Genomic DNA, 72,089 nt, shown 5'->3' with positions numbered 1-72,089 from the left:
CTTCAACTTTAAACTATTATACACATATTAAATTAGTCATTGAATGGCATTATGAACACAGTTTTCCCAGTGAAGTAATAAAGTAAGTGAACATTTAGATGCTTGATTCACCTTTGGAATTTGGTACAAACTTTGTGATCTAATAAACTGTCAGAGATACTTCATTAATTCTGACATGGAATTTAAATCAATTAATCAAAACTTAATTATAAAGATACAATGATTTTAATCTTTATTAATATTAAACATAATAGTAAACAAGGAAAAAAGTGTATATTAATGTAAAAGACTCAAGGCACTTCCAAATCTAGTTGCAAATATCCCACACTTCTTTATTGTACAAGATAACAATACACAGCATCTTCCAATTACTTTTAATACTTAAAGTTTCACTACGCATCAGTGAACTGGAGCAATAGCACAGCAGGTAGGGCATTTGCCTTGCTGGCGCTGACCCAGATTCGATTCCTCTGTCCCTCTTGGAGAGCCCAGCAAACTGCCAAGAGTATCCCTCCCGCACAGCAGAGGCTGGCAAGCTTCCTGTGGCATATCCCATATGCCAAAGACAGTAACAAGTCTCACAATGGAGATGTCACTTTTGCCCACTCAAGTAAATCGATGAACAACGGAACAACAGATGAACACATCAGACAAACAGCACATTTATGAAGTGACTTTTCATTTTTATTAATTGGCTTTTATGACATTTTTTATGGGTAGCACTGTTTAAAATGTATCTAAAATGTGTTCTTTTATCAATTATTATGTGATTCTTTTACACTGATTCTATTCCTCATTTATATCCCAGATGAACTTCAATGTTATGTCCTTCATCTTCCTTTGAACTATCATGTCAAATCTTTCACTTTGCGCCACAGTGAAATGGTTTTTCCAATCACCAATGGTACCTAATGTGATAAGCACATGTTATTTCCTAGTTGAGAAAGAAGATTTTTTGAGGCAAAAATTTCCCCAACACCCTTTGCTCTCCTTTCTAAGAAAAAATGATAATTATTCATTGTCAATTAGGGTTAAGAATTCACTTTTCTTTATATAAGCATGTCAAATTACTATCTGCTAAATTTTATCAACTACCATCATCCAATTATAACCTTACTTTAAAGAAAAATATATGTGAAGTGAATAACATTTTAAAACATATTTTAATAAATTTCAGGCATATACTCTCATCAAGTCATAGTTTATACATAACATAATTGCAACATACACATACAATTAAGTATGTCTTAAATTTTTATAAATAAATCAACATTTTAAAAACTGTATAAACACAAGAAAGAAATTTAAGCAATAAAGTAATATTAAAAAATGATTCCCAGGGGCTGGAATATCCTACCCACTATAGCACAGTGGGTAGGGCATGTGCCTTGCACACGGCCGACCTGGGTTTGATTCCCAGCATCCCATATGGTCCTCTGAGCATTGCCAGGAGTAATTCCTGAGTGCGTGAGCCAGGAGTAAGCCTGTGTATCACCAGATGTGACCCCCCCCAAAAAAAAGAAATGATTCCCAGAGCTTCCATTGCTGCAATTTTACTGGAAAATGGAATTTATAGCAGATTGGTTAATGAAATTCATAGCAGATTTGGTTAATATCTTTGCTGCTCCCAGAACTCATTAAATTGGATTAGTTACATCACTCTTTTTCAACTCAAAAAATGTTGACAAAGAAATATAATAGTCCAAATTTCCTCTCCTGTACAAAATCTGATAATTATGTGTATTTTTAATATTTTTATTGTTTTGGGTTTAAGGCCATACCACCATGAACCCGCCCGATCTCATCTGATTTGGGAAGCTAAGCAAGGTCAGGCCTGGTTAGTACTTGCATGGCACCCCACCTGGGAATACTGGGTGCTATAGGCCTTTGGGACTGGAGCAATAGCACAGCGGGTAGGGCATTTGCCTTGCATGCGGCTGACCTGGGTTCAATTCCTCTGCCCTTCTCTGAGAGACTGGCAAGCTACTGAAACTATCCCACCCACAGGGCAGAGCCTGGCAAGCTACCCTTGGCCTATTTATATGCCAAAAAAGTAACAAAAAGTCTCACAATGGAGACGTTACTGGTGCCCGCTGGAGCAAATAAATGAACAACGGGAAGACAGTGCTACAGTGCTATTGTATTGAAGATAACATAGTTATTTTGTGTTAATGTTTATGGTATGCAAAGTAACAGCCCCATCAAAATGTAAAAGACTCTTTTCCACTCTCCTCATGTCATCTTCAATATGTTTTAAATGAGAGAGATTTGAAATAAAATTTCTAGATTAGGGGCTGGAGCGATAGCACAGCGGGTAGGGCGTTTGCCTTGCACGCGGCTGACCCGGGTTCTAATCCCAGCATCCCATATGTTCCCCTGAGCACCGCCAGGGGTAATTCCTGAGTGAAGAGCCAGGAGTAATCCCTGTGCATCGCTGGGTGTGACCCAAAAACCAAAAAAAAAAATAAAAAAAAATTTCTAGATTAAATTTTAAAATAGAACTGAAATATAACTTTAAAAGTACTATTAAATTAGTAAAGAGAAATAAAAAAATTAACAGAAACTCTCTTGGTCACATATATCCAAATATATTTAGCAAAGAATGCTAGCATATTTTAAAATATAAGGTCCCATAGGAAAAAAAATAACTGAAACCTAAGTTTTAGTATTAGGTTTAGTTATTGATTTCATTTTTACAAAAACATGTTCAGATTAATAGTATACTCATTAGACATTTTCAGGTAAGATCGATTTTATTTCAAAGCCCAATTTGTTATATTTTGAGAGCTAGGAAGTATTAGTTAAATGGTTTGATTTTACTTTTAAAATTATAAATTATTTTACCTAATAACTAGAATTCAAGGAAATGCCAAAACCTACGCTTCTTAAAACCACTGATATCACCTTTGCGCAGAAAATAGCCTTCACTTTTTGCCCCAATTTCTTTTTTGATTATATTATTAATATTTTCTCGTGAATCAGATTTCATATTGTTAAATGTAGCTTGTCTCACAACAGCATCCAAGTCATCTTCACTGAGTTCTTTCCCAAGAAAATGGCAGAGTTTTTTTTTTTTTGTAAGTAACTATTTTATTTTATTTTGTGTGTTTGTTTGGCTTTTATTATTTTTTTTCAGGTTTAAGTCACAGTCAAATACTGATTAATCCACCATCCCTTCACCAGTGCACCCGTTCCACCACCAAGAACCCCAATACACCACCCTCCCACCCCACCCCCCATCTAAGTAGCTAATGATATTCCCATTATTCTCTATATATATTGAGTACATTCGATATTTCCATACAGAACTCACTATTATTGATTGGAAATTTTCCCCAACAATCAGGCCTGCTGAATAAGCATCATCTAATAATTTCTCTTCATTGCTAAGAGTGAAGACTTTGAGTCCGCACGGCCGCGATAGCAGGAAAATGGCAGAGTTTTTGCACAGCACTTTTGAGATCCTGAAAGAGTTTGAAAATCTATTCAGTTTATAAGGAATGCATGATTTACAGATTAACATCACTGTCACATTTTAGAAAACAAAAACTGTTCTTATTCTGAGGCTGAAGTGTAAAAAAGATCTATTGGATCTTAGTTTTATTGACAAATGCAAGCGTTTTAGTTGTCAGCTTTGTTAGAACTTCCAATTCTTTAATTTTATGAAAACAGCTTATTTTTATTCATTAATCCATTCATTTAAGCAATACTTTTAGAATGTCTTATGTTTGAGATGGTGCGCAACCTGATGAGAAATGTAAATATATGCTACCTCTACTTACTGAGCTTAATATTTGATAAAAAAACTAAAATAGTTTTAGTTTTATAATCTAGGTCTTTCTTGAATTACAAAAGGATGATGTTCCAACAAATCCATACGAATTGAAAATATTGCAAGTCAAAGATGATTTTATATACTAGAGAATATTTTGATATAATTACTTGAGCATAGACATACTCAAATTATTTATTTTAGTTTACAATTAAGAAAAATGATCAAATGCAGTTTCTTCTATGATAAAACATTGAATATATTATAATTTATTAACAATTTCACTAACCTGGCAAGCTATGGAGAGTTTCCTGCCCACTTAGGAGAGCCTCGCAAACTCCCCATGGTCAAAACCAGTAACAATGATGGATCTCAGTCCCTGACCCTGAAAGAGCCTCCAATGCATCACCATTGGAAAGGACAAGTAAAGAGAAGCTTCTAAAATCTCAGGGCTAGGATGACTGGAGACGTTACTGAAACCACTTGAGAAATTGGACAATCAACAGGATGATGATGATGAAGATGATATTTAAAAAAAACATAAATCCCCAATTCCAAGGATTAGTTTTACTAAATAATGTAGTTTGGTACCATTGTCAAGATTAAAAGTCGGATCTTCCCACCTTCAACAGAGAAGAGGCCAGGCAGTCTGGTGAGCAACGCGGCCGGAGAAATGCTCCGGACCCGAATCCGGGCCAACAACACCAGGGATCCAGACGGAGGAGGTACAGCTGGCACACCTTCTCCGGATGGAGCCCTGGCGACACTGAGAAGCAACTAACACGGCTCCGGGTTGCGGGACTGGAACACATCCGAGCCGCGCGGCCCCTGACGCGGCCGCGCGACCTTTTCTAAAAACTGAAAACATACAATCTTTTAATGACAAACCAATTATCAAATGCTTCCTTAGTAGGGCTGTCTTCATTGGGGGGAAACTCCAACAACAATAGTGAGTTTTGTTTTGCAATATGGAATGTAATCAAGGTAGAGAGAAAATGAAGTGAAATTCATCAGTTACACAGTTGGGGGAGGCTGTGGCGGGGGGGTATACTGGGGATTTTGGTGGTGGAATAGGGGCACTGGTGAAGGGATGGTGTTTGAATATTGTATAACTGAGACATAAACCTGAAAACTTTGTAACTTTCCACATGGTGATATAATAAAAATTTTAAAAATTTAACAAAAAAAAAAAAAAAAAGAAACAAGTCAGATATGCCAGTTCTGCATGTTCTAAGGTTTATTTCTGTTAAGGAAAATAGGTCAGGGAAGGTTAGCTCCATCCCTACCAATGATTCGCTTAAACATTTATATGAACATGTGAGGTCACAAGACTGAGCCCTGATATAAACATGAATAAAATAGCAATAGCAACGGAAAAAAAAAAAAAAGATTAAAAGTCGTCATGCTGTCCAGAGAGAAGGTACAGTGATAAGACATTTGCCTTGCACGTGCCAACCAGGATTCAGCTCCCAGCAATACATATGGCACTTATAGCATTGCCAAAAATTATCCCTGAGCACAGAATCAGGAAGAATCCCTGAGTTCAGCTAGTAGTGGCACAAAAATTGAAAGAAAAAATGAAGTTATGTTAGGGACCATCTTTAATAATAATAGTATGTTTCCAAGAAAGAAAAGCTCAGAACATTTAAGAAATTTAACATTAGCCTTGCAGCAACTCTTTCAAAAAATTGAAGAACAATTAATTCCAAAATCCTCCTATTAGCTAGCCTTAGCTTGATATCCAATTTAGAGACACTGCGTGCTAAGGGCTGATAGGAAACTACAGGTTCTTACTTTAGTGTCAGAATACCTCATACAAGTCCTTGCAACAAAAACAGGAACAAGATTCTTTCCTGAATTCCTGCTGAAATAATTCTAACAGTAATGGAAATAGAATAACAGAGGCATAAACAGAAATGTGTTACTATAAAAATGTTAATATAAAAATGTTAACTTAGATCTTCAGGAATCTAAGTCTCCATGTTTACACCCAGAAAACCCTAAGAACACTGGGGTAAAATTAATAACAATAATAATAATAATACAACAGTTTCAGCAGACAGGGACGGAAATCCAGGCAAACCCTTGAGTTTACCAAAATTGTTGAATTTGGTTGATGAGGCCTCAAATAAGCACTTTATGTGATGGTCATGACTAGAAAAGAAGTTTACTCAACTCAAAGCACTGATTCAGAAAGAATCTATATAAATGACATTAAAGGAACTTAAAATATAATAGTGAATCACAACAAACAAATTCTGAATGCTGAGAGACATGTCTAGAACTTGAAGATAAAATACAAGATATCAAGAGTAACAAAGTCTCAAAAGAAAAGTAGGTGGCTTCTCAAAGTACATGCCATTCACACGGCAGAGCCTGGCAAGCTACTCCTGGCATATTTGGTATGCCAAACACAGTAAAAAGTCTCAAAATGGAGACATTACTGGTGCTTGCTCGAGCTAATCGATGAACAATGGGATGACTGTGCTACAGTGCAATTTTTTAAAAAAACAAGATTTTATTTACAGTACACATAATCTCCTCTGGATAATCAGTCATATCTTAGTAACTTTTTGCCCTTGTGCTCCAAAGTGCCCTTGCTCTTATTTAAGTTTATTAAATTGCTGCCCTAGAAATATGAGCCTGCAGTTTTGCTCTAACTGCCTATAAAAATGAATCACAAAATATAACTATGTAGAGAGAAGAAAACACTTATGAAGACAATAATTCAAGGTTGAGCAGGAAATTAGTACACAAAAAAAGGCTGTTAGATATGACTGTAACAGAATAAAAGTAGGTCATTGATACAAAGGCAAGAAAGGTTTCAAAGAAACATATTAAAAATACTTCTCTTACCTTCTTCATCTCCTCATATGACACAAACAGAATATTAAATTTTTTTTTGCTTTTTGGGTCACACTCAGCAATGCACAGGGGTTACTCCTGACTCTGCACTCAGGAATTACTCCTGGCGGTGCTCAGGGGGCCATATGGGATGCTGGGAATTGAACCCGGGTCGGCTGCGTGCAAGGCAAATGCCCTACCCGCTGTTCTATTGCTCCAGCTCCCAGAATATTAAATTTATATCTGTGTTCATACCAGCCATTAACATGATCAAACCAAATGCTTCCTACAACTGTGAGGAAATAAGTAGCAAGGTAATGTGTTGTTCTTTTATTATTATTACTATTATTTTTAGCAGAAGCCTTTCTCACAAGCACTCCACCTCTTAAAAACTGCTTCTTTTTAAAATGAAGTTTGGGGAAAGAATCATTTGACTTAACTAGAACCTACTCTTTCTGTGAAAAACCAGCAAAAAATAGTAAGCCCAAAGATCAGGCTTTGACATTTTCTTTAGGTTAAGCAGGATCCTTTATTACTTCTTTCACATTCAAACAGGGACCTTGAGTCCCTATATGGTATAAAAGCAAAATGACTATATATATATATGCATATATATAAATATATATATTTCTCAAATACTTTACTGTACTTTAATGTACATTACTGTAGCATGGGATCCAAACTACCGCAATGAAACTTAAGTTTGTTACTGTCAAGGAGTGAGATTGGGGGTGAGATGTAATCTGGAGTAAGTGCTAATGGGATGGGGAAATGGGGTGGTGGAGTGGAGGTGGGAACATGTGTGCCTAAAACCCATGCAAATAACTATGTAAATCACAGAATCTAAATAAAAGACAAAGAGAAATAATAATTTTTTTAAATAAACCAAGATTTTATTCACAGTACACATAATCTCCTCTGGCTAATCAGTCATATTTTAGTGACTTTTTGCCCTTGTGCTCCAGATTGCCTTTGCTCTTATTTAAGTTTATTAAGCTGCTGCCCTAGAAACATATTGAAAATACTTTCCTTACCTTCTTCATTTCTTCATATGACACAAAGAGAATATTAAATTTATGTCTGTGCTCATACCAGCCTTTGACAGGATCAAACCATAGGCTTCCTGGAACTGTGAGGAAATAAGTAGCAAGGTAAGTGTGTTCCTTTTTTGGTTGTTGTTAGCAGAAGCCTTTCTAATGAAAGCTCCACCTCTTGGCAACTGTGATTCTTTTTAAAATGAAGTTTGGGGAAAGAATAATACGACTTAACTAAAACCTACTTTTGCTAGCTACTCATTCTGTGAAAAACCAGTGAAAATTGTAAGCCCAAAGAACAGGCTTTGACATTTTCTTTAGGTTAAGCAGGATCTTTGTATTACTTCTTCCACATTCAAACACCTCATTATTTTTGCCTTCATTTATTTTTACCAAACTTTTTTTTTCTTTTTGGGTCACACCCGGCAATGCACAGGGGTTACTCCTGGCTCTGCACTCAGGAATAACTCCTGGCAGTGCTCAGGGGACCATATGGGATGCTGGGATTTGAACCCGGGTCGCCCGGTGCAAGGCAAACGCCCTACCCGCTATGCTAACACTCCAGCCCCTTGCCTTCATTTATCACATATCAAATATGTGATAAAAAATTTAGCTATCAATAATGAAATAGAACCTGAATATAATCTTCAATGAGTGACATCCCAGTTCCACATTCCACAAGCCTTGTGCGTCATTCTGCTCTCTGTAGTAGAGTGAAGATATCACACTGTCGTATGATTTCTGCACAGGACGATGACAGGCTACAGAAGTTACAATAATTCTACACATAGCTATGCACAAACATATGCTTCTAGCTTGGACTCTAACTAGTTAGGATGGCAAGATCCCAGGAATTTCTCTTATGATCCAGTCAAAATACTACTTCAGTAGCACATGACTTTGCAACAGTGAAAATCTCGATCATCAGGAGATGATGATAAAAAGTAATGTGAGGCAAGTTAAATTACCCTGATGTAGTAACATGCATTCCACCTATCATTTACCTTTCTCCATCTTCCAAAATATTTTGCTCAAATTTACACATTTGACTAAGAGTAAATAAATTCAGTTACCTTTTCCATCTAGAAAATTATGCATGAAAATGTCCAGATTTTCATATCCTCTTAATACAGCCACCAACTTTGAAAAATGAAAATATGAGGTAATAACATCTTTGGGGTTTCTGTAGATGTAAACAATCTGTAGGAGAAAAAATGAAATAATTTTAGCAGTTCTTGACTTATGTGAAATTTCTTAAACACCTAAATAACACATCATGACATGAATACATAATCATTTATTTTATTTTATCATGGTAATTTATATTGTCAATAGTTTGTACTATTTAATTTTCTTTCTTTCTTTCTTTCTTTCTTTCTTTCTTTCTTTCTTTCTTTCTTTCTTTCTTTCTTTCTTTCTTTCTTTCTTTCTTTCTTTCTTTCTTTCTTTCTTTCTTTCTTTCTTTCTTTCTTTCTTTCTTTCTTTCTTCCTTCCTTCCTTCCTTCCTTCCATCTTCCCTCCCTCCCTCCCTCCCTCCCTCCCTCCCTCCCTCCCTCCCTCCCTTCCTTCCTCCCTCCCTCCCTCCCTCCCTCCCTCCCTTCCTCCCTTCCTTCCTTCCTTCCTTCCTTCCTTCCTTCCTTCCTTCCTTCCTTCCTTCCTTCCTTCCTTCCTTCCTTCCTTCCTTATTTCTTTTCTTTCTTTCAGATTCTTGGGTCACACCCAGTCATACTCAGAGGTTACCCCGGCTCTGCACTCAGGAATTACTCCTGGCAGTGCTTGGGGTACCAAATCGGATGCTGGTAATCGAACCCAGGTTGACCATATGCAAGGCAAAAGTCCTACCCTGCTATCTCTCCAGACTCCTGTGCTATTTTAAAGACAAAATTAAATAGATATTCATATATCACTTCATATGTACAAGAATATAGGACAAATTCCAAAAAATGAAATTATTTATAAAATTTTATTAACATACCATATTAATTGCATGGTAAGTTTTCTCATCTTGAAAATTAAGTGAGATTTAATATGCAAAGTTTCATTGAAATATAGTTACTAAAGCAAAAACTAATTAAAAGATACAAAAAAGGCTGAAGAGATAATATAGATATTATAGTGGTTAGCATGAGTACTTTTCATATATCCAATCTGGGTTCAATCTTTGTTGCTCAATAAGTCTCCTGATCCCCGGTGAGTGGTGATCCCTGAACTCAGAGCCGGGAATAAGCCCTGAGCACCACCAGCTGTGGTCCAAAAAAGCAAAGAAACAAAAAAAAAAGGATGATTTAAAAATCATTATTTACTAAAATAGAATACATAAAAAAACCATACTATTAAAAATTACAATGGATTAAGATTTAAGTATGCAAGTAAAACTGATTTTAAAGTCATTTTCCTTATTTTTTGGTGAAGTATTTCACAATCAAGAAAAAATAGTAATAAACAATAAATTTTCTATTTGACTAACTTAAGTTTAAATATATGGTGCTAATGAAAAGAACTAAATGTGAGATAAACAACATATATGATTAATAACAGATTGCTCTCTGGAATTTGTACATAAAACACATAAATAATAAAATATATATCAAATTAGATAAAAATACACAAAAATAATGTTTAATAATAATTGTGATCAACAAACATACAAAAATACTCAATCTCATTAATCATTAGAAAAATACAAATTAAATCATATAATTATAGTTGAAAATTAAAATATAAGAAGGGAAAATTTAAATGTCATAGAAAAAGTGACTAGGAAAAACATTATGTAACCCTTGTTTCATGAAAAACAGGTACAGTTTTTTTTTAAATAAATTTTTATTATATCACCATGTGGAAAGATACAGTTTTCAGGTTTATGTCTCAGTTATACAATATTCAAACACCATCCCTTCACCAGTGTCCATATTCCACCACCAGAATCCCCTGAATACCCCCCGCCCCCCACCCCCCACTGTATAACTGATGAATTTCACTTCATTTTCTCATTACCTTGATTATGTTCCATATTGCAAAACAAAACTCACTATTGTTGTTGGAGTTTCCCCCCAATAAAGACAGCCTTACTAAAGAAGCATTTGATAATTGGTTTTCCATTAAAAGATTGTATGTTTTCAGTTTTTAGAAAAGGTCGCGGGGCCGCACTAGCTGCCGTGCGGTTCGGATGTGTTCCAGTCCCGCAACCCGGAGCCATGTTAGTTGCTGCTCAGTGTCGCCAGGGATCCATTTGGAGAAGGCGTCCCAGCTGTACCTCCTCCGTCTGGATTCCTGGTGTTGTTGGCCCGGATTCCGGTCCGGAGCATTTCTCCGGCCGCGTTGCTCACCAGACAGACTGGCCTCTTCTCTGTTCAATGTGGAAGATCCAGGTACAAATTTTTTGTTTTAAAAATATGCATACTGGAAGGGGGCGTTACCAGCACGCCCTCGGCCCAAATAAAATCCAGAGCTGCTGCTCTCAAAACAGACCCTCTGCTCCTAAAGACTATGATCCAAGAGGTCTTCTAACCCATTTTCGCACCCAGAGCAGCTTCTTACAGAAATACATCTAGACTGTGAACTGAACTAAAGTATCAGAAATCTGAGAGCTCATAGAATCTTCATTCTCAGCAATGAAAAGAATATTAAATTAAATGATGCTTTTCAGCAGGCCTGATTGTTGGGGAAAAATTCCAGACAATAATAGTGAGTTCTTTACTGAAATATTGAATGTATTCAAAGTATAGAGAGAATAAAATGAAGATCATTAGCTACCTAGGTGGGGGCTGGGTGGGAGGGGTGTATATTGGGTTCTTGGTGGTGGAACATGTGCACTGGTGACGGAATGGGGGTTCAATCATTATATGACTGAGACTTAAACCTGAAAGCTTTTTTTTTTTCAAGGTGATTCAATATAATAAAATGAAATAAAAAATAATAAAATAATAAATAAAAATAAAAACAATTCATAAAAAAATGCATACTTAGTGACCTTGAAATTTTATTCTTGGATTATACATTAAATGGGTCTGAAATTATAATTCTAAAATATTGTCTTATAAATAAATTTATCCAACTAAAATTTTAATATATATTATAACAAATTAATAAGCAAAACTATAAAATATTTTTGCAGTGTGTTAAAATAAGTATTACATGCAGTTAGGAGTTAATCCATAAATAGAAAGTGATTAAATTATTAGTAAGATTTATCGCATTCAAGATTACAGTGGGTGAAATGTTGGTTTTTGTTCATAGTTGCAAAAGAAAAAAAGTCATTTTACATTAGGATTTTTCTGGAAAAAGTGCCAAATCAAAAACAAAAGTAAGTTTCAAGTAAAGAAAGAGTAGAGAAATTATCAGCACTTGTGTTTCTAAAGTCAACGGCAAACAAAGAAAAATAAGAAAAAAAATGTAAAAATGCTGAAATACAGGCTAAATGGGGAATATTTTTATCACCACTATTATATTTTTCCAGAGATTTCAACTACAGAAATAGAAAAATTGGTGTAAATATTGGAAAATCAAAAGGAGAGACTGGAGGGGCTGGAGTTATAGCACAGCAGGTAGGGCATTTGCCTTGCACGCGGCCGACCCGGGTTCAATTCCCAGCATCCCATATGGTCCCCTGAGCACTGCCAGGGGTAATTCCTGAGTGCAGAGCCAGGAGTGACCCCTTGTGCATCGCTGGGTGTGACCCAAAAAGCAAAAAAAAAAAAAAAGAGAGACTGGAAACATTACTTAAAAAGGTAGATTTCAAAAACAGTGCCAAAACAACCTAAATTATATGCCCATGCTTTTGCAAAATAGTGTGCAACAATCATATTTTAAATAAAATGTAGCATTATACAAATTATAATTTTATGTAAAAAACAAAACTATGTATATAATAAACATGCATAGAGGGAGCTGGGGAAATTGTAAAAATATTATGACGGGGGAAGAATTTTCCAGCAAGACACAAAACCTAAAAGGTATGAAAACATGACTAATAGACTGGGCTTCCAAACAACACATTAAAAACAGTTTAGAAATAAGAAGTCTAGGAGTTGTAGTGATAGCACAATGGGTAGGGCATTTTCGTTGCACGCGGCCGACCCAGGTTCGATTCCCAGCATCCCGTATGGTCCCCTGAGCAAGGCCAGGGGTAATTCCTGAGTGCAGAGCCATGAGTGAACCCTGAGCATCGCTGGGTGTGACCTAAAAAAAAAAAAAGAAAGAAAGAAGTCTAGATGCATCATGGAAATGCTTCTAAAAACCATAAAGTGAAAGACAAACTAAAAAAAAAAGGCACAAAATCAGAAACAATACTTGAAAGTTTAGAAACATATAAAAATTGAATTTTAATTTATTAAAACTAAATGATACACAAATTATTGCTAAGGTCAATCATTGGAGAACATGTGAAGAAACAAATATTCTTAAATGCTGTTTGATAAAAAATGAATTCTTAGATTATGAAAACAGTGGATAATATCTAAGAACACATTACTAAATATCTTTGGAAACTTGAAACTGAAAAGTTCTCTTTTAGGAAAATATTTCATTGGAAACAAAAGTGGAAATATTGTTATTAGTTTTGCAATAGTGTTCTCAAAAAATTATTTCTTAAATATTTTATCACCATATAAAATCCTACTAAAATATTTAAAATACGATTTTATGGTCTTACATAAAAGAAAATTTGCTGTTTTTTATGATTACAAATCAAGTCAATTTGTGTGGTGACATAATTTAATTATTTAAAATTTCACATTTCTTTTATTTATATTTGGGGTTTCCCAAGTGATTCTACAGAGGCCAGGAGCTCCATTCCACAGATTATTAGTTCATCTGAGCACCAGTTTAATGTAGGGGCCTGAGCACACAGCATTACTCCAGAATCCTGGATCTAGAGTGATCACTGCACGGTGTTACTTGGGGAATCATGTGGCACTGGGATTAAGGCAAGCACCTAACCCCTGTAGCATCTGCTAGTCCCTACTGTATAAAACAATAATATCAACATGTAATAATAATTTTAAAAGGATTTGGATGAGTGGAGATGGAGAAAGATACTTGCAGGTATTTTTGTTGTGCCAAAAGCTATTTCTAGGGGCTGGAGTGACAGCACAGTGGGTAGGGCGTTTGCCTTGCACGGGGCCGACCAGGGTTCAAATCCCAGCATCCCATATGGTCCCCCGAGCACCTCCAGGAGTAATTCCTGAGTGCAGAGCCAGGAGTAATCCCTGTGCATCGCCGGGTGTGACCCCCCCACCAAAAAAAAAAGCTTTTTCTATGACATACTTTAGCTCTTTTGTTCTTGAGACCATTTGGTACTAAATAATATGGCAGATGAGAACAGAAAATGCGAGGGGATGGTCTCTTAGTGAAGTCCACCTTGTGTATGTTGTATTCTAGGAAGGGAGCTAAGTCAAGTGTTTGTACATTTTCAGTTTGCTTACGATGTTTCTCAAAATAAATCAAACATAGTATCTGCTGAGTCCAAATGGTACCTGTAAAAACAAGGAATCATTTTCAGCTCTGAGTTCATTTTCATTTTTATTTGTTTAATTACTTTTTGGTGTAGCAAGGAAGTTTTACTGAAACTTATTAAAAACAATGTGAGGTGAGAGAGAAGAAGTATGTGTTTGAGAACACAGGCATCTCTAGAATGGAAATAAGCAAGCAAGAAAACAGAAACAGGCAAATGAAATATGTGTTCGAGGGAGAATACGGGCTTGAAGAACAAGCTTTGAAGTTAATTTTTAATAATAATGTCATTTTTAATGCCATACATCTCTAAAGCTCTTGGAGCTTTTAATTTCTTTTATGCTCTTTGTATCCTTGTGAATTTACCCGTTTGTTACTATCTTACATTGAATTTGAAAAGTATAAATCAAGAGTTCTTAGTTCCTCTTTCCCTCTGGAGAATCATAGTTGTAATATTTCCATTGCAGTAATTCATATTAAAACTTCTCAATTTCCTGTCTTTTTGTATACTTCCTTTTATACTTCTATGATGCTTCTTATTACTGTTTTTTCTTATTTCCCTTTATTAAAGTTTAATCTTTCGAGTTTATAGACAAATTGAGAGCTCAAGACCCTCTTCATATATTAATTTTTCTTTTACCATAGCATACTGTCTCCCTACAAACTTAGCACATGAATACATACATAAAATATCCTGGAAAAGGCACATTTGTTCATATTTATTACCAAACAAGAAGTAAGACTCATACTTCAAACTTACCCGATTTGGGGTATGTGACTATGAAGACATCATCATCTCTAATTTCAAAATCCTCTAGATTCTCTAGGAAGTCAGTATCAACCGTTTTAGGTTCAAAATTAAAGCCTTTAAAGTACAGTAAATGCTCATCACTGTCCATAATTATTCACCTACAAGTAAAACAGAGAGAAAATTATTTCATGTCCTTAGAATTGCATACTAATCTATTACCACTTACTGAGTGTTAAAACGGTGGCAAGCTCCATTTAAATGCCACATGTATTTTTACTCGTTCACTATAAAATACAGCCATTATTCGCAATAGCCAGAATCTGAAAATAACACGAGTTCCCAACGACAGTTGAAGAATCTATGGTACATATACACAGTGGAATACTATGCAGTTGTTAGGAAAAATAAGTCCTGATATTGGCTTATAAATAGATGGACATGGAGAATATCATAATGAATGAAATGAATCAAAAGAAGAGAGCCAGACATAGAATGATTTCACTCATTTGTGGGATATATATGTATATATATACTTATATATATATTAAAAAACAATATAGTATGAGACTAATACCCAAACACAGTATGAGACTATTACCCAAGGACAGTAGAAACAAGGGCCAGGAGGAGTGGTCCAAGAGTAGAAGCCTGCATCAAATGCTGTTGGAGAAGGCAATTGGGACAGAAAGGGACCACTATGACAATGATAGTTGAAATGATCACGCTGGATAAGCCTGCATGCTTAAAGTAGGTAAAGGAGCAGATGTGATAACCTCTCAATACCTGTATTGCGAACTAAAATACCATAATGGGGGGAAGAGAGAGAAAGAAAAAAGAACCTGTTATATAGGCAGGCTGTGGGGAGAGGGCATGGTGTGAGGAATTCTGGGGACATTGGTGGTGGAAAATAAACACTGGTGGAGGAATAGAAGCTGGAACATTGTATGCCTGAAACCAGATCAGGAACAGCTTTGTAACTGTTTATCGTACAGTGATTAAATGAAAAAAGAAAAAAAGGCTGCCATACATTGTCATTTAATATACAAAGAAACTCTGTTTGATAACATATTACTATCATTAGTATGTTAAAGAGAAGGAAACTAAGAAAATGGAAAACTAAAATAGTTTGCTTTGAAACTTCACAGGAGGGCTTTTAGTTTTTGTCAGTCTGATGAGGAAATGAAGGTGAGAGAGTCTCAGAAAATTGATCCCAGTAGTCTTGGTAATAGATGGCAAATTTTGCTTACAATTTGGTCAGTGTCCCCGATTATAATAACTTGACCATATTATTTCTTACTACTTTACTTTTTTTGCCAATTCCTGATAAAATATAGGAAATTGTTAACTGGATTTTCTTACTTCCTTTTCTTTCTTTTTTCCACCTTTATTTTCTTCTTCCATTTTTTTCTTTCATTCCTTCGTTCCTACTTCTGTCTTTTTGTTTTTTGTTTGGGGTCACAATGGCAATGCTCAGGGGTTACTCCTGGATTTGCCCTGAGAAATTACTTCCTCCTGGTGGTGCATGGTTGGTGGTAGTGGGGTGTGGGTTGTCATATGGGATGCTGGGTTAGAATCTGGGTTGGCCATGTATGAGGCAAGTGCCCTAGATGCTGTACTGCCACTCCAACCGCCTTCCTTCCTTCCTTCCTTCCTTCCTTCCTTCCTTCCTTCCTTCCTTCCTTCCTTCCTTCCTTCCTTCCTTCCTTCCTTCCTTCCTTCCTTCCTTCCTTCCTTCCTTCCTTTCTTCCTTCCTTCCTTCCTTCCATCCTTCCTTCCATCCTTCCTTTCTCCCTCCCCCTTCCTTCCCTCCCTCCCTCTCTTCCTTCCTTCCTTCCTTCCTTCCTTCCTTCCTTGCTCCCTCCCTCCCTTTTCCTTTCCCATTTTTACTCCCTCCTTCCCTCCCTCCCTCCCTCCCTCCCTCCCTTCCTTCCTTCCATCCTTCCTTCCTTCCTTCCTCCCTCCCTTTTCCTTTCCCTTTTTTCCTTCCTTCCTTCCTTCCTTCCTTCCTTCCTTCCTTCCTTCCTTCCTTCCTTCCTTCCTTCCGCTTCCTTTTTCATTCTTTTCCTTCCTTCCTTCCGCTTCCTTTTTCTTTCTTTTCCTTCCTTCCTTCCGCTTCCTTTTTCATTTTTTTCCTTCCTTCCTTCCATTTCCTTTTTCTTTCTTTTCCTTCCTTCCTTCCTTCCTTCCTTCCTTCCTTCCTTCCTTCCTTCCTTCCTTCCTTCCTTCCTTCCTTCCGCTTCCTTTTTCATTCTTTTCCTTCCTTCCTTCCGCTTCCTTTTTCATTCTTTTCCTTCCTTCCTTCCTTCCTTCCTTCCTTCCTTCCTTCCTTCCTTCCTTCCTTCCTTCCTTCCTTCCTTCCTTCCGTCCTTTTCCTTCCTTCCTTCCTTCCTTCCTTCCTTCCTTCCTTCCTTCCTTCCTTCCGCTTCCTTTTTCATTCTTTTCCTTCCTTCCTTCCGCTTCCTTTTTCATTCTTTTCCTTCCTTCCTTCCTTCCTTCCTTCCTTCCTTCCTTCCTTCCTTCCTTCCTTCCTTCCTTCCTTCCTTCCTCCCTCCCACCCTTCCTTCCTTCCTTCCTCCCTCCCGCCCTTTCTGCCTTCCTTACTCCCTCCCTCCCACCCTTCCTGCCTTCCTTCCTCCCTCCTGCCCTTCCTTCCTTACTCTCTCCTGCCCTTCCCTCCTTTTTTCCTTTCTTCCTTCTTTCCTTCCTTCCTTCCTTCCTTCCTTCCTTCCTTCCTTCCTTCCTTCCTTCCTTCCTTCCTTCCTTCCTTCCTTCCTTCCTTCCTTCCTTCCTTCCCAGTTCCTTCCTTTCTTCCTCTCTCCCTCTTTATTTCATAAATAATCTATCTCTGACAGACACATCGTAGGTTTTGGGATCTGATTCACTGTTCCAAATAAATTATGGGGCAAAGTCTTCAAGAGCAAAATTGTTTTACCTTGGAAATGTTACCTTCATATGGTTCCATGACACTGTATGATAACTATAATTATTATATTTTTATCAAAACTTTATTTGGTCATACCTGTAGTTACTTTTAAGGAGAAAATCAAATAAAAACTGGAAGCAAGGAGCACAAAATAAATCTGTTCAATTTACCATAAATACTTGCTAATTTCGCACTGATACTAAAATTGGAATGCCACTGATATTAGTATAATTCCTGTGTAAATATGATACATATTATGAAGTGTTCCATATTTTAACAAGGAAAGATGATTAGCTATGCCTGAGAATCTGCTGCTTAATGTTAAATAAGCAAGATAGTCTCAGAAATTTGAATAATGTTAGGTTGGAACATTAGATATTTCAGTTAAGTACTTAAAAATTAGCTGGGCTGGGGGGCGGGGGGAAAAAATTAGCTGGGCTGGAAAGATAGCGCAGCGTGTAGGGTGTTCCTTTTGCACAAGGCTGATTCCTCCCAGGTTCAATTCCTCGCCGCTCCTGGGGAGCCTGGCAAACTACTGAGAGTATCTCAGGAGCATGTCAGAGTCTGGCAAGCTACAGGTGGTGTATTCATATACCAAAAACATTAACAACAATTTTCACAATGGAGATGTTACAGGTGTCTGCTCAAGAAAATTGATGATCAATGGGATACAGTGATACTTAAAAATTTAAAGATATAGAGGCCTTTGAAAATAATAACTCACTTGATCAAAGAGTAAAGTCAGTTTGGAGTTTTGATAATATCAGAGTAAGCAATCACTTGTGTTGAAATCACATGTTTTTTTAAGTAAACATTTATTTTTCTAAATTATAAACAGAAGAGAGTCTCTTGCCTGCGCACCTGGATGTCTTCCCTGGGCCTTCTTTGGAGGGGATGGGATCCAGCTTCCCTCCCCACCCTGAGCAGAGCTCCCGGCGGCTGAAGACCTCCGGAGCCTAGCCACAGCCATGCTCAAGGTCACTCTCCACATGTTCGGATGAGCCTCATGCATGAAGGAACCAACAGAGGTGCCCAGGTGTGTGGGACCCAGAGTTGAGATCTCTAAACTACTTAGATCGGGACTGGGCCTCCTCTGCACAGATTTCCCATCTCCCAGTAGCTAGGTGGTCACACCCAGAGACTGTCCCCGGTGCTGGCTCAGTGTAATCCTATCAATGGCTAGCATCCAGAGACTTAAAAGCCAGCTCCAGGAAGCGTGTGGCTGCTTCATGGCCGTGTGATATCTTATAGCCTACTTCTCCCTCTGGTTGAAACTGGCAAACTACTGGGAGTTCCCTGCCCATATGGGAAAGCCTGGCAAGGTCCCCAAGGTGTATTAATATTCCAGAACCAGTAACAAGCTGGGTCTTATTCCTCTGACCTTGAAAGAGCCTCCAGTACGGCATCATCGTTGGAAGGATGAGTAGAGAGAGGCTTCTAAAATCTCAGGACTTGGACGAATGGAGATGTTACTGAGACCGTTCAAGAAATTCAACAATCAATGGGATGATGATGATAATGAAGATGATGATGATGATAAACAGAAGAACAGAATGAAATTTTCTGAGTTATATGACCTAGTAACACAATTTGATAATTCTACTACTCACAAAAAACTATATATGTTGGTATTTTAGATGTTTCCATCCTGAACCCTAATCGCTGCCTCAAAGTAAAACCAGAATAACATATTTTGCATTGTTTATTATGAAAAACTGCTGATAATGCTACCAAAAAAAAGAATCCTTAGAGGAAAGAGTGTGAAGATTGTTGTATTTCACCCCGGGGCCATTAAGCCCTTTTTTTATTATTATTTTTTTTTTATTGAGTCACCATGTGGAGGGTTGCAGGGCTTTCGGGCTTGGGTCTCTGTTGCACAATGCTCGACCATCCCTTCGCTGGTGCACATATTCCACCACCAAAAAAACCCACAAAAACTATATATGTTGGTTATAGTGGATAAATTGATTTAAATAGATATTTTATCTCAGCCTTCAGATGACCTTTTAGGATTCTATTTAACTTCTAGTGAAGTATCTATTTAAGAGCCAACTAACTCACAAGATTGTCTTACTATCAGTTGAAGTCTAATTGGCTGTTTAGAACTGAATCAGTCATAACCATATGTCACCTGATAACTCCACAATGCTAACCATGCTCCATCAAGTCATCAATTCTGGACTCGGAAGCAAAGAGTAAAGAGGACCAGGCAGCTCGCACAGCCTGAACATCACTGAAGAGCACCTTTTGATATTATGTTTTCTCTGTCATATTTTGTGTCACAAGAGAAAGCTGTAGTGATTTTAAAACAAGGGAAAAAGAGATAGGGTACCAAGTAGATCCATGTGGTTCTTGGTAGTGATTTGTCACATATTTCATGCATTTCTCATGACCATAGGGAGAAAGAGTTGTACAGAGAGAATGAATATCATGTGTCTCCTTATCCCTGCTATATGGACAGGTAGGGGGTGGGGTGGGGAGGTGGGAGAAGCGAGCTCCAAGTGATGCTCAGGAAGCCTGAGGTTACTGTTGGTGATTCTCAGCCAACCAGTACTCAGGGCTGCACCATATGATGCAAGGATGACTGTAAAAAACTAAGGCACGCCGACGGATGTGAGCACTCGCGGGCTCTCTGGGCAGCTGTGTCTCACAGCTCACGTTCAGTGCTCTAGAACCGCTGTGTATGGGCTGGATCGGGAAGGCTGTTGGCCAAAGACAGGCAAAGGAAGAACGGGGACCAAGCTGGTTGCTGATTAGTTACTGTTTATTCAATCTTACATCTTCCCAATTTCCTGCACCCCTAGCTCTGTCCTCTCTCTGGATCTACCACCACTCTGGATTCTCTTCCTTCACTAGTCTCTCCCCCTACTTGTCTCCCTTCACCTTGCCCTCTAGGCTACAACAGCCAGGTAGCAAAATCAACATAAGAAAGCCCTTCCTGACTGCCAGCAGGTAAAATACCTCTTAAGGTTTTTCTCCTTTCTTAGTCCAAGAACTTATTCACATCTGAATACTAGTTATTTTTGTATGGACATAGCAAGAGACACATTGAGGCTTGCAAGACAGCTCTCCTGGCAACATCTTGCCACAGACTCAGACTCCAGCATTCAGGCCAGATTAATCATTCCTAACCCTAGCAAGGTCCGAATCTACTTATCACTGTTTGGATCATGACAGCATTTGTCCATGACCAAGATCTTAACTTATAGTTAAGCAGTAGGCACTTTGGTCAGGCCCATCTCAATGCCAGGGTAGCACACAACTCACCGCTTGCCCTGGATCCGTCCTGTCCCTTGTCAGGACCCTGCTTTTGGGGGTGCTAGGAAGTAAGGGCAGCTGAGGCTTAGGTTGAAAGAAGAGATGCCCAGGAGGAAACTATCATGTAGTCAAATGATTCCCAGGTTACAAAAGCATAACATTTGCTAAGTCTTCCTGTGTCCATACAAAAATGACATTGCTCTGAATAAACTATGCAAAGGACTCAAGGAGAAAAAAAAACAATATTTACAAGTCAACAGAACATTAAGAAAAAAGCTACAAATAAACACAGAGGAATGGGAGCACTGTGGTGGAAGTAACCCAATAAACCTAAACTACCTGAGGCTATGTTATCCTACAGGGGACCATGTGGTGCAGGATCCAAACTAGGTCAATAACATGCTAAGGCATCTACCCTAAACCAGACTACTACCTGCCAGCCCTCTTCTTATTCTTATGCTGAAATCCAAAGGTGAGCAGAAAACAGAATATTGAGGTGAAAGAAAATGCATTCTATTGTATTCTGATGAGAAAGATTTTAATGGCAGTATGTAAGTCTACTCTTTTATTACTCACTGTTTGCAGATCTGTTGAAGCAATATCCACTTCTGATGCAATTTTAAGAATATTGGGAATTGACGTATTGCAGAGAAATAAGTACACAATGCAGAATATTCTTGACTAATGAGAAGTATTTGCAGCAGTCAGCAGGTAGCTCAGTTTGGATTAACATATTGAGTAATACTTTGTGACATTCATAGAATTGATTTTACTATTGATTTGCTATTCCAAAACAAAAAAGCCTTCTGATTTACTGTTTGAAATCAAAAAGGAAATTCAAAGTTTTAATAAAAAAGAACTGCAGGTGCTTTAGTCACATAACTTAACTTTGGCAACTATGAAAGAAATAACAAATGCACTTGAAAAGTAAAACAACAACTTCCTTGGGCATGACGGTTGCTTTATAAAATATTTACACTTCTCTCAGATTTCTGGTTGTTTCTATACACTCAGGGGTCACTCAGATTACCATACCTGATAACAGGGATTGCACCGGGTTAAGAGCAGACAAGGTAAGACCCTTTCCCACTGTACTATCTCTCTGGCCTTCAACCAATTTGAAAGAGTTCTACATAATTGTCAATTTTCTCAGGCCTGTCCTAAAATGTTTATTGGATTTTGCATTCATTTTTCATCATCTGCTGCCACATAATCTGCTCTTTGATAATTGTTCTCAGGTTTCTACTTAGCACATAATTTTATCCCAGGGTATATATTTAATCCTTTCAATTCACAGTTCTTCAACAGTATTAAGAGGAATTAGTCAGATGGCTATTTAATGCTTATACATTTTCAATCCATATCTTGTTTCAGATAGTGTTTATGTTATTTTTAAAAATTTATTTATTTTTAATTTTTTTATTTTATAAGGGAGTTCAAAATATTCTATTTCATTTAATAGTCAACACTAATCCCACCACCATTACCCCTTCCCACCACCAAATTTTGGATGTTTCCATCCTGAGCCCCAATCCCTGTGCCAAAGCACAACCAAAATAATATATTTTGTATTGTTTCTTATGAAGAACCACTGAAAATGCTTACAAAAAATATTCATATAGGAAACAGTATGAAAATTGTTCTATTTTGGTAGGTGCCATTGAGACATTCTTTAGGATGTCACTAAAATGTTGTTAGAAGTTGAGTAATGTGGACTTCCTTATACATATATGAAAATTTGTATATATGCACATATATGTATTTCCCTCTACGGTTAGTTGCCTGCCATGTAAACCCCATCAATGTGGCTTGGTACTTATGGAGAATGGGTAGGAAGTGTCTTAGGATGTGTCGTGTGGTTATGTTTCCAGCCATGCAGTCCAGGAATATGTTCACTCATGCATGAGGCTCGGCTGGAGTGTGTGGGGAGCGGCCTTGTGTATAGTGGCAGTTATGTTCTGGAGGTTTTAGGCTGCTGGGGTTGGGTCCCTTGTGAGGTGAGGGAGGACTCTCACCTGCGCCTCTTCTGGGGCGCCCCAAGTGAAAGAGCCTGGGGCAGAGTCCGGTAGCATGGCTGTGGCAGGTGTCATGTTATGCTCCTTTCCGGGAGAAAAAGCCCTGTAATCTGGATGATGGACGATGACGAGATTACCTGGTGCCAGCAGGAAGTTGCTTATGGGTGTGACTCCTGGGTCGCCAGAGACTGGGGAAAGCAGGAAGCAAATCTTCGCTCCCGGACCTGTTGAGTCCAGAGTCCAATGTCACAAAGTTCCGCATTACCTGGGTTTTGTGGGACTTAGTGAAAGATAGAGGCCGACATACGCAGATTCCTGAGTTTTAGTGGATCATTGTGATCTCAGTGTGGCAGAAGATTGTGTCCTACTGCCCAATTCCTTCATGGGCTCTCTCATTCATTCGTTCAACACAAAGATGGAATGAGAGCTGAATCTATGCCAGGTCACTGTCACTGTTACTGTCATCTCATTGCTCATCAATTTGTTCAAGTGGGCACCAGTAACGTCTCTCATTGAGAGACTTATTGTTACTGTTTTTGGCATATCCAATATGCACAGGTAGCTTGCCAGGCTCTGCTGTGTGGGCTCCATACTCTCGATAGCTTGCCGGGCTCTCCAAGAGGGGCAGAGGAATCAAACACGGGTCGGCTGCCTGAAAGGCAAATGCCCAACCGTGGTGCTATTGCTCCAGCCTCTATGCCAGGTACTGTATAAATATTGGGATGACAAAAGTTTACAACGCAGATTCCAGCTTTAGCTGCCTGAACCTCATCCTGTACTCTCTGCTCGTGGTTTTCAACATAGACTTTATTTCTAATTTTTGTCGTCTCAGATGTCTGTAGATTTTCTACCAGATAGTCAGTGATTAGTGAAATAAGTCATCCAGGCAAAGAACGTAGTTTAAATATTTTAAAACACAAATAGTGTTGTATTCCTTCCTCAGGTTCAGTGATTAGGACTGAAGGAGATTTTTCTAGTTGCAATGCTGGTATAGAATATCAATATAAATAACACATGATTCCTACACCAGGAAGAAAATTCTAGTTCCCATCTCATGGTACTTCTTTCTAGCTTGCTCTCTCTCTCTCTAATATTCTTATACAAACACACACATATATACGTATATATATATATATATATACATATACTACATGCCACCTGCACAGCAGAGCTTGGCAAGGTACCCATGGTGCATTCAATATGCCAAAAACAGTTTAAAAAATGGGTCTCATTTCCCTGACCCTGGAAGAGTCCCCAATATGGCAGCGTTGAGAAAGATGAGCAAGGAAAGGCTGCTAAAATCTCAGTGCCAAATTAGGCTGCCAAAACAAAGAAGGACTGAAATGACTGTCAGTACTTGTACTGCACATATGCTAGATCAGAAGCATCCATCAAGGTCCTGATGGTGCAAGTGTAGAAGATCAAGTACCACATCATTTAATTGACCTAGATGAGAAAGCATAGAACACATTTTTGACACTGGAGAAGAACTGTTCCTCAGAACTTTCAACAGTAGAGGTTTTAATGATGTCGGTGTCCTTGTCAACACCAGGATCTTACAATTCTGCAAGGAAATGATCATTGACGTAAAAGAGAAGGGTTCAGCAGGGCGACACCATTTCATCAAAACTCTTCAAAATGTCATGCAATGACTGGAATGGGAAGTAATGGAAGTGAAGATAGATGGTCGGAAACCACAACACATCTGCTTCGCTGATGTCATTGTTCTTATAATACCAAACATTATCCAAGAGGCACGAATTCTGGCTGACTTTGAGTGTGGAAAAGTGGGACTACAGCTGAATCTCATGAAAACAATGTTCACGAGAAACAGACTAGTTCTTGATGTTCCATTTGCTCTCAATGGAATGAACGTCTCCAAATGCAGCAGTTATTTGTACCTAGGTCAAGAGCTCAACATAACGAATAACCTGGCACCTAAGTTGCCAGGAGGAAGAGACCTACATGGAATGCCTTCAAGAGTGTCTAAGAAGTTGTTAAGAGGACCAAGAACCTCCAGCTCTGGGAACATCTTTTAGACTCCACTGTTCTTCCTGCACTAACATACCCCTCAGAAAACTGGGCACTATGAAAACAGGATGAGAACACTATTCAGGTCTCCCAAAGGGGAATCGAAAGAGCTTCGCTTGAAACATCATGTTTCACTGAAGTGAGAGAAGGAATCCGGAGTTCTGATCCCTGTCAATGATCAAGAATCAAGGATGCTCTCTCATTTGCCAAGGCATCGAAAATCAGAATGGTCGGACACATAATGCAATTTAGAGATGACCACTAGACCAGAGAGAGCTATTACCAACGGGATTCTGTGGGACGTCAAAAGAATGCATAGACCCCAACCTACAAGATGGTCAGACTTCTTAATCAAGACCATGAATGAACATTTTGAGGCTCTTTGCATTCGTGGAGCAAAAAGATGCCACTGTGCTATGCTAGAACACAACAGGGACAAATGAAGATGTTACTAGCACTTGTTCAAGCAAATTGATGAGAAATGGGATGACAAATGATACAAGTGATATATATTCTTATATATGTATACATGTAGGATAACGTTGGTTTGCCCTTCCTCCCTGGCCGCTGGGAGCTTGTGTTTGTTGATTGCCCCACAATTACCTTTGTCTCCTGATCAGACTCTAACTTGTAAATATTGTCTTTCTCTTCTCCTAAATGTCCTTTGAATGATTTGTTATTTCAGAGAACTTGCTTTTTGTATGGATACAGGAAGACAGTTAAAAAGACAAGCCTGTGGCTTGATAGTAGACTGACTTCAGATAATATTACCTCCTGGACCTCCTCTTTCTCAATTTAAGCCTCAGTTGCCCTTTCTCCCTAGATCCCCAAAAACTGGGTTCCACTGAGGGACTGAATGGACCCAGGGCAAGCGGTGAACTATAAGCTACCCTGGCATCGAAATGGGCGTGGCCAACATTCCATAATGCTTAGCTATAAGATAATAAGATAAGAGCATAGTCTTGGACAAATTCTCTCTTGATCCAAAATGTAATAACTAGATTTGGACCCTGCTGGGGTTAGGAATGATTAATCTGGTCTGAGCACTGTAGTCTGAGTATGTCATGTGATGTCCCCAGGAGAGTCACTCTATAAGCCTAAAAGTATCTATCACTGCATCCATACAGAATGAATAGTAGGAAGGAGAATTAAAGATGTTAATTAAGTTGCAGGACTAAGGCTCTTCTCCTCTTGTGGGCTGCAGGTGATCAGGAAATCTGGATAAACATTTTTTTATCTTGCTTCCCATGAGGAGGTATGGTTGGGGAGACGTGATGAGAGGATAAAAAAGAGTGGCTGCGGGGAGAAGGGGATTGATGGATTGGTTGAAGGAGTGAGGATTGAAGGAGAAGGTTACAGAGAGAGCACAGAGAGAGAGAGAGAGAAAGAGAGAGAGGAGAGAGGAGAGAGAAAGGCGAGAATTGGAGATAGCAGAGAGAGAAACATAGAGGAGACAGATACAGCGGGAAGAAAGAATTGCATGGTTAGAGAGAGATAGACAGAGAGAAAGTTGGAGAGAACTGGGAGAGACAAGAGATTGAATAAATGGCAACTAATCAGCAACCGGCTTGGTCTTCGTTCTTCTTTCGTCTGTCCAAGGCAACAGCCATCTAGAGGTAGAGAAGGAACTCGAGAGTACAGAATGCGGGTGGTGTGAGATAGCCACCCAGAGAGCCTGAGAACATTCTTTCACGTGCAATCCCCGTGCTCCAGGGTCTTGCACAGCCCGAGAGGGGGTTTTACACAGCTTCGCATGTGTGTGGGATTTTCACATATAAATACCTATATATATATAAATCCTTTTACATACATATATATTCTTCTATTTTATTTCAGGGATCGGGAGGATGTGGCAGTGGTTTTGGACCACACCCTGCACTGTAGGGCTTATTCCTGGTTGTATGATCAGGAGTCACTACTCTAAATCTGGGGAACCAAACTCAGTGCTGGGGATTCAAACCAGTGCCTTGGCTGAGATTCTAGTGGAAGGCAACTGTCTTAGCCCCTGTACTATTACTCTGATTTTTTGGCACCAAGAGGTAGTTCCTAGGGTTTTTTTGTTTGTTTGCTTGTTTGATTTTAGTGAATAACCATGAGGTACAGTTACAGACTTACAAACTTTTCGTGCTTGTGTTTCAGTCATCCAATGGTCAAGTGCCCATCCCTCCACCATTTTCCACCACCAATGGTCCCAGCATCCCTCCCACCACTCCCACCCCATCCTCCCCACAGCCCACCCTACCTCTGTGGCAGGACATTCCCGTTTACTCTCTTCTCCTTTTGGGTGTAGTGGTTTGCAGTAGAGGTAATAAGTGGCCATCCGATTGAGTCTATAGTCTACTCTCAGCCCTCATCTCCCATCCAAGAACGGGCCCTCCTAGCACCCTTTACTTGATCCCTTCTCTATGTGAGCTGCCTTTTCTCCCAGCATGCGAGGCTGGTTTCTAAGCTGTGGTGTAAACCTCCTGGTACTTATCTCTATGATTCTTGGTGTTAGTCTCCCTTTCTGTTACTTTATATTCCACAAATGAGTGCAATCTTTCTATGTCTGTCCCTCTCTTTCTGACTCATTTCACTTAATATGATACTTTCCATGTTGATTCACCTATATGCAAATTTCATGACTTCATCTTTTCTAACAGATGCATAGTATCCCATTGTGTAGATGTACCAAAGTTTCTTTGACCAGTCATCTGTTTTAGGGCACTTGGTATTTTCCAGATTCTGGCTATTGTAGACAGTGCTGCAATGAACATAATAGAGTAGATGTCATTTCTACTATACTTTTTTAATCTCTGAGATATATTCCAAGAAGTGGTATTGCTACATCAAATAGGAGCTCAATTTCTAATTTTTTGAGAATCGTCTGTACTGTTTTCCAAAAGGGCCGAATCAGTTGGCATTCCCACCAGCAGTGAAGGAGAGTCCCTTTCTCCCCATATCCAGCCAATACCAGTTACTTTTGTTTCTCTGGATGTGTGCCAGTCCATGTGGTGTGAGATGGTATCTCATTGTTGTTTTGATCTGCATTTCCCTGATTATTAGTAATGAGAAGCATTTTTTATGTGTCTTTTGGCCATTCGAATTTCTTCTTTGAGAAAGTTCCTGTTCATTTCATTGTGCCATTTTCTGATGGGGTTGGATGTTTTCTTTTTGTGGAGTTTTACCAGTGCCTTGTAGATACTTGATTTCAAACCCTTATCAGATGGGTATTGGATGAATATCTTTTTCCATTCTGTAGTCTGTCTTTGTATTCTGGTAACTGTATGTTTTGAGGTGCAGAAGCTTCTGAGGTTAAGGTCTTCCCAATTGTTTATCTCTATTTCCATTTGCTTGGCCAGTGGTGTGTCGCCTTTAAAGATACCTGTAGCTTCAATGTAGTGGAGGATTTAGTTCATAGTTTTGATTCAGAGATTAAATTTTCAAAGATTGTCATTTTAGTTTCCTTGAAGTTTATTTTAATTCAATTTCTGTTTATTTCGAATCCAGTTTTCTTTTCTCTTGTTTTGGTTTCCATTTTCCTGCCACAAGTAGAACTCAAATGTCCTGAATTCTGTGTGTATTCATTTATTGTTAAGACTGATACACACAGAGAAGCCTATTATGAATCAAATTTATCAGAAGGACTTGTTTACTTTCAAGTCACTGGCCTCTTTACAGTGACAAAATGGGCTCTTGAACATTTCATTTGGCATGTTTCTTAAAAAGAGATTATCTATTGATCTCTTGGACAATGATTTTTCCCTGAAAAAGAATGTTTCAATCTAATTCAGAACCAAAAATCAAATACCAGAATGGAGAAGTGTGGCTCCATAATTCAATATTTATCTTTCAGCATTCCCAATTTAAAATGAAACCCCTTAAGCCCTACCTTTGTTTCTATATTTTTGATTTATAGTTTCTCTGGCTTAGTTTCTTCATAAACTAAACCTTCTGCCCAGAAGAGGGAAATGAGTAGTTTGACCACTTGATAATAAAGAAGATTTGAAAGTGTAATTCTAACAAATCCTTATTCAGACTTTCAGAAAATGTTCTCTTTTTCAGTCCAAGTTTAACATCTCTTTTAGAATATTTAGTCTTTAATTTCTGAACATTTCCAGAGTTTTGGAATATTGTTTGACATGTTTTTCTGTTGACTTCTCTCAACTTAGTTAGTTATTACTCATCCATACTTTTCTCAGGGAGGAAAAATGAAGGGAGAAATCCAATAATCACGACCTCTAATCTTCTGACAAACCATCACAGGGGTCATATAATAATTTGATTGGTCTTTCTAATGGGTAGACCCTACAGGATATAACCAATCAGATAGCAAAGTAAGGGGCAGGTACACGTACTATATATAAACAAAGAGTATTGGGAACCAAGATGAAGAGAAGAGAAGGGTGAGAAGGAAAAATGGAAGTTTCTTCAGCTGCTCAAGAGTACATTGGAGAGTCAGTCAGCCTGTATCAGGGAGGAGGTGGGACAGTGGGACAATGTTGGAAGGAAGTAGACATACTAGGAGGTGCGGTGTAACAGAATAAACTTTGTCAGACTACAGAGATGTACACGCATGAATTGTAAAATGAAGAGCTCTAAAACTAATGACATAGTGTAGTCAGCATGTTCATCTTACATCTTTCTCAGGGATATGAAGTTAGTGAGCTTTGCTAAGATAAGTGATCAACCAGCTTAGTAAGAGATCTACTAGCTTTTAAATTTTTGTTAGAATTACGTTATTGAGGGTTTTTGGGGCTGTAGTGTTGGGTTGGATCATATCAGACTGTTCACGAGGTTTATTTACTCTTGGCTCTGTGATAGGAATCACTCCCGACATGCTGTGGGGTACCATGTGGGGATCCAGGGATGCAACCCAGGTCAGGAAGGCAAGAGCCTTAACTGCTGTACTATTCCTCTATTCCCACATTAGTGAATTTTTTTCTTACAATTTTTAGCCTATTATCACACCAGTAGCTGTTGGAAAGATATCCCCTGCTCATGGATTGGGAGAATTGACGTTGTCAATATGGCAATACTCCCCAAAGCATTGTACATATTCAGTGAGATCCCTATAAGGATAACCATGACATTCTTCAAAGAAATGGAGCAAACACTCCTGCAATTCATATGGAACAATAATCCCCCATGAATAGCTAAAGCAACTCTTGGGGAAAAGAATATGGGAAGAATCACCCTCCCCAACCTCAATCTCTACTACAAAGTGGTAATAACTAAAACAGAATGGCACTGGAACAAATGCAGAGCTTCAGACCAATGAAACAGGGTTGAATATCTTGACACACACCCTCAAATAATATGATCATCTAATCTTTGATAAGGGAGCAAGAACTGTGAAGCGGAGCAAGGAAAGCCCCTTCAACAAATGGTGCTAGGAAAACTGGACAGATACATGCAAAATAAATGGGCTCTGATCTCTATCTAACACCATGACAAAAGTCAGGTCAAAGTGAATTAAAGATCTCAACATCAGACCAGAATCCATAAGGTACGTGGAACACAAGGTTGGCAAAACCCTCACCGACATTGAAGCTGAAAGGATTTTCAATGATGACAGGCCACTGGCCAAGCAAGTGAAAACAGAGATAAACAAATGGAACTATCTTAAACTGAGAAGCTTCTGCACATCAAAAGAAATAGTGACCAAAATAGAAAGACAGTCTACAGAATGGGAAAGGATATTCACCAATACCCATCTAATCAGGGATTGATATCAAGGATATTCAAGGCACTGCTTGAACTCTACAAGAAGAAAACATGCAACCCCATCAGACAACGGGGGTGGAAATGAACAGACATTTTCTCAAAGAAGAAATCAAAATTGCTTAAAGATACATGAGAAAATACTCTACATCACTAATTATCATGGAGATGCAAATTAAAACAACAGTGAGATATCATTTCACACCACAGAGAAAGCACTTTTTGAATGTGATGCTGGAAACTGATGTGTGTTGTTTCTTTTATGTGTTGACAGTTTGATCTAAGTCTTTTGGGCTCGGAAAGGTGCTGGATCCCATGGACATATTTATCTGCCTGCTTGCCAGATGGCGGTATAGGCGAGATCGGAGAGGACATCAAACCTACAGTTGGTAGGTGTTGTGTCCCGGGAAGGGAGTTTCGCTCGCACATTGACCAGACTAGAAGGGAGGATGCAAATGAAAGTCCCCTTTATCGATAGCTTGAGCTAGGGTCCGAATCCCATCCAAAGTAGTGGAGTCTTGCTAGCACCCTGACTCCAAATTCTGAGCAGTTTATATAGGGTTCCTTACATAACAGCGTTTTTTCTAGGAGCTGGCAGTATGTTTCCCATTCTGTTCCCTGTCCGGTCCTGTGACATCAGGGACCAACAGTATGTTTGCAGTTCTTGGTCCCTGTCTGGTGACTCCACTCCCTCGGCCCTCTCTACTTGGCTGGGTGCCACTGCCCCTGCCCGCTCCTCTGATAGGCTGTTGCCAAGAGGAGGTTTATCTGCCCAGGTTGATAGTGTTTTCTGAGAAGTCGGGACTTTGTGATGGGGAAACCGAGACTTAGGCCTGCTGAATCTCGGTCTTAAAGTTGAGGCTGCCATGGCTCCATTTCAGCCTCAGGTAGTAACTTACAGGCCAACCCCTTCGCCCCCGGCGGAAAGCTTTCTCCCAGTTGGTGTCTGGGTGGGTTTTGTAGCCTGGATCGGGTTATGGTCTTGGAAGTTTGAGCGGTTCTTATTGTATCCAGGCTTTTTCTGCTTTCCTCACCACACCCTCCCCCAACCCTGCATTTGTTGTGGGTCTCAAATCTCTCGCCCTACTGTTGTTCTTATTAACATACTTGGAAATCGAATCGCATCCTTCCAGGTGTCCCACCAGGGTTAAAAAGAAAAGAAAGAAACTTTTGCACTGACTCTGTGCGTGTGTGTGTGTGTGTGTGTGTGTGTGTGTGTGTGTAGGGAGGGGGTGAGGAGATGGTGAGAAAATTTTTGTTATGAAAATTTTCTGTAAAGACGGAAACAAAAATAGAACTGTGTAAGGAGATTTTGTTTAGTTAATTATATTTCATTGATGGAATAGTGGCTTTTATTCCCTGTTTTTGTATAGTCCTTAGTTTAATCATTGTTTGTGTGGGATGGTTGTGGCAGTGATTGTTTATTAACAATTATTTTATTAGCAAAATCACCTCTTTTGGAGCAGTAGTCTGCATTTTATTAGTGCATAAAGCACAAATTAGACTTATAATTCATTTTTAGCACATAAGCTCAAAAGAGGGGAAACCCCTCATTTAGGTGTATAAAATGCGATTTTATAATCTGTTCTCTAGATTCTGCTTCAGAAGTCATTTACACTGACTCAGAAATCAGTAAAGTTTTCTCCAGTGCTAATTTTGCTTTAATTCTTAGGTTGAGTGTTCAGATTCTGTAACCTGACTGGTTATCAGTTCTGCTTCTACCATTTTCTCTGTCTGGTGACAAATCTGAGCTGGCTTTCCCCCAACTTGTATTTGGTTTTCCGCCAAATAGAATATATAAAGCTCTTTAAGTATGAAGTACTTTCATTAAGATGTATTTCTTGGGCTGGAGAAGTAGCACAGCGGGTAGGGCGCTTGCCTTGCATGTGCCAACCCCGGTTCGATTCCCAGCATCCCATATGGTCCCCTGAGCACCGCCAGGAGTAATTCCTGAGTGCAGAGCCAGGAGTAACCCCTGAGTATCGCTGGGTGTGACCCAAAATGCAAAAAAAAAAATGTGTTTCTTTACGTTGTTAGCAGATTTACAATCTGGAGTTTGGGTCAGCGAGATAGTCTAGGGGGTAGGGCAGTTGTCTAGCATGTGGCTGACCTGTTCCATCCCAGGCACTTCTAATCTTGAGAGCACCGCCCTGAGTGAAGCCGGGCAGAGGCAGCAGTCATCTCTGAGAACAGCCAGTTGTGGCTCCCAAACCAAAGCTATAATAATCATTTGTTTAAATCTGTATTTAGTTGATTGGATCTCTATTTCTTCTTGCTTGATTTATTTAACCTGGGCAGTTTAATAATTATTTTGTTTTATTTTGGTTTTGGTTACTCCTGGCAGTGGTGGAGCTGTTCTCATTTTGGTTCTCAGAAGCGATGGGTGGTTTTCAGAGTGCTGTGTGGCTGACACCTGTATACAATGCATGAACTCAGCCCATTGGCTCTGCATTCAGGGATCACTCCTTATGGACTGGGTATCATGTAGTGTCAGGTATTGAACCAGCTGGACTATTCCTACAGCCCTTAAGATAGTTTTTGACTATTTCAGTCATTGCCTTTGTTAGTGATGTATTATGATTTATACATATGCTTCTAGGTTTGAGAAGAAGTTAAATAAACTAAAGTCTTGTTCATCCAAATAATTCAGTATGAAATTACAAATGCTATGTCCCACATAATGCTACAAAATGCATTTCATTGTTCTCTAACTCTTCACCATCACTATCACTACCATCCTGTTTTTCATCGATTCCTCGAACAGGTACCAGTAACTGTTACATGCCAGTGCAGTCCAATGGTGTCTACTCACTCCAGGAATATGAGGAGTACATTGTTATTACTGTTACTGTTTTTGGCATGTCAAATATGTCACGGTTAGCTTGTCATGCTATGCTGTGCGGGTGGAATATACTCAGTAGCCTGCCGGGCTCTCCAAGAGGGACAGAGGCTCTTGAGGCAGCCTCCATTCGCACTTATAGTCTTTGGTCTACTGGCATATTTTAATGATCTGCACGCTGACAAACACATCACGCACCTGATGCATGGACATGCTGCTCATGTGCAGAAAGCCCTAGCCAGATCGACACAGTGGATGCAAGAAGTTCTGCCCTGCACTAGCCTGCATCTCTGGACAGCACCTGGGCAGATTCTGTATATAACAAAAGACAAGTAGGTTAAAACCAGGTGCACGTGTTCTACTTTAGGTACATCATTGTGCTAGAGTATAAGAGGTCATGCTTCTGGAGATTCTGCATTGCTTTCTCCTGGGAGCTTTATTTTATAGTCTCTGGATCTTTGCCATTGATGAAATTACATGGTGCCAGGGGCAGTTTGTGAGTGTGACTGCCAAGCTACTGGAAAACTGGGGACCTGGGTGGAGGACGCCCAGTCCCAATCCAAGTAGGCTTGGAGATCTCAGCCATGGGTCCCATCTACCTGTGTTCCTCTGTCAGTTTAACTTTTACTTTCCAGTAATAGCATTATGTTTTCTTTTCTAGCTACTTGATGTGCCGTGTTTTCTTGTGATATTTGTGGTGAAACAGTAACCTCAGAATCGGACACAAAAACTCACCTCTTCATTGTTCACATGGAAAATGAAGTTACATGTCTATTTTGCAAATTATCAGGTGCAAATTATGAAGAAATGTGTTTTCAGATTGAAATTGTTCATTTTGAAGAAAATGAACTAGAAAGAAACTAGGAGGCAATCAGTAAAGTACAGTGTGGAATATCAGATAACAAGGATGGCACCCTTTATGGCAGAACAGAAGTTAACTCAAGTAGTCATTCAGCTTGTGGATCTAATCATCAAAACTTTCAGCTCAAACCTTGCCTAAGGATGGTACTTTAAAGAATAGAGTCATTATTCTGAAAACTTTACTGAATCTAAGAAATTCCCAAAAAGTAAGGAGAAAGAGTGTGACCTATTCAAGATAAAAGGGTAAGTTTGTGGAACAATGTATAGTCCTCCCGAATGTCTGTTCTGTGGAAAAATAGGAGATTGCAGTAAAGATATGGAAACTCATGTGAAAACAAATCATGCAGATCTCTTAGACACTCCCTTAGAAGGTAAAGTTCTCTTTTTACTAATCAGTCTCCATTTTTAATAGTAGTGACCTATAAATTGGTTTGTAACTTACATTATGTCTAAACTATTGTTCATCTTCCTTTTTAAAATATGAAATTGTAATGACAGAAAATAATTTTGATGTTAAGATAATATTTCTGCTGTCTGGAGCACTGTCATCCCATTGTTCATCAATTTGCTCGAGCAGCACCAGTAACATCTCCATTGTGAGACTTCTTGTTACTGTTATTGGCATATCGAATACTCCACGGGATGCTTGCCAGCCTTGCCATGAAGGCAGGATACTCTTGGTAGCTTGCCAGTCTCTCCGAGAGGACAAAGGAATTGAACCTGGGTCGACTGCATGCAAGTCAAACGACCTACCAGCTGTGCTATCACTCTAGTCATATTCAAAGTAATTTTAGCACTATTGGGAATAGAAATCAGCTTAATATAGATTCAAGAGGATATTATTTTACTCTCCATCCCAATTGCATCCTCCTTTTCTGATTTCTAGTTTGATTCCATTATTGACAAAAAATACACTGTGTGATTTCAGTTATTTGAATCTTGTTGAACTTTATTTTATGGCCCAAAATAGAGTATGTGAATGATATGTCTGTCCTATTACATGTTCCATGAAGTAAATTTAGGTTTAGGATTCTGGTTTTAAGATCTAGTATTCTATATTTGTCAGTTAGATCATACTCTCTGGTGGTGCTCAGGTCTGTATTCTTTTTTTGTTAATTTAAATTTTTAAGACAATTTTTTATTATGGGCTGGAGCGATAGCGCAGCAGGTAGGGCATTAAACTTGCATGAAGCCAACTCGGGTTTGATTCCCCCGCCCCTCTCAGAGAGCCTGGCAAGCTACTGAGAGTATCTTGCCCACATGTTAGCACCTGGGAAGCTACCCATGGTGTATTCGATATGCCAAAAACAGTAACAACAAGTCTCACAATAGAGACGTTACTGATGTCCACTTGAGCAAATCAATGAGCAAAGGGATGACAGTGATACAGTGATTATTGAAGCATCATGAGAACAGTTACAAAGCTTTCAGGTTTAAGTCTCAGTCATACAATGATCAAAAACCCATCCCTTCACCTGTGCACATGTTCCACTACCAAGAACCCCAGTATACCCCCCTTCCACCCCTCCCTGCCTGTGTGACAGATGATTTTCACTTTACTCTCTCTTTACTTTGATTATATTCAATGTTTTGACAGAAAACCCACTATTATTTGAAATTTTACCCCAACGACCAGACCTGCCAAAAAGGCATCATTTGATAATTTTTTTTCTATTGCTTATCATGAAGAGCATGATTTTGGATTTCTCATATTTTAGTAATTAAATCCAAAGTGATGTCTGTCACAAGCCGCTGGGCTCTGAAATTGGTTCGTGTGCCCTCTGGGATCATGGCCGTTCAGGAGCAGAGGAGCCATTCGTGGGTGGCAGCTTCGGGTCTCGTCTGGGTGGGGAGCAGAGCCGGTATCACTCCCCATCCTGAGATTTCCCACACGCCCCATCACTGCAAACATGTACTTCTGTCCAATGGGCTCTGAAAGGTGGTATGGGGGAAATTGTCTGCCACACAGGCAGGGGAAGGGTTGGACCAAGGGTATGAGGTACAGGAGGGAGGGCAGAAATAATGGGGATTTTGGTGGTGGAAAATATGCACTGGTGAGGGAATGGGTGTTTGGTGACTGTATGACTGAAGCTCAAACATGAAAGCTTTGTAACTGTATTTCATGGTGAATAAAAAAAGTGGAGAAAATAATAATAAAATAAAATTAATATTCAGAATAAAATAAAAAATGGGGAGTTTATGCCCAATTCAATCAGCCTAATCAATGGCTAAATAAATAGTAGTACTCTTACATTATTAAAAAAAGATTTATTAGCATATTTTGGATACACTCTTTCCCACCTAAGTACTTTTTAAATCTTTCTAATCTGTAGCTTGACTTTTCATTCTCTAAATATTGTATCTCACAGAGCAGATAGATGGTTTTAATTTTAATGTTAACTTACTTTATTTCATAGTTATGAATTTGTGCTTTTTGTTTATTTCGATTTTTTGTGGGGGGCATACCCAGCACTGCTCAATGCTTGTTTGTGGCTGTGTACTATGATCTCTTCTGGTGTTGCTTGGGATATCATATGCGGGACCAGGGATTCAATCAAGGGTTGGTAACATGCAAGGCGAGCGCCTTAACCCCTGCACTGTCTTTCCCAATGCAATCATGATTTTGGTATTTCTTCTAAAAACTTATACCCAAACTCAAGTTCACATTTTTTACGTTGTCTCATAGAAGTTTTATACTGTGCAATTTTATAATAGTTTTTTGTTAGAGTTACTCATCACAGAAGGTATAAATTGTTTAGGTTCACGTAACAAACTGATTTTTAGCCCAGTTTTGAGTTTAAAACAGAAAAAGTACAGAGTACCCAAATTTGCTTAAGTCTTAGTAATTACATAAATTTCCTCCACTGTGAAGTCATATATGCCACGGTTATGTTTATTAACAATCAGTTGAGCTGCTCAGACAGATCATTACCCAAATGATTCTATTTTTGTGTTCTCTACTGTTGTAATTTTATAGATTTTGATATATGTAATGACTTGTATCCACCATTGTAATATCAGTCAGAATAATTTCACTGCTCTTAGTATCCATTGTGATGTTAATAGCTGTCCCTCCTTCTAAATATTGTCAACCACTGATGGTTTTACCACATCTATCTTTTGCCTTTCCAAAAATGTCATGTAGAAATGATACAGGACATAGCTTTTGATACTGGTCTGTTTGTCTTAGTAAGATAAATAGTAAGATGCATTTAAAATTCCTTCATGCATTTTTTATGGCTTGGTAGTTTATTTATTGTAGCACTAAGTAATATTCCTTTGAACATACTACAGTCTATTCTGAAGTATGTTCTTGGTTAGTAACTGAGAGTTATCTTGGTTAGTAACTACCAAAACCAGTATTCCAGGTTCAATAGTAAATTTAACGCAGAAAGTTCTGCTTTAAATATTCATATACAGGTTTTCCAGTGGAAAGAAATTTCCAGTTTCTCTTTATAAGTAGCAAGGCAAGTAATAACTTCATTCTATGCTAATAGCATTTTTAACTTTGTAAAGTGCTAGATTACTCCAAAGTAGCTGTACCATTTTGCATTCTTTCCAGCAGTGAATGAGAGTTTTTGTTTCACATCTTTAACAGTATGTTTAGTAACATGTGATACTGTTAGTGTTCTGATTTTGGCCATTCTGTTATTTGTGTAGTATCTCATTTCATTTTAACATAATAATATATCATGTTGGACATTTGCATACTCATACTTTCTCCCTACTCTTTTAAAAGTTATTTATTTATATCTTTATTGAATCATCATCTGGAAAGTTACAAAGCTTTCAGGCTTAAGTCTCAGTTATACAATGCTTGAACAACCATCCTTTCACCAATGCTCATATTCCACCACCCTCCCGCCAAAAAACCCAGCAAACCTCCCACCCTCCCATGCCCCCCCACCCCCCACCTGTGTAGCTGATAAATTTCACTTTACTTTCTCTTTACTTTGGTTATATTCAATATTTCAGCAAATAACTCACTATTATTGTTTGGAGTTTCCCTCCTAGAATCAGGCCTGCTGAGAAGGAAGCATTTGATAATTTCTTTTCCATTGCTGAGAATGAAGAGATATGAGGTCACATGGCTGCGTGGTTTTGGATTTCTGTATTTTAATGTTTTAGTAACTAAGTCCAGGGAAATTTCTGTCAGAAATTGCATCATTGCAAGCTCATACCTCCCATTAGTCGTCCTCATAAGATGGCGGTCGCCACGCCATGCCCCCCGGCAAGGAAAAGGAGAGAGAGAGAAAAACCTTTCCCCTCCTGGGGTGGCATGGGGCCGCGCCTTAGTTCCCAGTCTAGAGACATTTCTGCAAGAAGCTGATGGAACCAAAAGTAGTTTAGATGGCCTCTGGAATCATGCTCATTCAGCAGCGGAGAGGCCACACAAGTGCGGCTACTGTGGTTACATCTCGGCAGAGAGCGGGGCCTGTATCGCCTCATCCCTTTCTCCCTACTTAGACTTTGTTTTTCTTTTTGTGAGGTGGGGAGGATCTCCCGACAAGTTCTCAATAGGTGTTAGAAATGGAAGAGGAGCCCCACCTGTGAGGCCAGTAGTCTGTGGTTCAGCAAGGCCTTTGGGATACATTGTATTACTTTAGGGATACAATGCTGCTTGACTCCCTGGTGCTAGGGATACTAGGGCCATCCAGGTGGGTGCTAGGGTCCTCCTGGACCACACCTGGTGACACTGGATGTGGGGGAACCTCCAGGGAGCACCCAGTGATGCTTGGTCAATTGTGTGGTGCCAGGAATCTAACTGGGAAAGGCTCATACCACTTTAATTCTTTACCCCAACATACCTTTAGTTTTAATTTATGTATATTTATATCTAAAGTATATTTCTTTTAGAAAGCATATAGTCAGGTCTGCTGTTTTTAATTCTTTCTGATTGTCCTTTCACTGGTGTATTTGGAGTGTTGAAGTTTAAAATGATTGCTGCATTTGGATTAATTAGCCATATGTGTAGCTGTTTTTATTTGTTGTTCCCATTTCTGTCCTCCTTTTATTTTTTGTGGTTTTAATTGAGCATTTTATGTTTCTATTTCTCTTCATGGAGAAAAGTTCATAAATGCAGTCTTTGGACCCATGTTTGATTACATAAGAATGGACTTTGGGCCAGTCTAGGATAACATTGGGTTTGTCCTTTTAGCATTGCCACAGGGAACTTAGTTTACCGTAAAGCAATGTCCTTTCTGTATGGACACAAGAAGAGAGTTAATATTATGCTTTGTAACTTGGGGAGCTGATTGACTCTAATAATATTTACTCCTAGGTATCTGCTTTCTCAACTCAGTTGCCCTTAGTTCCTAACACCCCAAAAGCAGGATCTCTACAAGGAATGGAATGGACCTGGGGCAAGCTGTGAGCTACCCTGGCATCAAAATGGGCCAGGCAAAAGTGCCAAAATACTCAACTATAAGTTGAGACCATGGTCATAGACAAATGCTGTCATGATTCAAAAGTAACAACGAGACTGGGACCCTGCTGAGGTTAAGAAGATTAACCTGACCTGAGGACTCTGGTCTAAAAAATATATTGAGATATCCTCAGGAAGAATAAAACTTTAAGTTTATATCTCTTACTGTACTCATACAGAATGAAATTGCTAGAAATATGTGAAGTAAATTTACTACAACTATTTAAGTGGATTACTAGCGGAGGAAAGAAGAAAGTGACATACCCTTATGTTCCCACCCTTGAGCAGATCTACCAGTAATCTGGAGTAATCTCCTTAGATGAGATTTTGTTAATTTCCTGTAGAAATGGTCTTGCCTCCTCTTTGTTGATTTGTTAATGTTCAACCCACCTTTGTGTTACTGCCCTATGTGACTGAAGGAGAAGCAGGGAGAAAATACAGAGAAGACAAAGGAGAAGACACAGGAAAAGAAACAGGAGAAGAAACAGAGAGAAGACACAGAAGCAAGAGAGAAGGCACAGAAGCGGAGAGAAGACATAGAAGCAAGGCAGAGGACACAGAAGCAAGAGGGCTCCAGAGAGATAGATGTGAAGAAGAGATCAGGAGACACCAGAGGAGAGACTACAGAGACAGAGACAGAGAGAGGCAGACAGAAGCACAGAGGCACACACAGAAGCAGAGCACAAGGAGGAGCCATACACAGTTGCTTGAGAGCACCATATGTGAGCAGTGAGAGAGAGAGAGAAAGAGAGAGAGCACTGCCCTGGAAGCCCCTGAACAACAACAACACACATCACATCCCCCACTTCCGTGCCCATGCATTTTTGTATTTTTTACAGGCCAGGAAAATTTTTTTAATTTTTTATTTAATTTTTTAATTGAATCACAATGAGATACATAGTTACAAAGTTGTTCATGGTTAGATTTCAGTCATATCATGTTCCAACACCAGTCCTGTCCCTTCACCATTGTGTATACAGTTTCTCGCGGGCAGTGTTCCATTTTCCTCCTGCCCCCCACCTTTTTTTTCTCTCTTTCTGTCTCTCTGTTTCTCTCTTTCCCTCTCACTTCCTTCCCTCCTCCCCCCCTCTTTGGGCATTGTGGATTGCAATACAGAAGGGTTACCATGTATATCCTTTTACCTACCTCACCTCTTGTCCAGAGTGATCACTTCCAACTGTTATTGTCATACTGGTCCCTTCTCTATCCTAACTGCCATTTTTTATCAAGAGGTGAGGGCTCACAGCCTGTTTTAGTCTTATTTCTTTGCGTGGAAGTGCTTTCCCTATTTCACACAGTAGATATACTCTTTCAGCTGGGTTCTGGTAGCTGCCTTGTGTCTTCCTAGGGGAAGGGGTAAAATCCTTCATTTTGAAACACAACACACAGACGTGCAGGCAGCAGTCTTGTATAACTATTGTTAGGAGCCATTATCCTCGAGCAGTCAGTGTATTACCAGCCAGCTTCTCTATAGTGATGGCCTTTCTCTGAGGATTCACTATCTACTTCCTAACTTATATAAAGACGTGGCTAGTGTGCCAGACTCTTGTTCCTTTAATGCCTTTTGTTTCTTCGTATGTAATTTTCTCTACTAAAGGATTTGCAGACCTTTCCCAGGGCATTGAGCCCTCTCAGTGTGTTTTGTAACTCAGTTTTCAGTGCTTAATTGTTAAGGAATTTTCTCTCATGATCTCAGTGAAGCAGTGTCCTGATTGCTTTGCGTGCCTGTGCCTGTTACAGTCTCCATTTCCAAACCAGTTCATAATGTGTACAATTTTCTCAGTTCTTTCACTCTACATGTGCATGGCTGGGTCCTTAAATAATATCAACTAGATGTTGGTCTCAGAGTCCTGAAGTGCAACTGAGTGTAGCCGTTTAATCTCCTGCCTCCCAAACAGGCAATAAGATTCCAGTTTTAAGCCTTGGGATGGAGTGTGTTCTTTGCCTTATCACTGATTTGGAGGGTGCTGAGATATTAACCCCATACAAGTCCATGTCTAGACAAGCCTCTGCTTACTGTTTTGATTTTTCTTTAAACGTTTCTTGATTTGTCTGCAGTTATGAATACTTCTACTAATATTTTGTTTTATTAAGTTGTAAGTGAGGTTTCTGCTTACACTCAGTCTTTGATCTTGACACTAGAAGTAAAAGGTAGCTAGATCAAGCTCTGAAAAGTTTTTTTAAAAAAATTATTAAAGACTGTAGATAAAAGTATAAAAGAGTGAATAGTAAAACCAATCTGAACTATATCTCACAAACAGACTGTGACCAGCCACTATATGACTGCCTTATGTGCGGACTCCTCTGTAGAAATTACCACATTCTCCAGGAAGATGTGGATTTGCGTTTGGAAGAAAGCAGCTTTGGTCAAGGTATGTTTATAAATTTTAAATAAAATTGTCTGTTTCAGATTTGTGGATACATCAAATCTTTTGGGTGTAACTATATAGAAAAAGAAGAACTGATACCTACATAAAGGTATATACTTAAAATATGTACCTCTAAAACATTCTAACTTAGCTTTAACCTTTTATAGATGATGTTTCACAAAAAAATAAATTTTAATTTATGAAATCAGCAAGTGACCTAAAAGTGGAAGAACATGGGTCATAACTCAGAGCACCATTGTTTAAAACTATTGTATTTGTAAATTAAGGTCATTTCTTCAACATCTATAAATAATAATATATTATCTCACTATCGGAAATTGTTTCTGAATGATGAGACTTCCACAAGACTTTTTAAAAGAATCAGAATGTATGATTTTAAAATCTTTTGAGTGCATTTCTGCTTGATTACCCCAACTTTGATAATCACAAGTTTTCCACGAGACTATAATAAAAGTTTTCTTTTCTCCCTTACCTGTTTTCAGCAGTGCAGTGAGAGGCTAGAGGGATCGCTCAAATGGTCCCTCCTGTTAAGCAGTGTTGAGTGTTGTCCTCATGATCTTCAAGCACCACTGAGAGTACCCCCCAAGACACCTGAGCGTTGCTGAGGAAGCACTTATTTTTAAATATCTGTCATTAAAGAATCATCATGATGTCTTGGAATTATCCTTTTTTAAAAAATTTATTTGATTGAATCACCATGTGGAAAGTTACAAAGTTCTCAAGCTTATGTCTCAGTTATACAATGCTCAAACACTCGTCCTTTCACGAGTACCCATATTCCACCACCAAAAATAAAAAAAAACAGTATACCTCCCACCCCCCCACCCCCCACCCCCCACCCCCCAATAACCCCCCCTGCATAACTGATAAATTTCACTTCCTTTTCTCTTTACCTTGATTACATTCCATATTTCAACACAAAACTCACTATTGTTGTTGGAGTTTCAACATAGAACTCACTATTCTTGTTGGAATTTATCCCCTAAGAATACGGCCCTATTGACAGGGAAATATTTGATAATTAGTTTTCCACTGATGAGAATGAAGAGATATAAAGTCGCGTGGCCTCAGTAGCGGCCGGGCGGTTTATGATTTCTGTATTTTAGTAATTAAGTCCAGGGAGATTTAAGTTGGAAATTGAATCATTTCCCTTCCTGGAGCAGCATGGAGCAAAAGCTTAGTTCACAGTCTGGAGACATGGCTGCAAGCACTCGCTGGAACCCCAAGTCATATAGCTGGCTCTGGATCCTGGTCCTTCAGCAGCAAAGCGGCTGTGCAAAGGCATGGCCACCGGGGTCGAATCTCGGCAGAGCTGGAGCCGGCACCGGCCCCGGCCCAAGACTCAGAATTATCCTTTTTAAAGTTTCCTAATTACACTCAAAATACTGAGTAGCTCTTAAGGAAAAACGATCTGATTTTTTTTCCTGCTAGATTGCCACTTTCTTTATATTAATGCAGGTTCTTCAGTGTCTAGTATTAGTGATCCTATCTCCAGTCATGGGCTCCATGGACAGCTCACTTAGCTTGATCTCAAGATGAGAATTACTGAGAGATGGAATAGTTAGTATCCTGGCTAGGAGGTTCTCTTTAAATATTGTGGGAAAATAACCCTTTCAAGATTAGTATCTTATCACTTTTCTGATGATGGTGTAGACTTTGGTTGTATAAATAATTCTGAAAGCCTATAATGGATAACGGAGAAGGAGAACATGATATAACACTATAGAAAGCCTCAGAAATATACTAAAAAGCAGTTGGGAATTGCATATCTCCAATACTATAAGTGGGGAGCAAATGTGGCTTGTAAAAGCTGAGAGGTCTGAAAGGAAAGAACTAATAAAATCATTAAACCGGGATGGGAAGGAGACAAGGTGCTGGTTAGAAGTTGGTGTTGGTGCATAGACAACGAAGATAAAAACTGCCTCAGTGAGCCACATCTATTCAAGCGTAATCGGTCCTATTCTGATTGTTAGGCATTGGAATGAATTAATGCTCATGGCCAAATTCATTTTGACAAGGACACCAATGCCACCAACACCTCTGCCATCGTATGTTCCAAGGAACAGTTCTCCAGTGTCGAAAATGTCATGATGTGATCGATACCTTCTTGTTTTGGTCAGACCAATGATGTACTTGATCTTCCGTGCTTGCACCATCAGGTCCTCAATGGATGCTTCCCCAGTGAATACTTCATCTGCTGTACTATCTCTAGACACTCATTTTATATATAAAACCCAAAACCATAGTAAGCTTTGAATAGAACTCAGTGGATTATCCCTGTCCCCCAAAAAAGAAGCGTTTGTAATTTGTATTAAACTGTCCCTATGATATCAATCCGCTTCTCCTTTTGTTAAGTATCTTGTTTAACCGTTCACCCATCTTTGAAATCATAAGTTTGTTTCTTTATTTTCTTTAAATATTTTACTTTGCTTTTCATATTGTGAATTTAAACCACATGGAATTTATTTGTCCCTGTGTGTCTTGTGTGTGTTAAGGGAAGAGAGGGAGATCAGATTTTATTTTTTTATTGATAATCAGTTCACATAGTAAGTAGTTATTGCTTATTTAACTCCGTATCACTTAGCAAATCTACATGGCATTTACTTGTAATATTCCATATCATATACTTCTGAAGGCTGTCTTTATATTAAATCAGGGGTCCTCATGTAAAAATTTTTGTGAGATAGGACATTCCAGCAGATATGTAATATCACAGATTAGTGCATACAGAGAAAAATATTTGAAATTTTTAGATCATCCTCTACTATATACATTTTTAAAGTTGCTGTAAAAGTTATATATATATTATCGTATATAATATAATTAAAGCATGTTTCCCTATTGAAATACTTTTCATAGGCTGTTTTGAAATATAGCAGCTTATGAAAATATTTGATTGATTCAAGGACAAAGAATTTTTTATTAGGTTATTAGGGACCTTGAGCATGGCTGTGGCTAGGTTCTAGTGGTCTTTGGCTCTGCTTGGGGCAGGGAGGTAAGCTGGAGCCCATCCCCTCCGAGGGGGCCCAGGGAAGACAGCAAGGAGTGTGGGCAAGAGACTCTCTGCCCACAATATCTTATAACCTACTTTTCCCTCTGGGAGAAACTCGCAAGCTACTGAGAGCTTCCTGCCCACATGGGACAGCCTTGCCAGCTTCCCATGGTGTATCTATATGCCAAAGCCAGTAACCAGCTAAATCTCATTTCCCTGACCCTAAAAGAGCCTCCAATGTGGCACCATTGGGAAGGCCAAGAAGAGAGAGGCTTCTAAACTCTCAGGGATACGACGAATGTAGAGGTTACTGAGACTGCTCTATCTACATGACGATCAACAGGATTTTGTGATCGTGATTCGTGATTAGTGAATCACTGTATCACTGTGAAGTACAGTTACAAACTTATGAACTTTCGTGTTTTCATTTCAGTCATACAGTGACCATTTACCCATCCCTCCACCAATGCCTATTCTCTTCCACCAGTGATACCAGTATCCTCTCACGACCCCCACCCCGACTCTGTGGCAGGGCATTCCCTTTTGCTCTATCTCCTTTTAGGTGTTGTAGTTAGTAATAGAGGTATTGAGTGACCTTCATATTCGGCCTACAGTCTACTTTCAACTCGCATCTTTCAACCTTAATGGATTCTCTCAACATCCTCTATTTGGTGTTCCCTTATCTATTTCAGCTGCCCTTTCCTCCAGCATGTGAGGCCAGTTTCCAAGCTGTGGGCAGACCTCCTGTTCCTTATCTCTACTACTCTTGGTTGTTAGTCTCCCACTCCATTACTTTATATTCCACAGATGTGTGCGATATTTCTCTGTCTGTCCCTCTCTTTCTGACTCATTTCATTTAACATGATACTTTCCATGTTGATTCACTTATATGAAAATTTCATGTCTTTATCTCTCCTAACAGCTACATAGTATTCCATTGTGTAGATTTACCAAAGTTTCTTTAACCTGTCATCTGTTTTTGGGCACTCTGGTTTTTTCCAGATTTTGGCCATTGTAAATACTGCTTCAATGAACATGCAAATGCAGATGTAATTTCTACTACAATTTCTTGCCTCTCCTGGATATATTCCAGGAGTGGTATTACTGGGTCAAATGGGAGCTCAATTTCTAATTTTTTGAGAAGCGTCCATACTGTTTTCCAAAAGGGCTGAACCAGTCGGCATTCCCACAAGCAGTGAAGGAGAGTCCCTTTCTCCCCACATCCGCGTCAACACCGGTTGCTTTTGTTCTTTTGGATATGGATCAGTCTCCGTGGTACAAAATAATATCTCATTGTTTTAATCTGCAACTCCCTGAAGATAGTGATGTAGAGCATTTGCTCATGTATCTTTTAGCCATTCGTATTTCTTCTTTGAGAAAATTTCTGTTCATTTCCACCCCCCATTTTCTGATGGGTTTGGAGGTTTTCTTCTGGATGAGAAGTGATGAGTTCAACTGGACGAGTTGAACTGTATGAGTTCAACCAGTGCCTTGTAAATCCTTGATATCAATCTCTTATCGATGGATATTGGGTGAATAACCTTTCCCATTCTGTAGACTGTCTTTGTATCTTGTTCAGTGTTTCTTTTGAGGTGCAGAAGCTTCTTAGTGTAAGATAGTTCCATTTGTTCATCTCTGTGTTCCCTTCTTGGCCAGTGGCATGTCATCTTTGAAAATCCCTTTAGCTTCAATGTCATGGAAGGTTTTGCCAACCTTGTGTTCCAAGTACCTTATGGATTCTGGTCTGATGTTGAGATCTTTAATCCACTTTGACCTGACTTTTGTACATGGTGTTAGGTAGAGATCTGAACCCATTTTTTTGCATGTAGCTGTCCAATTTTTCCAGTATCATTTGTTAAATAGGCTTTCCTTGCTCCAATTCACATTTCTTGTGCCCTTATCAAAGATTAGAAGATCATATATTTGAGGGTGTTGTCAGGATATTTAAACCTGTTCCATTGGCCTGCGGCTCTGCCTTTGTTCTGGTACCACGCTGTTTTAATTATTCTGTCACTGTCACTCTCACTGTCATCCCATTGCTCATTGATTTGCTCCAGTGGGCACCAGTAACATCTCCATTGTAAGACTTGGTGTTACTGTTTTTGGCATATCCAATCTGCCACGGGTAGCTTGCCAGGCTCTGCCATGTGGGAGAGATACTCTTGGTAGCATGCCGAGCTCTCCGAGAGCAGTGGAGAAATCGAACCTTGTTTGGCTGTGTGCAAAGCAAACGTACTACCTGTTTTGCTATTGCTCCAGCCTGATTTTAATTATTATTGGAAAGAATTTTTTTATTAATTAGAGTAGCTCTCATTTAGAACTTCTCATAATTTTAACAATGGAATGTAATGTAGGTGCTACAGAATAGAAATTATTTTACTAAAAGAAAACTTTATGTTAACATGGTTTTCATGGGGCCCAAGAGACAGTAGTCAGGGTGTTTACTTTGCACATGGCTGACTAGGTTCAATCTCAGGTGCCTCATGTGGTCCCCTGAGCACAGCCACTACTGATGAGCAGAAAGCTCTGAACAACGCTGGGTGTGCCCCTTACCTCTCTCTCCATCCCCAAAAAGAACTGCTTTGATATGATTATTAGGACAGTATTACCCAAACTTTGAGGTACCACGGTTAATTAGTATATCAGAGTGTACTAGTTTGTGCATTACCTTCTTTCTTTTTCTTGCCCAGGGGTTAGGGGAAGGGGTTCTCTTCAAAGTTTGTCCCAGATATTTATGTCTTCATCAGTCTATGATACTGAAGCCCACTTTAGATCTCTGTGAATTCCTCAGACACATTTCAGGCTCTAATATATATATATGTGTGTATATATATATATATATATTAGAATATGGCAGAAACTGAGTAGTTCCTGGTATGCACACACACATACACACATACATGCAAAATTCTGAGTATTCAGAAAAAGATCTTAGTATATAGTGGATAGCATCTCTTCACTGGGGAATTTATGAGGTTTCAAAATGTAAGGAGAAAATACACTGGGATGAGGAAAGAGTTTGTTATAACCTATTTGAATACCTCATTTACGTTGTATAACTTGTACAAATAAACAAGATATTGTGGATTTGTGAAATTTCGAGAGATATTGATACATTTATCTTTATCTTTATACTCTCAGCAGATAGCTGTAAAAAGAGGTAAGTAAATACTGCAATTGAATGGAAATTTCATGGGCAATACCATGAGCAATGTATTCATTTAAGGCACTGCCAAGATTGTAGAAGAATGATTTGAAATAGAGTAAGTCAGAGGCCAGTTGGCTGTGGCTACATATAGTACAGATTAATGATCAATGGTTAATAGGTAGCTGTTAATGTCTTTATAGGAAGAAAATTGAGAGTCAGAGGGAGTGTTGTGTTGTTTTTTTTTTTTTATTGAATCACCATGTGGAAAGTTACAAAGTTTTCAGGCTTAAATCTCAGTTATACAATGCTCGAACATCCATCCCTTCACCAGTGCACATATTCCACCACCAAGAATCCACTCCTCCAGCCCCCAGCCCCCAAGTCCCCTGTGTATGCTGATAAATTTCACTTTACCTTCTCTTTACTTTGATTACATCAAATATTTCAACAAAAAAACTCACTATTATTGTTTGGAGTTCTCCCCCCCCCGAAAGTCAGACCTGCTGAAAGGAAGTATTTGATAATTTTTTTCCATTGCTGAGAATGAAGAGATATAAGGTTGTGCAGCTGCAATAGTGGCCATGCAGTTTTGGATTTCTGTATTTTATTATTTTAGTAACTAAGTCCAAAGAAATTTCTGCCAGAACTTGCATCTTTGCAGCTTGTACCTCTCTGCTACTTTATATTTCACATATGAGTGCAATCTTTCTATGTTTGTGTCTTTCATTCTGACTCATTTCACTCAACATGATACTTTCCATGTTGATCCACTTATATACAAATTTCATGACTTCAGCTTTTCTAACAGCTGCATAGTATTCTATTGTGTAAATGTACAAAAGTTTCTTTAACCAGTCATCTGTTTTTGGGCACTCCGTTTTTGTCCAGATTGTGACTATTGTAAACAATGCTGCAATGAACATAGAAATGCAGATATCATTTCTACTATACCTTTTTGCCTCTCCGGGATATATTCCTAGGAGTGGTATTGCTGGGTCAAATGGTAGCTCAATTTCTTATTTTTTGAGAATATTCCATACTGTTTTCCAAAAGGGCTGAACAAGTCGGCATTCCCACCAGCAGTGAAGAAGAGTCCCTTTCTACCCACATCCGCGCCAACACCGGTTGCTTTTGTTTTTTGGGATGTGGGCCAGTCTCTGTGGTGTGAACTGAAATCTCATTGTTTTGATCTGCATCTCCCTCATGATTAGTGATGTCCAGCATTTTCTCATGTGCCTCTCAGCCATTCGGATTCTTCTTTGGGAAAGTTTTAGTTCATTTCATCACCCCATTTTTTGATCGGGTTGGCAGTTTTCTCTTGTGGAGTTCAAACAGTGCATTGCATATCCTTAATATCAACCCTTTATCAGATGGGTACTAGGTAAATATCCTTTCCCACTCTGTATTTTGGTCACTGTTTCTTTTTAGGTGCAGAAGCTTCTTAGTTTAAGATAGTCCCATTTATTTATCTCTGTTTTTACTTGTTTGGCCAGTGGCGTGCCATCTTTTTTTAATTTTATTTTATTATTTTTTTATTGAATCACCATGTGGAAAGTTACAAAGCTTTCAGGCTCAAGTGGCATGTCATCTGTGAAGATACCATTGGCTTCAATGTCGTGGAAGGTTTTGCAGGCCTTGTCTTCAATGTACTTTAGAGATTCTGGTCTAATGTTGAGATTTTTAATCCATTTTGATCTGACTTTTGTACATGGTGATAGGTGGAATTATAAGCCCATTTTTTTGCATGTAGCTGTCCAGTTTTGCCAGCACAATTTGTTAATCATGTTTCCCTTGCTCCACTTCAGACTTCTTGCTCATGAGGGAGTGTTTTTGAACAGTATGTACAATAAAATGGGTACAAGAACATTAATTCAGCATGTGCTATGCCCTGCAGATGTAGAAATGAGAGATAAAAACCCAATTTGTTGTTATAACTAATGTGGTAACATTGGAAAACTATACAGAATAGTTACAAGCAGTTCATGAACTAAAATTATAGCAGCAAGAATGTAAAGAAGATAGGATTAGGATTTTGTTGTAGAACTTGAGGGAGAGATTGCTGTTAGAAATATGTGGGAGCCTCAACAACAGCCCACTAAGTCTTCTGAATCTCTTTTCTACTTTAGAAATTATTGAAGCTCTTTACAGATATCATCAGAATGATGCCACAGATGTGAGGCGTGTGTGACTTTCTGCATTAGTGGATATCTTTCATTCATCATTTGGTAACAAAGGTTGGGTTTGTGGTTACAGAAACTTCCAAATGCTGCTTTCATCATTACTACAAAATGATGCTTATGCTGACTGCTTGAAAGGTACTTGAAATACAGTACTCTGAACCTGTCATCTCATACTGTGCATATAATATGGAATGAATTAATAAATAGTGGTCACAACTAGTAATTTAAATAGGAAGTACTTTAATGGATCTTACATTAAAAATGTAACTGAAGAGATCGTACAGTGGGTAAGGCACTTTACACACAGCAATCTTGGTTCAATTCTTCACAGCTCGTATGGTCCTTCATCCACAAAGAGTAAGCACTGAGTCTGGAGTAATTCCTCAGCACTGTCGACTGTGATTACCCCACCCCCCTCCTCCACTACCAAAAAAAATCTTAATTCTGTTGGAAAAAAGAAAAAATCATATAGGAGATGCTAGGACTAACTCTTAAAAGTGTATCTGTTTCTCTGTGTGATGTGGGTTATTACAGCTAAGTGATACATTCAATAACTTAGTAATTGTCTTACAATATATTTATGTGTATAATTTTAGGTATGTCAGTTCCTTGTATTCCAAAAATTCAGTCTATGATTGAAGATGCTTGGAAGGAAGGTTTTGACCCTCGGGGGCTTGTCAACTTAATAACAAGTTACAGGGAACAAAAGCCTGGATTGGAGTATATGAAGTATGCACACTACTGACCTCCCTAAGGGTTTTTATGTACCCTAAAAACCAAAGTTAATGTTATTGTCACATCTAGGAGGTGATTGTTTTCTTTTTTGGTCTAAATTATTTTATTTGCGGAAGTTGTGCTCGCAATACCTAGATCTACTCTGGCAATACTCAGCCTGGTGGTTCAGTCCAGTACTTGAGCACTTGTGATCATGATGCTACCCTAGCAGTACTCAGGGCCTGTGCAGTGTTAGGGACCAAATTCTGGGCATTTGCGTACAAGCAATGTACTCTACTCCTTTGAACTATATCCCCACCCCTTTATTTTATTTTATAAAATCAGATGGCCCTAACGTCTTCTCATGAAAACCAGCAACTCGGGGCTGGAGAGATAGCACAGCGGGTAGGGTGTTTGCCTTGCACGTGGCCAACCCGGGTTCAAATCCCAGCATCCCATATGGTCCCCTGAGCACGGCCAGGGGTGATTCCTGAGTGCAGAGCCAGGAGTAACCCCTGTGCATCGCCAGGTGTGACCCAAAAAGCAAAAAAAAAAAAAAAAAAAAAAAACCGAAAACCAGCAACTCATTGCCTGTCATGTTCTATCCTCTAAGTCATGTTTCTGAAAGACCGCTATCCTTTCATTGCTTAAAATAATGTGCTTTCATGGTTTTCCTTCGGTATTGCATTGTATTCCCCTTGTTTCTCCCAACATTCACCCTCTGTCCTCCTAATTATGGTTTTATCTCAGTTTTTATTACAGGTAGTTTGTCTGTATGACTCATTGTTTATTTTACTTCCTTTCTTGGGCTACTTTTTTTTCCTTTACTTTTACTTTCTTGGGTCACACCTGCTGATGCACGGGGGTTACTCCTGACTCTGCACTCCAGAATTACTCCTGACGGTGCTCTGGGAACCATATGGGATGCTGGGAATCGAATCTGGGTTGAACGAGTGCAAGGCAAATACCTACCTGCTGTACTATAGCTGCAGCCCTGGGATACCTTTTAAAAAACTTCCTTTAACAGCCTTTTTTTATTGTTTGGCCGCTTCAATATAAATTTTGCCCCAAATATTCCGCTTAATATAGAATCTTATTCCTGATCTCATCCACTTTTAAAGCCTTCTGCCTAAGATCATAAGTCTGAAAATTTGAGGGATATAGTGCCACCAGCAGGTCAACCTGTACCTGTGGGGTTTGTACTTCCCGCCTTGCTGCAGGGAACTTAGGTATATCAGGGTACACCCATCACAGTACTCCTGAGTCACTCCCATTCCTCTTTTTATCTGTAAACTCTTCTCTGCACCCTTTATCCCAACAAGTTAATCACCTTTTCCCTAATCAGATTCTGTTATCTTGTAAAATCAGATCCTTCTAAGGCACTGAACTTGTATTATAAATTCTATCTTTTACATAGTTTACCTCAAAGCAATGTCCTTTCTGTATGGACATAGGAAGACAGTTAATATTATGCTCTTGTAACTTGGTAGTTGATTGACTTTGAATAATATTTACTCCCTGGGAATCTGCTTTCTCGGTTCAGTTGCCCTTCGTTCCTAGCACCCCAAAAACAGGGTCCCGACGTGCCACTGAATGGACCCAGGATAAGCTGTGAGCTACCCTGACATTGTAAAGGGCCAGGCCAAAGCACCACAATACTCAACTATAAGTTGAGAGCATTGTCATGGACTAATGCTGTCATGATCCAAGAGTAAGGATGAGATTAGGACCCTACTGGGGTTACGAAAACTAACCTGGACTGAGGACTGTGGTCTGGAACATATTGTGAGATGTCCTCAAAAAGAACCAAACTTTGAGTTTGATATATCTCTTACTCTACTCATGCAGAATGACATTGGTAGGAATATTAGAAGTAAATTTACTAAAACTATTTAAATGAATTGCTAGCTGAGAAAAGAAGAAAGTGACACATCCTGGATGGGATCCCACGCTTAAGCAGATCTAGTAATCTGGAGAAATCTTTTTAGATGAGATTATATAGTTTAGTTAATCTCCTAGGGCAATGGTCTTGCCTCTCTTTGTTGATTTGTCAATGTTCTACACATCTCTGTATCAGCACCCTATGTGATTGATATATAGGGTGAGTGAGATCAAGGAGCAGAGAGGTCACAAAAGAGATCAGAAGAGAGATCGGTAGAGACCAGAGGAGAGATGACAGAGAGAGGTTGGTAGAGACCCAGAGGAGAGGCTAGAGGAGAGACTACAGAGTCAGGGTCTGAGATAGAGAGACAGACCAAAGAGAGCACAGCAGCACACACAGAAGCAGAGCACAAAAGGTGGAGATCAAAAAGAAGGCAAGCCAGCCAGAGGAGACAGAAAAGAAGAGTCAGGGAATTGTCAGAGTGAGAACCAGTGAGATTCAGAATCCAGGGATTCAGAGTCAGGATCCATGTAAGAAGAAGCAGAGAATGGGAAGAAGAAGAGTCAGAATCCAGAAAGTCAGAAAGAGTCAGAGTCAGAATACAGAGATCTGGGATCTAGGAATGAGGGGCTAGGAAAGAAGATTGTGTTAGATGAGAGAGGCAAGAGATTGAATAAATGACAATTAATCAGCAACCAGTTTAGCCCACGTTCTTACTTTGCCTTCCCATTGCCAACAGCCATCCTGATCCTGTCCATACACAGTGGCTCAAGAGCACCAAACGCAGGCGATGAGAGAGAGAGAAAGACAGAGACAGAGAGACAGAGAGATACACCCCGAAAGCCAGCAAACATACATCACCCTTCCACAGGCGTACATGAATTTTTTACAGGGGCGAATGCATCAGCAACCTGATGATGCCTTCAGACTTCGAGATACCCCAAATTTTCTGCTGTTCATTTGGCCAGACCCCAAAAACTTAGAGCCAAGTTTACCAAGAAATTAAAAGGTCAAAAATTATGTATGTAGGATACACAACCAAAAACCACCTCTCACTCAGCTATATAAGCTAATTTATTTGCCTTATTTCAGAGACCCATATATCTCAAAAGACATCCAAAGATGCAGTTAAGGCCTGTAGTGCAGAGGTAGATGGGATCCCGTGACTCCAGGCTCGCTTGTGTCAGGACTGGGCCTCCTCCCTCTATGTCCCCAGTTTTCCAGTAGCTTGGCAATCACACCCACAAACTGTCTTGGCACGATGTAATCTCATCAACAGACAGACCCAGGGACTATAAATTAAAATTCCCGAAAGAGAGCGCTGCAGAATGTCCTGACCCTGCTCCAGGCTGTCTTCACCGGGTAGCCCCAGAGGGGGACGGATGAGAGCCCTCCTGCCTCAAGGGACCCAGCTCCAGCAGGCAAAAACCTCCACAACCCAACCACCGCCATGCTCAATGCTGCTCCCATGTGCTTGGACCGAGCCTCATGCATGAGTGAAATCTTATGGAACCCAGGTAATCCGTAACTTTGTGGCCTTGGACTCTGGGCTCAACAGGACCAGGAGCAGAGACCCTCTGCCCACTTTCCCCAGTCTCCAGCGACTCAGGTGTCACACCCATAAACCAACTCTTGCCAGTGTCAGATAATCTGGCCATCAGAAGTCCAGATCACACAGCTGCTTCTCCCAAAAGGGAGCATAACATGAGGCCCCCATACATACCACTGGACTATATGCCAGGCTGTTTCACATGGGGCACCCCAGAGAGGGCAGGTGAGAGCCCTCCCAGGCCCGGAGACTCAGCTCCGACAGAAAAAAACCTCCACAACCCAAGGTTGTGGACAGACAAAAACCTCCAAAACTTAAGGTTGCTACCCATGTTCTCAAGGCCGAGCCGCACATATGAGTTAACATATTTCTGGACACATCATAAGACACCCCTTACCCATCCTCCATAATTACCACACCACATTTGATGGAATTCAGATTGTAGACAACAAATCATAGAGGTAAATATATACATATGCATATATACATATTTTCAGATATATATATCAAAACTCACATCACCCAAACTTTAACAACATGTTAGTGATATCCTATAGAATGTCATAAGGGCTCCTGCCAAAATAGAACAATCTTCACACTGTTTCCTATATGAATACTTTTTTGTAAGCATGTTCAGCAGTTCTTTATAACAGACAATATGAAATACATTATTTCAGTTGTGTTTTGGGATGGCGATAGGGGTTTCAGATAGAAACATCCCAATTTTGGTGGTGGGAAGGTGTAATGGAGGTGAAATTGGCATTTCAATGTTGAATATAATCAAACATTGTGAACTAATTTTTAAAATTAAAAAATATTAAGTCTGAAAATTTCACTTTTATCCCCCTCCACAGCAATATTTTTGTAGCATTTTCTTATCATTTTCCTGAGTTAGAATCTCCATTTTTCTTGGCTTTGATATCTTGTTCATCTTTTAACATTATTTTTGTGTGTAAGTACTCCCTCTATTATTACTTTAATAGTAGCTTGTGCATCCTTGTTATTCCACATTTAAAATAAATTCTTACATCTGTTCTTTAGATGGTTTCCTATGTTCTCTTAGACCTGATAGTAATGAAATTTTACCATGGTTGTAGACTTGGATTCATCCATTGAGTTGGAAATTGTCTTTCTTTTTTTTTAAAATCTGAAATTGTAGGGTATCAGATCTCGTCATTGTGGGTAAGAGTGCTTACTTTCCAGTTAGACTGCCTACAATTGATGACAACTTGCTATCTTACTAGTACATGATTTAATTTGTAGAGTATTCAAACATTTAATTTGTAGATATTTAAGTTAGATAATAAAGTGTTTAGGATTCTGACCGACATGTAGAAAGAGCTTAAAGTTAAATATGTCTTAGATATTTCCATCCCTCCATTTTCTTTTTATTTTTCTGGAACTCTTACTAGTTGGTCATTGAACTGCTTTGAACTTATGCATTTATTGGTAATGTTTCATTTTTATCTTTGATTTTGTTTTACTATCTAGGTTTCTATCAGATTTTTTTACCTCCCTATCTTTTCTGCATCTCCTTTCAGATAACATAAACTTAAATATCAATATCCGTCCGATTGTCTACCTGTTGATTTGTCTTTTTACTATATATCTGTTAGTCACATCTTTATTCAATACCAGTCAACTGGCATTTTCGTTGCTTCCTTATTTTTTCTGTTACAAATAATAACGTGGTATACACTGGGGGTAACTTTTTATGTTAGTGGGTTTTTTTTTTGTATATTTTGAGGACTAGAGTAATACAGTAGGTAGTGCATTTCCCTTGCACATGGCTGACCCAGGTTCGATTCAATTATCCCTTGAAGAGCCCAGCAAGCTACTGAGAGTATCCTGTTCACACAGCAGAGTCTGGTCAGCTACCCATGACATATTCGATATGCCAAAAACAGTAATGAAAAGTCTCACAATGGGGACATTACTGGTGCCCACTTGAGCCAATCGATGAACAACAGGACAGGACGACAGTGCGAGAGTGAATATTTTGATAGCTACAACAGGTAGGGAATTTTCCTTACATGGAGCTAACCTAGGTTCAATCCCTTGCACCCCGTATGGTCCCCTAAACACCAGCAGGAGTAGTCTCTGAGCACAGACAGGACTAAACCTTAAGCACCCCAAATCATTTTTTTTAAGTTCAAAATAAAAGTCAGGTGAGGTTCTCATTTATGATTTTCTTTCCTTATTGGCAAATAATGATGAACTAAAATTAATTCTAAACCAAGAATTTTTTTGGCATTAGATAGAATAACTGCATGGATGAAAATATTCTTTAGAAGATTTTCTGAACTATTTTTTCAATTTTATAGAAGTGCCCTATCGTTGATTTTCACAAGTCAGCGGGTCCTCTGGGCACACACCTTCATTTATTTGAATGGATATTTAACTATTATTCTTCAGAGAGAGAAGGAACTTCTTGGTATGTTCAGGGCATTAGGTTCACTCTTCCTTTGTTGTTCACTCAATATCCTTTCCACATCTTTACTCATATTTCACTATGGTGAAGCCATCCCTTGACCACTTGTTTTAACATGTTACCTTGTTATCCCATCTTTCACTGTACCTATTTCCAATCATTTAATTATGCTATTAAAAAGTCCATGAAAACAGGAATGTTGCTTTATTTTCCTTGGTATTCCTAGTTGCCTATAATAGAGATTGGAATCTGGAGAGTTGATCACTTTTTATTGCGTGAATAATATGTAATTCCAGGCATCAAAAATAAATGTTATTGAGTTTGTTGTTTCAATACATAAAATTTAAAGGTTATAACCTTAGGTTACTTTTTGTTATAACCATGAGAGCTTTTGTTCTATGGTGAATAAATTTCATTTGAGTAAGAACGAAAAGTAAAAAGGAAAGGAGTAGTAAGAAATCTGGCAATATAGAAACAGTTGCCAGAAAAGTCTGGTAGTGTAGTGAAGCCTTTTAGATAAGTAAAATTGTCCAAAAGAAAACTTAAGATTATAATGTAGGACTTGTGTTTTCAGTTTGAGAGAACTCAAATACTTAAGTGTCAGAGGGATTGAATAAACATAATTATTCTAAATATATTTTTCACATATACTATGTTGTTCATCAATTTAGTTGACCTGGCACCAGTAATGTCTCTATTCCTCCCAGCCCTGAGATTTTATCAGACTCTCTTTACTTGTCTTTCCCAACTATTGGAGGCTCTTTCATTGTCAGGGAAATGAGACCTATCATTACTGTTTTTGGCATATCAAATATGCCAGGGGTACCTTGCCAGGCCCTGCCCCTATGGGGGAGGATACTCTAGGTAGCTTGCTGGGCTTTCAGAGAGGTATGTGTGTGTGTATATATATATTTATATATATACACATACATATACATATATATACACATACGTATATATATGCATTACTCTGTATGATTTGTTGCTTACTGTCTGAACTCCATTAACTATGTTGTGGTAATTATGGAAAGTGTGTAGGAAAGGGCTGGAGCTATAGCACAGCAGGTAGGGCATTTACCTTGCATATGGCCAACATGGGTTCGAATACCAGCATCCCATATGGTCTCCGGAGCACCACCAGGAGTAATTCCCGAGTGCAGAGCCAGGAGTTAACCCCTGTGCATCGCTGGGTGTAACCAAAAAAGCAAAAATAAATAAATAAATATTTCCCTAGCCTTTCACATAGTATACATAGAGGAAAAATAGAAATAACATTTATAGGAATAGTTCTACATAAGTAACAGTCTGATACATATCCATCTGCTATTTCATTTTTTGACAGGTCATGGTTGAACTTTTGTTGGAATTGAAGAGAGGAAAAACCAAACATTGTGTTTACTAATATTTAATACTGAATGTCCTTCTCGAGAAATACAGAAACTATTAAAGGCAGATATGGAGGGTAGCAGTATCAAGCAACTTTGGAAGATTTGTGAGAAATTTAAAACATAAGCAATACCAGATAGTGGCAGTAGAAGGTGTTCTTTCTCCAGAGGAAGAAGTTGTAAGTAGCTAAATATCTGTTACATAAGTTTCAGACATTCTAAACTAAAAAATGTTGAAATTTTTGTTTAAACCGGTGTTAATCTTTGTATCTCCTGTTTTGTTCATTAAGTTGCCAAGGACATTTTGCTCCAATATCTTTCCATTTCTGTAATGAATATTATTAAATTTTAGCTATGGTGCCTGATTATTTTCAAATACTCATTTTAATATCACTGTATCACTGCTGTTCCATACGTTGAATATTTGCTTAGATGAAGGGATATATTTAGAAAAAAAAACCTAATTCCACTAAATAGTGTTCAGTTGACCTGTTATTTTTAGATTCTGATTGATTATTGTTATAGGATTTCAGTAGATTAATTTTCTTCATTTTGCAATTCATCTTATTTTGTTTAACTTAGTCTGGTACAATAAACCTAGTCAAAAAGCTTGAATGACCAGTTTGTTTTAAGAAATAAAACAAACTCTGAAAGCATTTTAAGCTTTAAAATATTTCTAGCAAATAGAAATAGTACTATTCCTACTGTTTCTTACAGAAACCAGCATTCATTTGTTACTCTTAAAGATTTTTTATTCAGTGTTTAAACATATCAAGGAAAATATATTTATTTAAATTCACAATGTTTCTTCTTATCTTAGAACAAAATAGAAATAAATTTAAGTTTTCTTCAATTTTCTCATTAAGTATGATTTTGTTTTGTCTACCCTATTGTGATAACTGGATTTTTAAAAGCTATCATGTAAGGATCCTTAAATATTAATGGATTTGGGGGAAAACATTTTATAAGACAACCATAGCAGCAGTGACAAGATGAATTTGTTAGACATTCTCACTCAAATTATGAATCAGAAACCTATAAATAAATAACACCTTTCTACTGCTGGAATTCACAGGATTTTTCTATATTAAATGTTGCAGTATTAAAAAGTTCAACTATGTAAAACAGATGATTATAAGAATAGGGAATTTAAAAGTTTTCAGTTGGCTGTTTTACAATCAGTTAAAATCATTTTAGGCAAGAATTACTTTTGACATCTGTTAGCAAAACAGTTGCCAAACACCCTTTTTCCAGACTAGCATAACAAATGTGAGCAAACAACTTTAGCACACCAACCTCCATGACCAATGTTCAGGAAAACCAAGGTAACCCCTTTTTTAAGTCAAAGTTCTTATTTGGAAAGATAGAACAAAGTGTTCAAACTGGAACCAAAATATTGTTCTGGTTTAGAAGACTTTTAATGAGCAAATGGTTGCAAATAATAAATAGGACATATTCTTCTTGGAATATGTTGCGAAAGTAGATGTTCTATTTGTGCTTTTTTCTAATTTACTTTTAAGTTTAGTACTTTCTAGTATTTGCTTTTAATTTCACACACACACAAAAAAAACTCCATAGTTTTATTGTTCTGAAAAGCAATGAAAGACATGCACCTCTAGTAGCAGATTTAGCATATCTGGCCAAGTAAGACACCAACTTCTAGGAAAATATGCTTTCATGCACTGTATTGGTTTTGTTTCATTTGTTTCTTAAGATAGAGATTTTAATACATTATTTATTTTTTGGGAAATCTCTTATTTTTTTTACACTTACTCAGAGCTTTATTTCTAGCACTTCAATTCTCTTTATTCTTTTTTAATTTATTTATTTTTAATTAGTGAATCACCGTGAGGGTACAGTTACAGATTTATACATTTTTGTGCTCATATTTCCCTCATACAAAGTTCAAGAACCCATCCCTTCACCAGTGCCCATTTTCCACCACCAGTAAGCCCAGCAACCCTCCTACCCTCCCCAATCCCATCTCCCCCCACCCCACCCTGCCACTGTGGCAGGGTATTCCCTTCTGTTCTCTCTCTAATTAGGTGTTGTAGTTTGCAATAAAGGTGTTGAGTGGCCACTGTGTTCAGTCTCTAGTCCACATTCAGTCTGCATCACCATTCCCCCACATGGCCTCCGACCGCATTATACTTGGTGATCCCTTCTCTGAGTTGCCCTCTCCCCAGAATGTGAGGCCAGCCTCCAAACCATGGAGTCAACCTCCTGGTACTTATTTCTACTATTCTTGGGTGTTAGTCTCCTACTCTGTTATTCTATATTCCACAGATGAGTGCAATCTTTCTATGTCTGTCTCTCTCTTTCTGACTCATTTCACCTAGCATGATACTTTCCATGCCGATCCACTTATATGCAAAATTCATGACTTCCTTTTTTCTAACAGCTGGATAGTATTCCATTGTATAAATGTAACAAAGTTTCTTCAACCAGTCATCTGTTCTAGGGCACTCAGATTTTGTCCAGATACTGGCTATTGTAAACAGTGCTGTGATGAATATATAAGTGCAGATGTCATTTCAACTATACTTTTTTGCTTCTCTGGGATATATTCCCAGCAGTGGTATTGCCGGGTCAAATAGGAGCACAATATCTAATTTTTTTAGAATCGTCCATATTGTTTTCCAAAAGGGCTGAACCAGTCGGCAATCCCACCAGCAATGTAAAAGGGTCCCTTTCTCCACACATCCTCTCCAACAGCGTTTGCTTTTGTTCTTTTGGAAGTGTGCTAGTCTCTGTGGTGTGAAGTGGTATCTCATGGTTGTTTTGATCTGCATCTCCCTGATGATTAGTGATGAAGAGCACTTTTTCATGTGCCTTTTGGCCATTTGTATCTCTTCCTTGGGAAAGTTTCTGTTCATTTCTTTGCCCCATTTTCTGATGGGGTTGGATGTTTTCTTCTTGTAGAGTTCTACCAGTGCTTTATATACCATTGATATCAACCCCTTAACTGATGGGTATTGTGTAAATATCCTTTCCCATTCTGTAGATAGTCTTTGTATTCTGGTCACTGTATCTTTTGTGGTGCAGAAGCTTTTTAGTTTAATGTAGTCCCATTTGTTGATCTCTGTTTCCACTCTGTTGCTCAGTTGTGTGTCATCTTTGAAGATACCTTTATCTTCAATATGTGGAGGGTTTTGCAGACCTTGTCTTCAATGTACCTTATGGTTTGTGGTCTGATGTTGAGGTCTTTAATCCCTTTTGATCTGAGTTTTGTGCATGGTGTCAGGTCGAGGTGTAAGCCCATTCTTTTGCATGTGGTTGTCCAGTTGTGCCAGCACCATTTGTTAAAGAGGTTTTCCTTGCTCCACTTCACATCTTTTGCTCCCTCATCAAAGATTAGATGATCATACATTTGGGGTTGTGTGTAGGGATATTCCACCCTGTTCCATTGGTCTTCGGCTCTGCCTTTGTTCCAGTACCATGCTGTTTTAATTGTTACTGCTTTGTAATAAAGTTTGAGGTTGGGGAGGGTGATGCCTCCCATCATCTTTTTCCCAAGAATTGTTTTAGCTATCTTTGGGCATTTGTTATTCCATATGAATTTTAGGATTGCTTGGTCCGTTTCTTTGAAGAATGTCATGGGTATCCTTATAGGGATTGCGTTGAATTTGTATAATGCTTTGGGGTGTATTGCCATTTTGACAATATTGATTCTCCCTATCCACGAGCAGGGTATATGTTTCCATTTCCTCATGTCCTCTTTTACTTCATGGAGTAGCGTTTTATAGTTTTCTTTGTAGAGATCTTTTACTTCTTGGTTAAGCTGATTCTGAGGCACTTGATTTTCTGGGGCACGATTGTGAATGGGATTTCTTTTTTCATGTCCCTTTCCTCTGCCTCATTGTTTCTGTATAGGAACGCCATCGATTTTGGGGTATTAATTTTGTAGCCTGCAACTTTACTGTATAAGTCTATTGTTTCTAAGAGTTTCTTAGTAGAGGCTTTAGGCTTCTCTAGATATAGTATCATATTGTCTGCAAATCGTGAGAGTTTGATTTCTTCCTTTCTTATCTGGATGCCCTTAGTCTCTATTTCTTGTCTAATGGCTATCACAAGTACTTCCAGTACTATATTGAAGAGAAGTGGTGAGAGTGGGCATCCTTGTCTTGTGCCTGATCTTAAAGGAAAGGCCCTTAATTTTTCCCCGTTGAGGGTAATGCTTGCCGTAGGCTTGTGGTAGATGGCTTCGACATTCATGAGGAAAGTTCCTCCAATACCCATTTTGGTGAGGGTTTTTATCATGAAAGTCGGTTGGATCTTGTCAAATGTTTTCTCTGCATCTATTGATATGATCATATGGTTTTTATCTTTACTTTTGTTGATATGATGGATTATGTTGATTGATTTCCGAATGTTGAACCATCCTTGCATCCCCGGGATGAATCCCACTTGTTCATGATGTATGATCTTTTTGATGAATTGTTGGATACTATTTGCTAATATTTTGTTGAGGATCTTCATATCGGTGTTCATCAGGGATATTGGTCTATAATTTTCTTTCTTAGTGGAGTCTTTGTTTATTTTTGGTACTAGGGAGATGTATGCTTCATAGAAACTGTTTGGGAGAGTTTCTATTTTTTCAATTTCCTAGAAAAGCTTGAGGAGAATTGGCAACAGGTCTTCTTTAAATGATTGGAAGAATTCACCAGTGAAACCTTCTGGGCCTGGGCTTTTGTTTTGGGGGAGATTTTTGATTACAGTTTCAATTTCCTTAACATTGATGGGTCTATTCATATATTCCAGGTCTTCTTTGTTCAGTCTTTGGAGATTGTAGGAATGAAAGAATTCATCCATTTCTTTTAGGTTCTCCTGTTTTGTGACATATAGACCTTCAAAGTAGTCTCTAATGATCTTTTGAATCTCACTGGTTTCTGCTATGCTGTCCCCCTTTTCATTTTTTATTCGATTTATTAGAGTTCTCTCTCTTTCTTTCTTCGTGAGTCTTGCTAGCGGTTTATCTATCTTATTTATTTTCTCAAAGAACCAGCTCTTTGTTTCATTGATCTTTCGTATTGTCTTTTTGGTTTCCATGTCATTAATTTATGCTCTAATTTTTATTATTTCTTTCCTTCGGTCTGGTTTGGGTTCCTTTTTCTGGTCCTTTTCTAAGGTCTTGAGCCATGAAGTCAAGCTATCTATGTGGGCCCTTTCTTCCTTTCTGAGGAATGCTTGAGGAGCTATAGATTTTCCCCTTAACACAGCTTTAGCTGTGTCCCATAGGTTTTGGTAGCTCGTGTCTTCATTCTCATTTGTTTCTAAGTATCTTTTGATTTCTTCCTTGATTTCCTTCCTGACCCACTCATTGTTCAACATTGAGTTGTTTAATTTCCAGGTGTTTGATTTGGTTCTCCGTGTTGGAGAGTGGTTAGCTTCTATCTTTAGTGCATCGTGGACTGAAAAGATGGTTCATGCAATTTTTATTTTTCCGATTCTATTGAGGTACATTCTGGGGCCCAGTACATGGTGTATTTTAGAAAATGTTTCATGTGCACTGAAAAGAATGTGTATTCTTTCTTTTGGGGGTGTAAAGCCCTGTATAGGTCTATTAGGCCTCTCCAATTTCTTCTTTCAGAGTCAGTGTTTCCTTCCTGATTTTTGTTCTTGTCGATCTATCTAGAGGTGATAAGGCAGTATTGAATCTCCGACTACTATTGTGCTGTTAGTGATGTCCTCTTTGAAGTCTGTTAGGAGTTGTTTTAAATATTTAGCCGGTCGTTCATTAGGAACATATATGTTTAAGAGTGTGATTTCTTCCTGTTGTACATATCCTTTGATAAATAGAAAATGACCTTCGCTGTCCCTTTTAATCTTTTTCAACCTGAAACCTATGTTGTCGGATACTAGGATGGCCACTTCAGCTTTTTTAAGGGAGTTGTTTGCTTGCAGGATTGTTTTCCATCCTTTGACTTTGAGTCTATGTTTACTCTGTTTGTTCAGGTGAGTTTCTTGCAGGCAGCAGAATGTTGGGTTTAATTTCCGTATCCATTTTGCCACTCTGTGTTTCTTGATAGGTGCATTTAGGCTGTTGACATTGAGAGAGATTATTGTGATGGGGTTTTGTGTCATCTTTCTGTGGGGTTTGTTGTTCTTATGGGGCTCCTCCTTGTCTTACATTAGCCCCTTTAGACCTTCTTTCAAGTTTGGTTTTGAGTCTTTGATGTTCCTGAGCTGTTGTTTTTCTGAGAAATAGTGTATGGTTCCTTCGAGTTTGATTGAGAGTTTAGCTGGGTAAAATATTCTTGGTGAGGCATTCATTTCATTGAGTTTTTTCACTATGTCCCACCATTGTCTTCGGGCTTGGAGGGTTTCCTCTGACAGGTCTGCTATAAATCTGAGAGGTGTTCCTTTGTATGTGATTTCCTTCTTTGATCTTGCTGCTTGCAGAATTGTGTCTCTATCCATAACATCCATCATTCTGACTATGATATGCCTTGGAGTCTTTTTATTTGGGTCTCTTTTTGCTGGTACTCTTCAGACTCCTTGTATCTGGATGCCTGCCTTCTCCAGCTCTAGGAATTTCTTAGGAATGATGTCTTTGACTGTGTTTTTTTCATTGGGGTTACTTCCCTGTGATTCTGGTACTCAGATGATTCTTATGTTGTTCCTCTTGAAGTCATCCCCCAGGACTCTGATTCACTCTATAGCCATTTTGAGGTCTTTCGCCATGATTTGTTGTTGTCTATAAGCTTTCTGCAGCTCATCTTCCAGGTCGCTGATTCTGTCTTCGGCTGTAGTCATTCTACTGTTGAGGGCCTCTACTGCGATTTTTAATTCATCTACCGAATCCTTTATTTGTGTGACTTCCGTTCGTAGGTTTGAAATTTCTGCTCTCATTTCTTCCTGCATTTTCTTGTTAGACCGTTCCAGTGCTTCATTAATCTCCTCCCGTAATTTATTGGATGTCTGTTCCATGGTTGCTTGGAGTACGTCGACTCTCCTCCAGATTTCCTCTCTGAATTGTTTATCTGAGAGGCTATAGATGTGAGTAGCCCCTGTTGATGTTTCTGGAATCTTTTCTTCTCCCTCTCTTCATGGAGGGGATTTTCGTTGCTTCTTCATATTGTTACATAAGTGTAGAGTTGGAACTTTGTAGTTATTTATTCCTGTTCCCTCTTGTTGTGGGAAGGAGGGGCTCTGGGTGTGCTAAGCTTCCCTTATTCACTGATAGCTTTTATAAAGTTAGACTAAGGTAATGGGTATTTTGCATAAGTGGTTGAGATGACTAAAGTGATTTTCAAAGAAATAGACAATACCTATTGTGCTAAGGTAAAAAATAATAACTGCGGCGGTGTTAGCGGCTCCGCTGTGACAGGAGGCCACGCCCACTTTGAGACCACGCCCACTGAGACACAGGCCACATCCCCAGTATCTTCCTGGCGAGGTCCCAGAAGGTGGGGCAGGGCGGCTGCAGGAGTCGGGGACCCAGGCGGCCGCAGGAAGCAGGGGACGGGGATCTCTGGCAGGGGGTTGGTCTCAGTATCTGGTCAGGACGTGTAGGTTAGGGTGGCGACGCTGGGGTTGACTGACAGGGGAGGCAAAGTGGGGTAGGGTCCAGAAGGGCCCAAGCCGGCAGGACGCTGACTTGGGGGCAGTTTCTCGCAGGGCCACGGAGTGCTGCAGAGGGAAATCTCTTCTTAAACTTTGCTGCCCTTTCTCCCAGCTCCGTGAAGCAGAATTTCACAACAAGGAGATGGTGGTCTGTTCCCCATTGGAATTTTGGGACAACAGCAACGTCAGTCATGCAAAACCGTTGATTGAATTGGATGTGGTCAATTTTGTTGTGTACTGTCCACCAGGAGACTCCCATGTCCAATGTTTAGATTTGGCCTTGTGGACCTGGAGTTACCATAAATTATCTTGGTCGACATGATAAACTCAAACAGTTTCTCACCCTGTTCATTCCATTGTAGGCCGTGGGTCCCGTTGTGGAGTTCTTCAGGCAACTTTCTCAGTCTTCTATCTTGGTATTAAAATCATCTACCTTATAGAAGGTGTCATCTTCTTTATAGAACTTCTCCAGCCGTGCGTAGAACTCTTCAATTTCTTCTTCATCGTAGTTGAATGTTGGTGTTTAGACAACAAAGATAGAAACTGCCGGGAATGAGCCACATCTATTCACATATAAGCGTCCAATTCAGGTTGTTAGGCATTCAACAAATCAGTGCTTATGGCCAAGTTCATGACAATGGGGACACCGATACCACTGACACCTCTATGTCACATGTTCCCAGGAACAGTTCTTTTCCAGTGTTGAAAAATGGCATGATGTGATTGATGTCTTCTCTCGTCGCCATCAGTCCAATGACATTGTACTTGATCTTCTGCAATTGCACCATCAGGTCTTCAATGGATGCTTCTGATGTCAGAATAAGTACGTTCAAAGTACAGTCAGTCATTTTAGTCCTTCGTTTTGGCAGCCTACTTCATCCCTAATATTTTATTAGCTTCTCCTTACTCACCCTTCCCAATGCTGCCATATTGGGTTCTCTTTCAGGGTCAGGGGAATGAGGCCCATTATTGTTATGTTTTGAGCATGTTAAATTCGCCATAGTTAGATTGCCAGGCTCTGCCTTTTGGGTGGATACCCTCGGTAGCTTGTGGGGTTCTCCAAGATGGGTGGAGTCTTTTAGGGCGACCTCTAATAGCCCTTACAGGTGCTCCCAGTCTACCAAATGCAAGATTTTTGTCAACTGGAATGTTGTAACGATCTGCACGCTGACAAACATGCACCTGCCTGCATCTCTGGGCAGCACCTGTTAGTTCACTCTTCGCCAGTTGACAACGTTGTCACCCCCAGCCATGATTAGGTGGTGAACCATTGAGGGGATTGATTTAGGAGATTGGCAGAACACTAGACAAAAGAAAACCATGTGAAAGGATTCAGCAAAATCGACCATATTCACACGGTGACCAAGTTCATTGAGGTTTTGCGAAAGTTTAAAATGCTGCTCTGTCTAACATTCATTGATTTAAAGGAGGACTTTGATTCTGTTGTGACTGAAGCAGTCATCAAATCCCTATCCAAACAGGGCATTCAAACTTAGTACATCAGGATCCTCTGTGAGCTGTATTATGGATTCACTACCAGGATCTCACCATTCTACAAGGAAGTGATCATTGATGTAAAGAGAGGGAATTAGCAGGCTGATATCATTTCACTGAAACTCTTCAGTGCATCCTCGAGAACGTCATGCGATGACCGGAATGGGAAGGAATGGGAGTGAAGATAGGCAGTCAGCAAATACATTAACTCTGCTTTGATGATGACATTGTTCTAATAACACCAAACATTAGCCAAACGGCACAAATGCTGGTGTCTCACAGCCAGTGAGTGTGGAAAGGTCAGACTGCAGCTGAATCTCACGAACCTGATGAACGACTTGGCACAAGAACTGCGCTGAAGGAAGAGCATGGCGTGGAACATCAAGAGCGTCAAAGAAGTTGTTAAGAGGATGAAGAACCTCCAGCTCTGGGCAGATCTTTTTGACTTCGCCATTCTTCCTGCACTAACTTATGCCTCAGAGACCTGGGCTCTATGAAAACAGGATGAGAACACTATTCGATTTTCCCAAAGAGTAATTGAAAGAGCTATGCTTGGCGTATCTTGTTTCACTCAAGTGAGAGAAGGAATCCGGAGTTCTGACCTACCTCGACGATCTAAGATCAGGGACGCTGCCTCCTTTGCCAAGGCGTAGAAAACCAGATAGGCCAGACTAATAATTTGATTTGGAGGTGACAGCTGGACTAGAGCCTTTATTGAATGGACTCCAAGGGGCATCAAAAGAACGCCTGGGGCTGAAGAGATAGCATAGTGGGTAGAGCACTTGCCTTGCACATGTCTGACCTGGGTTCAATTATCAGCTTTCCATATGGTCCCCTGAGCGCGACCAGGAGTAATTCCTGTGTGCAGAGCCAGGAGTAACCCATGTGCATTGCTGGGTGTGACCCAAAAAAGCAAAAAAAAAAAAGCCTAGCCACTTACCTATAAGATGGTTGGATTTCTTCATCAAGACCATGAATGAACGGTTTGAGGCTCTTTGTATTCCTGGGGCGAGCAAACGCCATTGGGCTACACTAGCACGCAACAAGGAAAAGTGGAGACATTACTGGCACCCACTCGAGCAAATTGATGAGCAACATGACAACAGGTGGTACAGATGATTTATTTTTCAGAGAACAAGCATGCGATGATCCAGATGACCTGTGATGACTGTGGAAGGTAGTGGCTGTTCCAAGGGACTGGGCCGGGTTCAGGGTTGTTTGGAGTTTTCACCAGTCACCTGGCTTTCAGGTAACCTTGATCTTGTTTGTCTTATGTTTAGGATCACCAGATCAAGAAGATCTAGAACAACTTCTCTTTCTGATCCTCTCACAGAAGATGATGAACTCGAATGATCTTTGGTATGGGGAGGAGGAGCCCCTGCGCAACCTAGAGCTAGATCTTGATTTCAACCCACCATATCTCAACTGTTTTTCTGGAACTGAAATGAAATTTGAGCTGAAAACTGCAAGAACTTCTTGAATGGGACCTTGACCTAGACCTTGAATTTGAGTGAGGAGATTGATCATGATGAAGACTGAATGAGAAGATTGAGACTGAGCAACTTCATGTATTAGATTTCTTTTAATTACTATTTTCTTCACTGGCATCAAGGTAATATATTGAGAGAGCATCATACCAACCCTCATCATCATAAGCTCTATCATCCAAGGCCAAGGATTTGTTATCATTTGATACTATTTCCCCTTTTTATACTCTGTTTACTCTAGATGGGTAAGATCACCTAGTATTTGTCGTCTAACTTCTTTTGTTTAATATAATACTCCAGTTGCAGTAAACTGCATGATTTCTACTTTTCTTAAGGTTGTATCATATTCTATTGTGAATCTATACCACAACTTCATTATGCAGTCATCTGTCATTTAACTTTTGGATTTCTTTCATATCCTGGCTATTTTACTAAGGACTGCAATGAACACAGTATGCACATATATTTTTGAACTAATGTTTTAGTGTTTGAGGAGTTGGGTTCCAAGAAACGGAACGTATGGGTCATATGGAAACCCAATTCTTCCATCTTCTGAGAAATCAATGCAGTTTTTCATAAAGGCGGAACAAGACAAAATTCTACCAAAATCTCCACATTCTTTCTAGCCCTAGTTACCAGTCTTTTTAGTATATGTCATTCCACTGGTGTAAGATGATTTCTCATTGTGATTCATAATTCATAATAGTGACTATGAACAGCCTGGAGCAATAGCCAATAGCATATCGGTTGGGCTTTCGCCTTTCACGTGGCCGACCTGAGTTCGATTCCTCCGCCCCTCTTGGAGAGCCCAGCAAGCTACCGAGAGTATCGAGCCCAAAGTCAGAGCCTGGCAAGCTACCCGTGCATATTGGATATGCCAAAACAGTAACAATAAGTCTCTCAATGAAAGACGGTACTGGTGCCCGCTTGAACAAATTGATGAGCAATGGGATGAGAGTGACAGTGACAGTGACTATGAACACTGTTTCATAACATGCTGACCACTTGTTTTTTCTCTTTGGCAAAGTGTCTGTTTATCTCTCTCTCCATTTTTATGGGGTATTTAGTTTTTTTCATTATACTTTGTGGGCTGTATATGCCAAAGACAGTAACAATAAGTCTCTCAATGAAAGATGTTACTGGTGCCCGCTCAAACAAATCGATGAGAAATGGGATGACAGTGACAGTGACTTTGTGGGCATGTTCTATATTTTTAATATCAGCCTGATTATGGTGCACAATTACTTTCTCCCACTTAGTAGAGGGTCTTTTAACCTTATATTTATAATTTTTTTAAATTTATATTTCAAATTTTTTATTTTATAAAGTAGTTCACAATACTTGATTATATTTAATATTCAAACACCAATCCCACCAGCATACACCTTCCCACCACCATATTTCTGGTGTTTCCATCCCATACTCCAACTCCTGCTCCAAAGTAGAACTGAAATAATATTTTTCCTTCTAAGGTTGGTTGCCTCCTATTTTTAAAGCCATCAAAAGTGGTGTGGTACTCTTGGTAGGGTGTGTCCTATGAAGTGTCGAATGGCTGCATTTGCCATTGTGCATTCCAGGAAAAGGTTCACTCGTGGGTGAGGCTCGAGCCTGAGCATGTGGAGAGCAGCCAAGAGCAGGTTGGTTATTGAGTTGTGGAGGTTGTCAGCTGCTGGGACTGGGTTCCTTGGAACAGGGAGAATCTCACAGATCCCCCTTTGGGACACCTCAAGTTGAATAGCCTGACATGGGTTACGGTGGCATCGTTATGCTGAAAAGACCTTAAAATAGCTGTAAGGCAAATCAGTGACCTAGGGAATGATTTCAAGAGGAACAACATTAGAATCATCAGAGTACCAGAAGGACAGGGACACAATGAAAAAGCCAGATAAAGATATCATTGCTGAAAAGTTATCAGAGCTGGAGAATGCAGGAATCAGATCCAAGGTGCCCAAAGGTGCCAGCTAAAAGATACCCTAATAAAAATACTCCAAGACATATCATAGTCACAATGATGGATGAACACTGATAGATACATAATACTGCAAGCAACAAGGTCAAAGAAGGAAATCAAATAAAAATGAGCAGCCCTTAGATTTACAGCAGACCTATCAGAGGAAACCCTCCAAGCCTGGCAAACAATGGTAGGGTATTGTGAAAAAAATCAATGAAATGAACGTCTCACCAGCAATACTTTATCTGACTAAACTCTCACTCAAAAGCTAAAGAACAATGCACTATTTTATGGATAAACAACAGCTCAGGAACTTCATAGACTCAAAATCAAACTTAAAAGAAGGACTAAAGGACTACGTAAGATAATGAAAACCCCTACTATAAGACAAGACGAGCACAATGAATCCCTACAGAGAGATATACACAAAACCCCATAACAATAATCTCACTCAATGTCAATGGTCTAAATGCACCAATTGAGAGACACAGAGTGGCAAAATGGATTTAGAAACTGAACCCAACATTCTGCTGCCTATATGAAACACATCTCACAGTAAGAGCAAACACAGACTCAAAGTCAAGAATGGAAAACAATTCTTCAAGCTAACAATTCACTCAAAAAACCGAGGTGGCCTTACTAGCATGTGAAAACATAGATTTCATGTTGAAAAAGATTAGAAGGGACAGCAATGGCCATTTATTATTAATCAGGGACATGTAAAGCAGGAAGAAATCACTCTCCTAAACATATACTCACCCAATGAGGGACCAGCTAAATACTTTAAACATTGCTAACAGATTTTAAGGAAGACATTGCTAGCAATATAATAGTAGTTGGAGACTTCAACACCTCCTTATCAGATCTGGATAGATCAACAAGATTAAAACTTAGCAAGGAAACACTGGCTTTGAGGGAAGAAATAGAAGAGAGAGGACAGCTACATGCAAAAAAAATGGTCTCAGACTTTGGATTAAAAACCTCAGTATCAGACAGGAATCCATAAGGTAC

General features: G+C 39.1%; 1 protein-coding gene and 1 pseudogene across 1 annotated transcript; one reads left to right on the top strand and one right to left on the bottom strand.

Annotated features, from left to right (window-relative positions):
- Positions 1 to 786: 786 nt before the first annotated feature.
- On the bottom strand, positions 787 to 21,641 carry LOC129404448 (amine sulfotransferase-like). Its single transcript, XM_055137178.1, has 8 exons — positions 21,612 to 21,641; positions 14,864 to 15,012; positions 13,918 to 14,126; positions 8,724 to 8,850; positions 7,651 to 7,745; positions 3,450 to 3,464; positions 2,905 to 3,085; positions 787 to 908 (listed from the first exon to the last, which is right to left on the bottom strand). The coding sequence occupies exons 2-8, from the start codon at positions 15,000 to 15,002 to the stop codon at positions 787 to 789; spliced, it is 888 nt and encodes a 295-aa protein (XP_054993153.1). The 5' UTR covers positions 15,003 to 15,012; positions 21,612 to 21,641.
- A 12,651-nt stretch (positions 21,642 to 34,292) lies between these two features.
- Positions 34,293 to 69,120, top strand: LOC101537569 (zinc finger-containing ubiquitin peptidase 1-like; annotated as a pseudogene).
- Positions 69,121 to 72,089: the final 2,969 nt, after the last annotated feature.

The sequence above is a fragment of the Sorex araneus genome, chromosome 4 (assembly GCF_027595985.1).
Source record: "Sorex araneus isolate mSorAra2 chromosome 4, mSorAra2.pri, whole genome shotgun sequence".
NCBI lineage: Eukaryota > Metazoa > Chordata > Mammalia > Eulipotyphla > Soricidae > Sorex > Sorex araneus.
This window is presented reverse-complemented; position numbering and strand designations above follow the sequence as displayed.

Excerpts from the sequence above, each read along its gene's own strand:
- LOC129404448 (XM_055137178.1), bottom strand. The coding sequence starts at position 15,002 with ATGGACAGTGATGAGCATTTACTGTACTTTAAAGGCTTTAATTTTGAA. Across the intron at positions 14,127-14,863 it reads AGTCACATACCCCAAATCGG|GTACCATTTGGACTCAGCAG; the intron begins GTAAGTTTGAAG and ends TTGTTTTTACAG. Across the intron at positions 909-2,904 it reads AGGCTATTTTCTGCGCAAAG|GTACCATTGGTGATTGGAAA; the intron begins GTGATATCAGTG and ends TTATCACATTAG.